This window comes from Castor canadensis, chromosome 14, assembly GCF_047511655.1.
Source record: "Castor canadensis chromosome 14, mCasCan1.hap1v2, whole genome shotgun sequence".
Lineage (NCBI taxonomy): Eukaryota > Metazoa > Chordata > Mammalia > Rodentia > Castoridae > Castor > Castor canadensis.
Genome location: NC_133399.1, coordinates 10,973,116 through 11,038,788, shown reverse-complemented (window position 1 = coordinate 11,038,788; position 65,673 = coordinate 10,973,116). Strand labels below are relative to the sequence as shown.

At 39.1% G+C, this 65,673-nt stretch overlaps 1 protein-coding gene, 1 non-coding gene and 4 pseudogenes across 2 annotated transcripts; 4 read left to right on the top strand and 2 right to left on the bottom strand.

The window, feature by feature from the left end:
- Positions 1-5,980: 5,980 nt before the first annotated feature.
- On the bottom strand, positions 5,981-7,847 carry LOC109680413 (lactosylceramide 1,3-N-acetyl-beta-D-glucosaminyltransferase-like; annotated as a pseudogene).
- A 620-nt stretch (positions 7,848-8,467) lies between these two features.
- Positions 8,468-28,760, top strand: LOC109680417 (lactosylceramide 1,3-N-acetyl-beta-D-glucosaminyltransferase-like; annotated as a pseudogene).
- Positions 28,761-36,810: 8,050 nt separating this feature from the next.
- Positions 36,811-36,937, top strand: LOC141417140 (small nucleolar RNA SNORA17). Its single transcript, XR_012441746.1, has one exon. It is a non-coding gene; the product is annotated as a small nucleolar RNA SNORA17 (small nucleolar RNA).
- Positions 36,938-42,696: 5,759 nt separating this feature from the next.
- LOC109680414 (uncharacterized) lies at positions 42,697-65,207 on the bottom strand. Its single transcript, XM_074053464.1, has 4 exons — positions 65,123-65,207; positions 45,699-45,825; positions 45,450-45,501; positions 42,697-43,861 (listed from the first exon to the last, which is right to left on the bottom strand). Exons 1-4 carry the CDS (start codon positions 65,153-65,155, stop codon positions 42,697-42,699), a joined length of 1,377 nt encoding a protein of 458 aa, XP_073909565.1. The 5' UTR covers positions 65,156-65,207.
- LOC109680415 (small ribosomal subunit protein eS27-like) lies at positions 48,836-49,092 on the top strand (annotated as a pseudogene).
- On the top strand, positions 59,139-59,851 carry LOC141416489 (lactosylceramide 1,3-N-acetyl-beta-D-glucosaminyltransferase-like; annotated as a pseudogene).
- Positions 65,208-65,673: the final 466 nt, after the last annotated feature.

Genomic DNA, 65,673 nt, shown 5'->3' with positions numbered 1-65,673 from the left:
AGAAGGGATACTCAGATGGAATAATGATAAAGCAGGCAGTTCTCCAAGAAGACACAAAAATCCCTAACATGTATTTGTGTAAACAGGGAACAAGTTACATGACCCAAAAACACACAGAACTGAACATTAAAGTTGCACAACAGTTTTTGTAGATCTCAGTGCACAATGTCAGTCATTGACAGATGAAGACACAAAGTCAGCAATGATATAGTGCAGAGGAACAATGTCATACATCAGATGGAGTCATTTGGTTTTGAAGAATACCATACTGAAGAACACACACATGCCCACGCTCTCTGCTATAATACACACCTTGAAAAATCTAAAGGAATATAAGTCACAAAGTATTCTCCCAGACTATACTAAAATTTCCCTAGAATTGTATAGTTGAAAAACCTCCAAACAACTAAGATTAAAGCAAAAAATTCTACACAATACATATGTCAAAGAGATAACCCCTGAGTAATTTATTATATACTCGTGGAATAGCTAAGTGATAGCTTGCCTGCCTGGGAAGCATCAGGCCCTTAGGGGAAAACCTACTTTGCCAGAGGAAGAAAATCTCTGAGACTACAGAAAAATGAACACATATGCTCTCAAAATTCACAGCATTCAGGGAACATGGTGCTAGGGATAAATGTAAAGAAAGAAGCCAATATACTAGAAGAGAAGGAAAACCTAAAACGTACTTTAGGGAAACTGAAAGAAGAAGCAGACGATGCTACATCAAGTACATGGAAATAATGATTACTAAAGATGTCAAAATCATCACAGAAACCAAAGATTCTTTACTGAAAATGCCATCTGATTAGACAGCACAAGTTTAAAAAAAAATGGAAGACACAAACTACTAATTGTGCTCATGAAAGAGATACACTGATAATAAAGGCATGGCATTGAAAATGACAAGAAAAGGACATGATGAATGATTCCATACCCATAAATTTAATGACCTGGAGAAAAGGAGCCAATTCATGGGAAGAAACAACCTACCAAAACTTACACCAGGAGGGAGAATACAGTTAGGGCAGATATTAAATATATTGGCTCAATGAGGAATAGCTGCCCAAGGCAGAGAGAAGTCACCCTTTGTTGTCCCAGTGCTTTAAGTCTGCATAGGATGTAAAGAAGAAATGACACATTATTCACAGTATCTTTTAGGAAATACAAACATATTGGACATAGAAAATATCACACTATGAATCACCACTGCCACAGGAACAAACTGAACACGTGCTTTACACAACACCAACACCACAGACCAAGAGCATTCATGAACATAGATACAAAAATCCCCATCAAATAATAAAAGGAGCATCTCCATTCCTTCCAGGAGGCACCTGGTTTCAGGACCCTGCTGCTCAAGGCACTCCCTCAGTTTAAAAGCATCCTTTAAATTATGGGCACTGGCAACAACTTTTGAAAAGGACTCCAATAGCTCGGGTAATAAGAGCAAGAATTGACAAATGGGGTTGCAGCTGATTAAAAAGCTTCAGAGGAAAGAAAGATCCTAAGTAATGGGAGAAAATTGTTTACAAAAATTCATCTGTCAAGGAATCAATATCAGAGTATATATGAAGTCAAAAAACAAAAGAGCAAAGGACAAATAATCCAACTTAAAAATGTGCAAGTGAACTGAAAACAGTCCTCAAAGTAAGAGACAGAAATGGCCAATGAAGGCATGAGTAGGTGATCTACAAACTTATCCCTAAAGGAAATGCAAATGAAAAGGACACTGAGATTCCATCCCACTCCAATCAGGATGGAATCTCAAGAAAACAACAAATGCTGGTGACGATGTGGGGGAATTGGAATCCTTTCACATTATACGTGGGATATAAATTAGTGCAGCCACTATTGAAATCATGATGAGACTTAAAAATCTAAAATACAACTACTATGCAATCGTGCTCTTCTTTTGCTGGGCATATTTGCCAAGGAACATAACATGAGCACCACTTGTAAGCAGGAGGAAAACCTGTATTCACTCCTGTATTGCCACATTAATTCCCACCTCATTTGTAATAACAGAAGCTTTGTTTTTCCAGTACTGGGGTTTGAACTCAGGACCTCATGCTTTGTAGGCAGGCTATCTACCACTTGATTGTTCCTCCAGCACCACAAACTTAACAAAAGCACTAATTTCAAATGACAGCATGAGTTGTTCATGAGACATGGTAAGGAGCAGGTGTCTGGTCTGGAAACTGTGGACCAGTTTAGCTCAATGCAATTAAATCCTAGGTTGGTCAGGATCTACCAAGGGGAGGAAGCCTGGACTATGGGGAGTGGCGAGTGGAATGTGTCATCTGGGTTCTGCAGAGTTGGGTAGCTTAGTTCCATCTTCTGTCACTCAGGCTTCTGATGTACATCTTCTGATGGATTCCTTGATTTATTACCAACAAATCGGAGACTGGAATATTAGGACACTATAGTTGTAATCACTGAGAGCAATATTACTTGGTTTTTTGATGTTCATATTGATTAATATTGCAGTTCACATACCTTTACTGTTATGCTGGAAAACCTTTCTGTTTTATCTGTTGACATTCCCAAATAAAACTCTATTCATTGGTGGGCATAGTGAATTATCGTTCATAAGTCCTGTCTAGTTTTTCTTTAGAAGTTTATAAGAAGACAAGTGCGAACATACAATTTCTGTACCTCAGTTTATTCACAGAGGATTGGCTCAGTTCCCCAAGGAGATAGTTGTTACTTTTCCTTTTGTTACTTTTTTTTATGTACTGGGGCTTGAACTCATGACCATATGCATTCTAGACAACCACTCTACCACTTCAGGCACTTCACCACTGCTCTTTACTGGGTATTTTCTTTTTTTATTCTTTATGAACTTTTAAGTTCTCTGTGTTGGAAATCACACATTTCAAAAAAAAAAAACCTAATTACTTTTTCATGTAAGAGCAAAGTCAAATAATAAAAATACTGAACATTTTCCTATAGAACTAATCAACCAAGAGGGAAAAGGTTTTTTTCTTTAACACTGTACAGCCATCTGTTACTCAAGTGACCCTCCAGGATAATTGTTTATCTTCCCTTTGTTGACATTTTTAAAAAAGACAGCACCAAAATGTTTTTCCTTACTTTTAAAAAGCCCAGGGCTCTTCTAATTACAAATGTTCTTCTCAGTCCTTTAACTCTGGTGAAGGAATCATCTGGCAACTCCCTCCTTAAAAAACAGGAAGTGCCATCGTATTCCTTATAAATTCAAACCTATTTCATTCTAGTCTAAGCAAAAATAGAGAAGATGAACACAGTTGCAGAGAGCTCTATTAAGCAATAACTTTCACAAAAATATAACTGGAATCAAGATCATTTCAATGCCAAAAGTGTTACTGATGTTTTCGATCAGTGGCAAATTTTAACAGCTCCAACTATAGATACACAGGTTACAGATAGCCCAAAGAAAAACAACTATTCTAGAATCAACTAATAAAGATAAATTTTAAACTCACTTTTTCAAAAATCCTTTGTGCGCTACAGTTTTCAAACGTGATCAGAAAATTTAAGCTGTAATCATCTAAAACTTTGAATCTATTCTGAAAGTAACTACATTTTAAATGTTTGACACTGTAGTCTTGACAGTTAAAAATACTAAATTACCTATACAATGTAAACAAGCCTCAATTTTCAAAATAGAAATAACTTAGCAAAAGATCTCTGTAAACATTAAAAATCTACCTGCAGCCAGGTGCTGGTGGCTGATGCCTATAATCCTAGCTACACAAGAGGCAGGGTTCAGGAGGATGGCAATTTGAAGGCAGCCCTGGGCAAATATTTTGGAGACCATATTTCCAAAAAAAAAATCACAAAAAAACTTGTGGAGTGGCTTAAGTGGTAAAAGAGTGCCTGAAGAGGAGGCAAGAGGGCCTGAGTTCAAACCCCAGTGCTGCTAATAAAAAAAAAAAAGAAAAAGAAAAGCTACCTGATAAAATTACAGATGTCTTAATGCAGGCATATACACTGAGAAATCTTTCTAGTTTTGTTTTGCATGGTTGGGACATCATCTTATAAATGACACATGAGTTTTCTCTAACTGCTACCTGTGGAGCCAGTGGTTTTATATTTTATCCTTGCAAGATTGCATAATGTCCCTAGAAACAGACATCACCTAATTCTTTCTGTAGCAAGATAATGGCCGCATTTTATCTGTTTTGTAAAGTAAGTGTACCTTATTCATAGATCTCAGGCACAACTCTGACTACCAAGGATATGCAGGTTTACAAATGTTCTCATTCTCTGGCAATTTCTCCATCACTTTTATGCTGCTTTCAAGTTTGACATGTTTAAAAGAGAAAGGTCATCCCTGATAGTTATTTGAGTCAAGAATAGATTGTTTTCGGTACTACAGCTTTCATTAATACTCTAATGAACAAAATACAGTGGTTTATGATCTTGGGAAGGGATGGGCTAATTTTAGTAATTAAGGACAAGTATTTAAACACTAATATTACATAAATTAAAAAGGAAAGAGGCCTTTAGTGTTCTTTTGTGTGTGTGTCTGGGCCTTGCTAGGCAAGAGCTCTTCCTCTGTGGCTGAGCTACACCCCAGCCCTATCTTTCCTTTTGTAGTCTCCTCCCTTATCATATTCCTCTACACAAGCGATTTTCAACCAACTACCTTACATACACACTAGTGTTTAATATTTAAAAACAAATTTAAAATACATCACATTAAAATCAGGTTGTAGCCTGGCCCAAAAGACCAAAAACCGTATGTTCTCTCTCATATGCAGACATTAGATCAAGGGCAAACACAACAAGGGGATTGGACTTTGAGCACATGATAAAAGTGAGAGCACACAAGGGAGGGGTGAGGATAGGTAAGACACCTAAAAAACTAGCTAGCATTTGTTGCCCTCAACGCAGAGAAACTAAAGCAGATACCTTAAAAGCAACTGAGGCCAATAGGAAAAGGGGACCAGGAACTACAGAAAAGCTTAGATCAAAAAGAATTAACCTAGAAGGTAACACACATGCACAGGAAATTAATGTGAGTCAACTCCCTGTTTGGCTATCCTTATCTCAACCACCAAAAACACCTGTTCCTTCCTATTATTGCTTATATTCTCTCTCCAACAAAATTAGAGAAAAGGGCAAAATAGTTTCTGCCGGGTATTGAGGGGGTGGGGGGGAGAGGGAGGTGGTGGAGTGGGTGGTAAGGGAGGGGTTGGAGGCAGGGGGGAGAAATGACCCAAGCCTTGTATGCACATATGAATAATAAAACAATAAAAAAGTCAGGTTGTTACTGTAATGAACAATCATTTCTCTATAGAGAAGGGCCCAGTGGGCATCGAACAGCGCATGTTTTGTGTCATGTTTCTAACATTAGGGGGAAAATACATTAAGTTCCAGTTACAGCAGAGCTAATGACTTTTTTCAAATTTCACACTCACCTTTGAGAAAAAGACACAAATATTTTTTAAATGACACCAATACTATCTAGGTAAATAGTTACATGGATGTGACCATTAATGATTCAGCTGTTTATAAGGAAGGTGTAGACAGTTTCCTGCACTCCCGCCTCAGACCAGAGATTTTTAACTGATTCATGCACTTTGTTCTCTGGCAGTGCTTCCACACCCCCACACCCCCACCATGTGCTCCTTAGAAAAAACAGAGTACATTAATTTATTTGAAATGCTGTAGTATTCATTCACTTATTTTCAAAAGCTGTTATTCTAACACCAAGGTTTCTTAGTAAATTCTCCTCACCTCATATATACATGTGGAATTAAATAAGAACTTGAAATTTGCATTTCTTTACTCATAATATCATCCCTTTTTAAATTTGAATTTTTCTGAAATGAGTTTAGGCCATGAATGAGATAGATGTTCTATTGAATCGCTTCCATAATGAAAGACACATTTTGATAGATTGTGCTTGCAGAATCTCTCTTTGTCCTTCACATTCATTTTACTTAGGGTATAGACAAACATGTAAATGTTTTCATCCAGTGTTGGCTCAGTGACTTTGAAAATATCTGTGTTTATGTACTATTACACAAATGTAGCCCTGGCAATGATATGTGTCCATATAGGTCAATTTGCATATGAAAATTATCTCAATGACTCTGCAGTATTTTTGACCAAAAAAAAAAAAACCTTAGAAAGATTTTTTCCCTTACGATCTGTAGAATCGTTCCAAATGTGCAGAAGATATTGTACCTGTCTATGAGATGTCATCATCTTTTTATAGATACAGGGATGATAAAAAGCTTTACCTTCATCAGAAAAAAGCCCATGGTATAGTGTCCCCATTTTTTGTCACAGAGGCACATGAACACATCATGTATGTAAAGAGTAGAATTCAGTGTGTGACACCGCATGGATTTTGTCAGCCATGTCACTGGAGATGACATAGGCAGAGCCAGCCCCATAGTTGGCAAAAGTTGGCCACTGGTTCATTTCACACCAAACAGAGTATTTGATGCATTTAACCCTAATGGGAGGGGCAGCACGATAAACATGACTAATCCAAAGTCTTGAACACCAGTTTGATCTAACCCATGATGGTATTCAATAAGATTTGGCATGTGAATAAATGTGTCATCAGCAACAGTCATCAAGAATTTGCCATGTGGACAAAGGAGTGTGCCCAATTGAACTGCAGAAGTCTTTTAAGAGTAAGATTGTAGAAAGAATTGCTAAAGTCTTGCTGAATTATATCACCGTACACTTGGACTTTCCAAACCAGTTTTCTTGAAGTTCTCCCTTTAGTGAAGGAGGAGTACCTAAGGCAACCAGCGTTGTGATGCGGGCATTAAGTTAATGCCAAACAAAATTCTAGTTGCCCCACCTTCTTCTAATAGCAGAAAGTCACTCCTAATTCCCAGGAAGAGTCTTTACAAACAGTAGAAGGAGGACATCTTGACCTTCACACTTCTTGTGGTTAATCAAGTATAGTTGGGGAGCTCCCTCTGAGCTGTTGTAAGAGACAGGGTATCAGTCACAAAGTCATAGCTATTTACGAGGTATCTGTAAGAGTAGGACTTCACATTTCTCATAATTGGATTATGAGTCAGACCATAACAACCATCAAGATTAGTATGAAACATGTGGACAATATGTGAAAAAACTGCCCTCTTTGACTCTTCTGTTACTAACCATCATTCCCACATCCACTTGCGTGTGTTTCTTTTTTCAAGATCCATATTAAACGGACTCTTGCTTCTTCAAGAACATAGAATTTTGCATTTTGCACAACTTGCATGTGTAGTCATTTAAAATGGAAAATGATCTTCTTCCATGCATTATTTTCTTTTAATGTCTTTATCTCTGAGATAGCAAAAGAATGGAACACACTATAGAGTGAGGACATTGGCACACAGCATCCTTCTACCCTGGCATTCTTCGTAGAGTTTCACATGTGGACTCTGCTCTTGCTGTTAACATGAACTGCCACTGTGTAGTGCACCACGTGCAGGATGCTGGGAAGCCTTCAGAGATGGTCCAGGTGTAGATCCTCCATCAAAGAATCAGTAAGTGTTTTGCTGCAAGGTGGAAACTGGACCAAGTTCAAGTCTTGCCCCAGATGACCAATCAGAGGTCAGCTTTCCTCCCTGAGGCACAGAGCAAGTCACTGATCTCAAGAACAAAAGCTGCAGATTATACATGACAGGTGAGTCTGGTGGGGTTGCCTTCTTGCAGGGAGCCAGCTGCAGTGGCCAAGTAGGGCAGGCCAAATCGGGACCTGGCCAAGGCAGGGGCACTGCCACAAGAACTTGTGTTAGGTATTTTCCAGTAGGGTCTCACAAACTATTTGTCCACTACTGGATTCATACCATGATACTCTTGATCTCAGCATCCTGAGTAGCTAGGATTACCGGCATTCCCCATTTTCACCAGGCTTCAAGAAGGAACTTGTGGGCAGGTGTTAAGTAGTAGCTGTCAAACCAGCTCCTCAGAGTCTCATCATCCAGGGGGTATTGTGGGTTCTTCTTATCACTACACTGCATTTAATGAGCATGTCAGAATACAGCAAACATTCGGAGGGAAAACAGGTGTTGAACAAATAGCTTATTTTTTCAACTCTTTGAGAAAATCAAGCCATTTTCCCACTTAGGCCAGTGAAGTGACCGTCCCAATATTTCCCAGATGCCAGAAGCAGAGAAACTTCAGTGCAGCCTGTGTCAGGACAGCTGGTGTGAACTCTGTTGTGGTGTCTAGGTGATAGGAATTGTTATGCAGTAGATGGAATCCCAGCCTAGAAATAGAACTTAGAGTCATCCATCCACACACAGGGCATCCGTGTTCTTCTGATGCTTTGCCAAATCATTCCAATGTGTGTCATTGCAGTGTGATAAGATACGAGTGTAAGAGTGTGGTCATCATAAGTGGAGTGATCATTTGGGAAACAGCATTGAGTCAATTTGTTATGAACTGAGTGAGTCTCACCCTTCCAACTAGAAATGTATGTGAGGTGTTTTAGGAGTTGGTGACCTTTGCGGATATGGCTGTGAACTTCACCCTGGACGAGTGGGCTCTTCTGGTTCATGTCCAGAAGAAGCTCTACAAAGATGTGATGCTGGAAACATTCAGGAGCCTGGCTGCTGTAGGAAAAGACATTACCATTCCCTTACTTAGCCACTCAGAGAGCAAGTGTTTCTTTGTTATTGGTGCTGTTGAATCACTTGGATTATGAGAAATAAACATTTTCATGAAAATAGCAGTAGGCAAATGGCTTCATACCATGAGTGCAACAGGTTTAGTAATTTTCCTGTGCTGTTGTAATAATTAATAATGATTTTCCTGTGTCTTCATTTTAGAAGTAGCATTGGAAAAACAAAACACTGAAGATGACTAGAAAAACTTCAGGACAAATCTAAGGTAAATTCAACACACCGTAGACAGCAATGTCTCTTCAGAATTCACATACCATTCACATACACCAATGTGTATGTGTTGGGGGATGTTGAGGCCAAAATTTAATGAAAGTTTAAAAAATGGCTAAGAAGAGCTCAGAAAATAATGGTCACAGGAAGCTAATGGTTCATGGGGAAGGACTAAGCCTCAAAGACACAAGGAGGGAGGAAAAGGAGAATTTTGGTCCAAGTGGAACACAGGATAGAGGGCAACAGTTATCTTTTCTTTTCAGTCCTAATGGGAAGAATCTGCTAAGAAATAAAAGGAAAACTCTTCTTCCATTGCATGATGTAAGAACATGTGATTTCCTGGCATCCAGGAAAATCACCTTAAGAATATTTCTTGGACACAATACTTGGTATGATACACAGCTTGGTAGAGAGTTTTTGGATCTTTACCTTGTTTTTCCCCTTGTATATCAGAATTTTAGGGGATGGGCAGGGTATTTGAGTTTAGCCTAAGATGACCTCAAAATGCTGAAATCACAGGTATGTATCACCACACCTATCAAAACATCCATCTTTATGTGGTTTCTCTCTTTCTACCTTTTTTTAGAAGCCAGAAAGTGGAGACATCACCCAACCAACACCAAACTCAGATATATTTGGCCAATATCTTCTTTCATCACTCAGAAGTTCTCCACTCAACAAACTTCTAGGACATAGAAATCATTCATTGAAATTCATTGCCACAAGGTAATAAGGATGGCCATTTCTTTTTTATTTTATTCATATGTGCATACAATGTTTGAGTCATTTCTCCCCCCTTCCCCCACTCCCTCCTTTAATCCCCCCACCCCCTTTCTCTCCCCCACTACCCCCTCGCTACCAGGCAGAAACTGTTTTGCCCTTATGTCTAATTTTGTTGAAGAGTGAGTATAAGCAATAATAGGAAGGACCAAGGGTTTTTGCTAGTTGAGATAAGGATAGATATACAGGGAGTTGACTCACATTGCTTAAGGATGGCCATTTCAGTACCAGTCTCTAACAAGAGCTCCTCACTTCTGAGTCCTCATGGGAATGGCCAGTGCTGTCTGTACAACTACAAACATTCTATTCAAAGCCTTATGTATGAGGACTCAGGCTATCCCAACAGCTTTTTTTCCCAGGCTCTCGTCAGACATGCCCTCCATGTTTGATTCAGAGTGATAATGGCTTCTCCTGTATTCATATCAAAACCACTCCAGCATCTGCCCATAACCCACTTCCAACACCACTGCCATGTCAGAGTACTTGTCATAACAACCCCTACTTGTCTTTCTTCCATTCAGGTTTTGTCTTAGTCCATATGGTGTGCATGTAAAAGAATACCCTAGCTGGGTATTTTACAAAAAGTAACTTTTGCTGGGAGCGAATCTCAAGTGGCAGAGTATTTAACTAGCAACCGCGAGGACCCAGTTGAAATCACAATACCACAAAACAAACAAACAAACAAAAACACTACAAAGAAAACCCAAGAATTTTCTTTCCTAACAGTTCTGGGACTGGGGAAGTCCAATATCACGCCATCGTCACCTGCTGCCAGTCTTCTTGTTCAGTCCTCACCTCAGAAAAAGCTCATGCAAGAGAACTCGAGTTCACTACCACACTCCCTGTCTTGAACGGTGTTAATACATGAAGTCCAGACCTGATCACCTAAATACTTCCCAGAAGTCCCCACTTCTCAACACCATTTAAAAGATATTAGTGAACAATATAGAATTTTCCTTGAGAAGCAGATTCTGTTGTTACTAAGGCCAAGATGCATTACTCATAAGACCTTTCAGATGGGAAACTTGTGTCTCACATTCATCCTTGTAAATATGGGTTTTGTAATTACTGTTATCTTGTTCTGATATACTGTGTGCAGGTGCATAATGAGAGATGTAGACTAAGACTTTGATAAACAGAAATTATCCATAATAGGATAAAGACTCATTCACAAAGTGCTATGAAGAACGGATGCTTGTGCCACAAGCTTGGGTTATGACACTGTGGGTTTGAGAATTACTGTGACTTGATACTTTGTCATTCTGTACCCAGGCATGTAAATGAGCAATGGAGATTAAGGGGCACAGTCAGTTCTCCCAAGGTGAGAGGTGCCTCATTTACAAGGTGCTTTCCAAGAATAGATGCTTGGGGCACACTCATCCTTCTGAATGGGGCAATTTGAATTTCTATTTCATGTCCACTGATGTACTGGACATGGGGGCAGAGAACAATAGAGAAGTAGCAGTTGAAAAGGGAACATGTTCACAGTGAGGGAAAGATGCATCACACACAGTGTCTGGAGAGTAGACTGACACCTGTGACTCCCCAAATATGAATAAATTCCCCCTTTCAGTTTCACTCAGATAACTGGTTACCATGACAAGAAAAGTAAGTAATACAAAGATATGGTTTAATTAAGTCCCACGAATTAACAAAAATTTCTTCTTCATGACCTTTAAACATTACTTTCTCAAAAATACATACAAATTAAGTCTTTCAGCATACCAGTAAAACATCTAGGCTTCCACATGGACAAACATGGCTCAAAATGAAAGAAGAAAAAAATCCCATACAGCTATTAACTGATCTTGAATAAAAGGACAGAATTATGAACCTCAACATTTCTTCTCAAGGGAGAAAACAAATAGTTCACAGAGTCACTTTAAGAATTAGCCACTAGTGACAGGTGCCAGGGGTTCACAAATGTAATCCTAGCTACTTGGGAGGCTGAGATCAGGGAGGACAAACTTCAAAGCTAGGTCAGGCAAATAGTTTCAGAGAACCCAATTTCAAATAACCATACCAAAATGGACTGGAGGTGTGGCTCGAGTGCTTGCTTTGCAAGCTGGAAGCCCTGAATTCAAACACCCACCCCCCTGCCAGCAACAACAAAAATAGACACACTACAGCTGTCAAAATGGTAGCGTGCCTGTATAGGAATCATGAGGTCCTGAGAAAAACCTAGTACTACACCCCAAAATATCAGACGGTAACAAATGAATACACATAGAGCACTTATAGCAGTTCCTTCAGGTTTTGCAATTTCTACTGCATTAAGAATTCAAGATCTCATAAGATTTGTATTCATAGGATTCTACAGTATGAGAAATTTTCAGTGTTACTAAATTTCCAATCCTGGAATGAATTTGTATAACAAGGGTATGGTTTATGGAGAAAATGAAAAAAATCTTTATTAATTTCTCAGGCATCTCATGACTATAGCTGTGCAGCGAGCCAAAGAATTATAGGATTGTACTAGGGGAAGTGGGGTTTTTAAGAGAAAGCCCTAGAGTGTTGGCAATCTGGGTCTTTCTTGGCTTACTGGCACTTTTCAGATGCTGCATGTTCCCCTAGGCCCCATTTCTCCATTCAGTGATATAAGAAGCATGATGCCCCAAAAGGTAGCTGAAGGAGTGTTATAAATTTTCCAGCATGAAAGAAGGAAGAGAATAAAAATGGAGAATATGAACTTGAATCTTTGGCCAAGGCTGGCTAATAGGATGATTCAGCAATTCCACTAAAGTTATACCAATGGACATTTTCTTTTTGGTAGTACTGGGGTTTGAAGTTAGGAGCACAGGCTTCCTAGGCCAGTGCACTATGACTTGAGCTCCTCCAACTTTGACAGCTGTTTGTTCTAATTGGTATTTTCAAGATAGGGTCTTATAAGCTATTTGCCTGGAACTGGCTTCGAAACTTGAAAGTCCTGATCTCTGCATCCTGAGTAGCTAGGATTTCAGTCATGCATGATAGGCTCCCAGCTGAATGTAATTTTTTCCAAATGATAACTTTGCTTTTGTTTTTGCTTCGAAAGTTTTTTTTTTTTTTTTTGGCAGTGAGAAAAGAGACTGGGTTTATTCCAGACACGGCAGAAGAGCATCACTGAAGTCAGGACCTGTATGGATAGTGAGTTGTAATGCCTGGCATTCACAGAATGATAGTGGGAAATGTCTAACTTTGTTTAACTAAACCTGACTCACTAGATGTTGACAATAACTATCCTCTCAATAAGTATATCGAGGATTATGACTTCCACTTAGTAGATTTACCTGGAGGATTAGAGAGAATATAAATTGAAATAAGTCTGCATTAGATGGGACTCATTGATTCTTTGTAATTATTATTATTTAAATTTTTTATTCATATGTGCATACAATTTTTGGGTCCTTTCTCCCTCTACCCCCACCCCCTCCTTCACACTCCCGCCCCCTACCTCTCGCCCAACCCCCTCGCTATCTGGAAGAAACTGTTTTGCCCTTATCTCTAACTTTGTTGAGGTTAGAGTATAAGCAATAATAGGAAGGACCAAGGGTTTTTGCTAGTTGAGATAAAGATATATAGGGAGTTGACTTGCATTGATTTCCTGTGCGTGTGTGTTACCTTCTAGGTTAATTATTTTTGATCTAACCCTTACTGTAGCTCCTGGTCCCCTTCTCCTATTGGCCTCAGTTGCTTTAAAGTATCTGCTTTAGTTTCTCTGCATTGAGGGCAACAAATGCTATCTAGTTTTTTAGGTGTCTTACCTATCCTCATACCTCTCTTGTGTGCTCTCGCTTTATCATGTGATCAAAGTCCAATTCCCTTGTTGTGTTTGCCTTGATCTAATGTCCGCATATGAGAGAGAACATACAACTTTTGGTCTTTTGGGCCAGGCTAACCTCACTCAGAATGATGTTCTCCAATTCCATCCATTTACCAGCGAATGATAACATTTCATTCTTCTTCATGGCTGCATAAAATTCCATTGTGTATAGATACCACATTTTCTTGATCCATTTGTCAGTAGTGGGGCATCTTGGCTGTTTCCATAACTTGGCTATTGTGAATAGTGCTGCAATAAACATGGGTGTGCAGGTGCCTCTGGAGTAACCTGTGTCAGTCTTTTGGGTATATCCCCAAGAGTGGTATTGCTGGATCATATGGTAGATCAATGTTTACCTTTTAAGTAGCCTGCAAATTTTTTTCCAGAGTGGTTGTACTCGTTTATATTCCTACCAGCAGTGTATGAGGGTTCCTTTTTCCCTGCATCCTCACCAACAACTGTTGTTAGTGGTGTTGCTGATGATGGCTATTCTAACAGGGGTGAGGTGGAATCTTAGTGTGGTTTTAATTTACATTTCCTTTATTGCTAGAGATGGTGAGCATTTTTTCACGTGTTTTTTTTTTTTTTGGCCACTTGAATTTCTTCTTTTGAGAAAGTTCTGTTAGTTCACTTGCCCATTTCTTTATTGGTTCATTAATTTTGGGAGAATTTAGTTTTTTAAGTTCCCTATATATTCTGGTTATCAGTCCTTTGTCTGATGTGTAGCTGGCAAATATTTTCTCTCACTCTGTGGGTGTTCTCTTCAGTTTAGAGACCATTTCTTTTGTTGAGCAGAAGCTTTTTAGTTTTATGAGGTCCCATTTATCTATGCTATCTCTTAGTTGCTGTGCTGCTGAGGTTCCATTGAGAAAGTTCTTACTTATATACCTACTAACTCCAGAGTATTTCCTACACTTTCCTGTACCAACTTTAGAGTTTGGAATCTGATATTGAGATCCTTGATCCATTGGGTTAATATTGGTATAGGGTGATGTACATGGATCTAGCTTGTTTTTTGCAGACTGCTAACCAGTTTTCCCAGCAGTTTTTGTTGAAGAGGCTGTCTTTTCTCCATCATATATTTCTAGCACCTTTGTCAAAGACAAGTTGGTTGTAGTTGTGTGGCTTCATATCTGGATCCACTATTCTGTTCCACTGGTCTTCATGTCTGTTTTTGTGCCAGTACCATGCTGTTTTTATTGTTATTGCTTTGTAATATATTTTGAAGTCAGATATCGTGATACCTCCAGCATTGCTCTTTTGATTGAGTATTGCCTTGGCTATTTGTGGCCTCTTGTGTTTCCATATAAATTTAACAGTAGATTTTTCAACGTCTTTAATGCATGTCATTAGAATTTTGTTGGGAATTGCAATAAACATGTAGAATTCTTTTGGGAGTGTAGACATTTTTACTATGTTGATTCTACCAATCCATGAGCATGGGAGATCTCTCCACTTTCTATAGTCTTCCTCAATCTCTTTCTTCAGAAGTTTATAGTTTTCTTTTTAGAGGTCGTTCACATCTTTTGTTAGTTTTACACCTAGGTATTTGATATTTTTTGAGGCTATTGTAAATGGAATTGTTTTCATGTATTCTTTCTCAGTTTGTTCATTATTAGTATATAGAAATGCTAATGATTTTTCTATGTTGATTTTATATCTTGCTACCTTGCTATAGCTATTGATGCTGTCTAGGAGCTTTTGAGTAGAATTTTTGGGTCTTTGAGGTATAGGATCATATCATCTGCAAATAGGGATAGTTTGACAGTTTCTTTACCTATTTGTATTCCTTTTATTCCTTCTTCTTGCCTAATTGCTCTGGCTAGGAATAGGAGTGGAGATAGTGGGCATCCTTGTCTAGTTCCTGATTTTAGAGGGAATGGTTTCAGTTTTTCTCCATTAAGTGTAATGCTGGCTGTAGGTTTGTCATATATAGCTTTTATAATGTTGAGGTACTTTCCTTCTATTCCTAGTTTTCTTAGAGCTTTTATCATGAAATGGTGTTGGATCTTATCAAAGGCTTTTTCTGCATCTATTGAGATGATCAAGAGGTTTTTGTCTTTGCTTCTGTTAATGTGATTTATTAAGTTTATTGATTTTCGTATGTTGAACCACCCCTGCATTCCTGGGATGAAGCCTTCTTGGTCGTGGTGAATGATCTTTTTAATGTGTTGTTGAATTCGGTTTGCCATTATTTTGTTGAGGATTTTTGCATCAATGTTCATTAAGGAGATTGGCCTATAGTTCTCCTTTTTGGAGGTGTCTTTGCCTGGTTTTGGGATAAGTGTAATACTGGCTTCATAAAATGTGTTAGGCAGTTTTCCTTCGCTTTCTATTTCATGGAACAGTTTAAGGAGGGTTGCTGCCAGTTCTTCTTTAAAGGTCTGATAGAATTCAGCAGAGAATCCATCAGGTCCTGGACTTTTCTTTTTGGGGAGACTCTTGATTGCTGCTTCAATTTCATTTTGTGCTATGGATCTATTCAGTTTATTAATATCCTCTTGGTTCAGTTTTGGATGCTCATATGTATCTCGAAATCTGTCCATTTCTTTAAGATTTTTGAATTTATTTGAATATAGGTTCTTGAAGTAGTCTCTGATGATTTCCTGGACTTGCATGGTGTTTGTTGTTATCTCCCCTTTTGCATTCCTGATTCTACTAATTTGGATTCTTTTCTCTCCTCATTTTAGTCAGGTTTGCTAGGGGTCTGTCATTCTTGTTTATTTTTTCAAAGACCCAACTTTTTCTTTCATTAATTCTTTGTATAGTTTTTTTGGTTTCTATTTCATTGATTTCAGCTCTTGTTATTATTATTTCTCTCCTTCTATTTGTGTTGGGATTTGCTTGTTCTTGTTTTTCTAGGAGTTTGCGATGTATCATAAGGTCATTGATTTGGGATCTTTCAGTCTTTTTAATATATGCACTCATGGCTATAAACTTTCCTCTCAGGACTGCTTTTGAGGTTACCATAAATTCCGGTAGGTTGTGTTTTCATTTTCATTGTCTTCCAGGAACTTTTTAATTTCCTCTTTTATTTCATCAGTAACCCATTGTTCATTAAGCAATGAGTTATGCTGTTTGCATGTTTTTTGTCTTTACTTTTGTTGTTGAGTTCTAGTTTTATTGCATTGTGATCAAATAGAATGCATGGTATAATTTCTGTTTTCTTATATTTGCTGAGGCTTCCTTTGTGCCCTAGGATATGATCTATTTTGGAGAAGGTTCCATAGGCTGCTGAGAAGAATGTATATTGTGTAGAAGTTGGATGAAATGTTCTGTAGATATCAAGTAGGTTCATTTGATCTATTGTATACTTTAGATCTAGGATTTGTTTATTGATTTTTTGTTTGGATGACCTATCTATTGATAATGTGGTGTTAAAGTCTCCCACAACCACTGTGTTGGAGTTAATATATGCTTTTATGTCCTTCAGCATATGTTTGATGAAATTGGGTGCTTGACATTGGGTGCACATAGGTTGATAATTGTTATTTCCTTTTGGTCTATTTCTCCTTTTATTAGTATGGAATGTCCTTTATCTAGTTTGATCAATGTAGGTTTGAAGTCTACTTTGTCAGAGATAAGTATTGCTTCTCCTGCCTGTTTTCGGGGGCCATTGTCTTGGTAAATCTTCTTCCAGCCTTTCATCCTAAGCCTATGCTTATTTCTGTCGGTGAGATGGATCTCCTGTAAGCAACACATTGTTGGATCTTCCTTTTTAATCCATTTCATCAAACGGTGCCTTTCGATGGGAGAATTATGTCCATTAACATTAAGTGTTAGTACTGATAGGGATGTGGTGATTCCTGTCATTTAGTTGTCTTAGCTGTTTGAAGGTTTGATTGTGTGTACCTAAGTTGAGGTTACTCTCTACTTTCTTGCTTTTTCTTTTCCTGTAGTTTCGTGCTGCCTGCCCTTTCACGGTTATGTTGGGTTTCACTTTGAAAGGTTTTGATCTAGGGTGCATTCCTATATGAGGCTAAGGGAAGACTTTGCAACATTTCTTCTATTCAGGATTTCTTGTCATAGTATGCTATTTAATGTTCTTGAATTAACTGTGTTGAGTACAGCCTTTCCCACAGTTTACATTATAGTCAGTTCCTTCCCCAAGGTAGGGTCATGTTTCATAGAGAGTTCATGTGGTAATGGAGCCTTCCCACATCTGTATTTAGGAATTCACCCCAGCCTAAGTTTGCCATGTTTCTGAAAGGAATCAGAACACATGAAGAATTTTCCTCATTGTGTGCATTCACTGTGTTTCTCACCAATGTGTATTTGTTCATGTTTTTGAATGCCATGCAAATAAGACAAGGTTGTCTCACACTGCTTACTGACAGATATTTTATCCACTGTGATTTCATTTATGTGTTTGAAAGCTGCTGTACCAAATGAAAGCTTTGCCACATTGTCACATATATGGGGGCTCTCTTCACAGTGACATCTACATGTGCTTGAAAGTGACTTGAAGACACAAAGGCTTTCCCACAAGACTTACATACACAGGGTTTTCTCCCCATGTGTCAGAAGGGATGTGGAAGAGGAAAAGGTTTTCCCAGAATGCTCACATGCATCGGCTTCTCTCCTGCATGAATTCTTCCATGTCTTTGAAGGCAATCAGAAGGAATAAAGGCTTTCTTCATCGCTTACATACATAGGGTTTCTCTCCATTATGCAGTTTGCATGCCTTCAGAAATAAGTGGAAGAAAAACTTTCCCACACTGCTTTTATTCCCACGGTTTGCAGAGTAGAAGTCCATTCATGTATCTGACCAGAACTGTGATGCCTAAAGTCACCATTACAGTGTTTGTCATGGGGGCTTCTCTTCTGTTAGAGTCATGTCATGCTTCTGAAGGCATTTGGGAGAGCTGCAGGCTGCCCATGTTTCTTATGTTCCTACAACTTCTGTTCATACTCCTATTACTCATGTGGTGAGTGTCCCATGAGAGTTCTGTGGGGGACACTTACTGATGGATGAGTAAAAAGGCCTTTTTCACTCAGGTGGCATTTACATAGTGTTACTCCTGGATTAGTTTTCTGCTTCACAATATTCACTGGAGTCTGCCTATCTTCATTATGTTCAAAGAATTTCTCTGCCACTTCACTTCTGCAAAACGTGAGAACCACATTACTATTTATTTGTTTTTATTTGGTGATACTGGGGTTTGAACTCAGGGCCTTATGCCTCTAGGCAAGTGCTGTACCACGTGAGCCACTCTGCTAGCCCATTTATGGGTTGAGTATTTTTGCCCTGGCTAGCCTGGAATTTCTATCTTCTGTCTGATTTGGTCTGCCTGCTGAGTAACAAGGATTACAGGCCTGAGCAAAAAGTGCCCAGATGAAATGCATTATTGATGTGTTGTTTGTTAATGATTTACCTAAATATTTGTTTGCTTTCTGCTCTGTAAAAATTTTGGAACATGGTAGGATGCCGGGTGGCAAGCCACAGGGCCTGAGTTCAGACACCTACAACTACTTCTCACACACACGCACATACGCAAACAAACACACACATGCACAGAGTCTCTTTCTAAGAACTTTGGTCATTATGAGACTGAATTTCCTGCAACATTTCACATGGGCAGTTATGTTCTAAACAGTGGTATTCATGCATGGTAGTGTAACACTGTCTCTCACCCAGGTATCTGGCAAGCACTGAATGGCTATGTCATATTTAGAAATGTTGCCTGTTTCTGATTCACAGTGCTAGATCACAGGAAGCATGTTGGACTCTGAAGTACTTGCATATTGTACAATGAAGTATATTTCACATAGGTATATCAATCAGTACCAGTCTTCATAGGAATTTATTGTTGTGAGATACACTCCTTATACCCAAAGTCTGAAGAAAACATGCTTCTGAGATTAAATCAATTTAAAGCTGGAAGAATTTCCATCATTTCCTTGTTTTTAAAGTGTCCTATAACACCAAGATTCTGAAGAGACATTGCTGTCTACGGTGTGTTGAATTTACCTTAGATTTGTCCTGAAGTTTTTCTAGTTATCTTCAGTGTTTTGTTTTTCCAATGCTACTTCTAAAATGAAGACTCAGTAAAATCATTATTAATTATTACAACAGCACAGGAAAATTACTAAACCTGTTGTAATGGCTTCAACAGCACCAATAACAAAGAAACACTTGCTCTCTAACAGGAGAGAAGCCCCATGACAAACACTGTAAAGGTGACTTTAGGCATCACAGTTCTGCTCTGCAAACCATGGGAATGAAAGCAGTGTGGGAAAGTTTTTCTTCCACTTATTTCTGAAGGCATGCAAACCGCATAATGGAGAGAAACCCTATGTATGTAAGCGATGAAGAAAGCCTTTACTCCTTCTGATTGCCTTCAAAGACATGGAAGATTTCGTGCAGAAGAGAAGCCGATGCATGTGAGCATTCTGGGAAAACCTTTGCCTCTTCCACATCCCTTCTGACACATGGGGAGAAAACCCTGTGTATGTAAGTTTTGTGGGAAAGCCTTTGTGTCTTCAAGTCACTTTCAAGCACATGTAGATGTCACTGTGAAGAGAGCCCCCATATATGTGACAATGTGGCAAAGCTTTCATTTGGTGCAGCAGCTTTCAAACACATAAATGAAATCACAGTGGATAAAATATCTGTCAGTAAGCAGTGTGAGACAACCTTGTCTTATTTGCATGGCATTCAAAGACATGAACAAATACACATTGGTGAGAAACCCAATCAATGCACACAATGAGGAAAACTCTTCATGTGCTCTGATTCCTTTCACAAACATGACAAACTTAGGCTGGGGTGAATTCCTAAATACAGATGTGGGAAGGTTCCATTACCACATGAACTCTCTATGAAACATGACCCTACCTTGGGGAAGGAACTGACTATAATGTAAACTGTGGGAAAGGCTGTACTCAACACAGTTAATTCAAGAACATTAAATAGCATACTATGACGAGAAATCCTGAATAGAAGAAATGTTGCAAAGTCTTCCCTTAGCCACATATAGGAATGTGCCCTAGATCAAAACCTTTCAAAGTGAAACTATATTACAAAGCAATAACAATAAAAACAGCATGGTACTGGCACAAAAACAGACATGAAGACTAGTGGAACAGAATAGAGGACCCAGATATGAAGCCACACAACTATAACCAACTTGTCTTTGACAAAGGTGCTAAAAATATATGATGGAGAAAAGACAGCCTCTTCAACAAAAACTGCTGGGAAAACTGGTTAGCCATCTGCAAAAAACTGAAACTAGATCCATGTATATCACCCTATACCAATATTAACTCAAAATGGATTAAGGATCTCAATATCAGACTCCAAACACATGAAAAAATGCTCACCATCTCTAACAATAAAAGAAATGCAAATTAAAACCACACTAAGATTCCACCTCACCCCTGTTAGAATAGCCATCATCAGCAACACCACTAACAACAGTTGTTGGTGAGGATGCAGGGAAAAAGGAACCCTCATACACTGCTGGTAGGAATATAAACGAGTACAACCACTCTGGAAAAAAATTTGCAGGCTACTTAAAAGGTAAACATTGATCTACCATATGATCCAGCAATACCACTCTTGGGGATATACCCAAAAGACTGACACAGGTTACTCCAGAGGCACCTGCACACCCATGTTTATTGCAGCACTATTCACAATAGCCAAGTTATGGAAACAGCCAAGATGCCCCACTACTGACAAATGGATCAAGAAAATGTGGTATCTATACACAATGGAATTTTATGCAGCCATGAAGAAGAATGAAATGTTATCATTCGCTGGTAAATGGATGGAATTGGAGAACATCATTCTGAGTGAGGTTAGCCTGGCCCAAAAGACCAAAAGTTGTATGTTCTCTCTCATATGCGGACATTAGATCAAGGCAAACACAACAAGGGAATTGGACTTTGATCACATGATAAAGCGAGAGCACACAAGAGAGGTATGAGGATAGGTAAGACACCTAAAAAACTAGATAGCATTTGTTGCCCTCAATGCAGAGAAACTAAAGCAGATACTTTAAAGCAACTGAGGCCAATAGGAGAAGGGGACCAGGAGCTACAGTAAGGGTTAGATCAAAAATAATTAACCTAGAAGGTAACACACACGCACAGGAAATCAATGCAAGTCAACTCCCTATATATCTTTATCTCAACTAGCAAAAACCCTTGGTCCTTCCTATTATTGCTTATACTCTAACCTCAACAAAGTTAGAGATAAGGGCAAAACAGTTTCTTCCAGATAGCGAGGGGGTTGGGCGAGAGGTAGGGGGCGGGAGTGTGAAGGAGGGGGTGGGGGTAGAGGGAGAAAGGACCCAAAAATTGTATGCACATATGAATAAAAAATTTAAATAATAATAATTACAAAGAATCAATGAGTCCCATCTAATGCAGACTTATTTCAATTTATATTCTCTCTAATCCTCCAGGTAAATCTACTAAGTGGAAGTCATAATCCTCGATATACTTATTGAGAGGATAGTTATTGTCAACATCTAGTGAGTCAGGTTTAGTTAAACAAAGTTAGACATTTCCCACTATCATTCTGTGAATGCCAGGCATTACAACTCACTATCCATACAGGTCCTGACTTCAGTGATGCTCTTCTGCCGTGTCTGGAATAAACCCAGTCTCTTTTCTCACTGCCAAAAAAAAAAAAAAAAACTTTCGAAGCAAAAACAAAAGCAAAGTTATCATTTGGAAAAAATTACATTCAGCTGGGAGCCTATCATGCATGACTGAAATCCTAGCTACTCAGGATGCAGAGATCAGGACTTTCAAGTTTCGAAGCCAGTTCCAGGCAAATAGCTTATAAGACCCTATCTTGAAAATACCAATTAGAACAAACAGCTGTCAAAGTTGGAGGAGCTCAAGTCATAGTGCACTGGCCTAGGAAGCCTGTGCTCCTAACTTCAAACCCCAGTACTACCAAAAAGAAAATGTCCATTGGTATAACTTTAGTGGAATTGCTGAATCATCCTATTAGCCAGCCTTGGCCAAAGATTCAAGTTCATATTCTCCATTTTTATTCTCTTCCTTCTTTCATGCTGGAAAATTTATAACACTCCTTCAGCTACCTTTTGGGGCATCATGCTTCTTATATCACTGAATGGAGAAATGGGGCCTAGGGGAACATGCAGCATCTGAAAAGTGCCAGTAAGCCAAGAAAGACCCAGATTGCCAACACTCTAGGGCTTTCTCTTAAAAACCCCACTTCCCCTAGTACAATCCTATAATTCTTTGGCTCGCTGCACAGCTATAGTCATGAGATGCCTGAGAAATTAATAAAGATTTTTTTCATTTTCTCCATAAACCATACCCTTGTTATACAAATTCATTCCAGGATTGGAAATTTAGTAACACTGAAAATTTCTCATACTGTAGAATCCTATGAATACAAATCTTATGAGATCTTGAATTCTTAATGCAGTAGAAATTGCAAAACCTGAAGGAACTGCTATAAGTGCTCTATGTGTATTCATTTGTTACCGTCTGATATTTTGGGGTGTAGTACTAGGTTTTTCTCAGGACCTCATGATTCCTATACAGGCACGCTACCATTTTGACAGCTGTAGTGTGTCTATTTTTGTTGTTGCTGGCAGGGGGGTGGGTGTTTGAATTCAGGGCTTCCAGCTTGCAAAGCAAGCACTCGAGCCACACCTCCAGTCCATTTTGGTATGGTTATTTGAAATTGGGTTCTCTGAAACTATTTGCCTGACCTAGCTTTGAAGTTTGTCCTCCCTGATCTCAGCCTCCCAAGTAGCTAGGATTACATTTGTGAACCCCTGGCACCTGTCACTAGTGGCTAATTCTTAAAGTGACTCTGTGAACTATTTGTTTTCTCCCTTGAGAAGAAATGTTGAGGTTCATAATTCTGTCCTTTTATTCAAGATCAGTTAATAGCTGTATGGGATTTTTTTCTTCTTTCATTTTGAGCCATGTTTGTCCATGTGGAAGCCTAGATGTTTTACTGGTATGCTGAAAGACTTAATTTGTATGTATTTTTGAGAAAGTAATGTTTAAAGGTCATGAAGAAGAAATTTTTGTTAATTCGTGGGACTTAATTAAACCATATCTTTGTATTACTTACTTTTCTTGTCATGGTAACCAGTTATCTGAGTGAAACTGAAAGGGGGAATTTATTCATATTTGGGGAGTCACAGGTGTCAGTCTACTCTCCAGACACTGTGTGTGATGCATCTTTCCCTCACTGTGAACATGTTCCCTTTTCAACTGCTACTTCTCTATTGTTCTCTGCCCCCATGTCCAGTACATCAGTGGACATGAAATAGAAATTCAAATTGCCCCATTCAGAAGGATGAGTGTGCCCCAAGCATCTATTCTTGGAAAGCACCTTGTAAATGAGGCACCTCTCACCTTGGGAGAACTGACTGTGCCCCTTAATCTCCATTGCTCATTTACATGCCTGGGTACAGAATGACAAAGTATCAAGTCACAGTAATTCTCAAACCCACAGTGTCATAACCCAAGCTTGTGGCACAAGCATCCGTTCTTCATAGCACTTTGTGAATGAGTCTTTATCCTATTATGGATAATTTCTGTTTATCAAAGTCTTAGTCTACATCTCTCATTATGCACCTGCACACAGTATATCAGAACAAGATAACAGTAATTACAAAACCCATATTTACAAGGATGAATGTGAGACACAAGTTTCCCATCTGAAAGGTCTTATGAGTAATGCATCTTGGCCTTAGTAACAACAGAATCTGCTTCTCAAGGAAAATTCTATATTGTTCACTAATATCTTTTAAATGGTGTTGAGAAGTGGGGACTTCTGGGAAGTATTTAGGTGATCAGGTCTGGACTTCATGTATTAACACCGTTCAAGACAGGGAGTGTGGTAGTGAACTCGAGTTCTCTTGCATGAGCTTTTTCTGAGGTGAGGACTGAACAAGAAGACTGGCAGCAGGTGACGATGGCGTGATATTGGACTTCCCCAGTCCCAGAACTGTTAGGAAAGAAAATTCTTGGGTTTTCTTTGTAGTGTTTTTGTTTGTTTGTTTGTTTTGTGGTATTGTGATTTCAACTGGGTCCTCGCGGTTGCTAGTTAAATACTCTGCCACTTGAGATTCGCTCCCAGCAAAAGTTACTTTTTGTAAAATACCCAGCTAGGGTATTCTTTTACATGCACACCATATGGACTAAGACAAAACCTGAATGGAAGAAAGACAAGTAGGGGTTGTTATGACAAGTACTCTGACATGGCAGTGGTGTTGGAAGTGGGTTATGGGCAGATGCTGGAGTGGTTTTGATATGAATACAGGAGAAGCCATTATCACTCTGAATCAAACATGGAGGGCATGTCTGACGAGAGCCTGGGAAAAAAAGCTGTTGGGATAGCCTGAGTCCTCATACATAAGGCTTTGAATAGAATGTTTGTAGTTGTACAGACAGCACTGGCCATTCCCATGAGGACTCAGAAGTGAGGAGCTCTTGTTAGAGACTGGTACTGAAATGGCCATCCTTAAGCAATGTGAGTCAACTCCCTGTATATCTATCCTTATCTCAACTAGCAAAAACCCTTGGTCCTTCCTATTATTGCTTATACTCACTCTTCAACAAAATTAGACATAAGGGCAAAACAGTTTCTGCCTGGTAGCGAGGGGGTAGTGGGGGAGAGAAAGGGGGTGGGGGGATTAAAGGAGGGAGTGGGGGAAGGGGGGAGAAATGACTCAAACATTGTATGCACATATGAATAAAATAAAAAAGAAATGGCCATCCTTATTACCTTGTGGCAATGAATTTCAATGAATGATTTCTATGTCCTAGAAGTTTGTTGAGTGGAGAACTTCTGAGTGATGAAAGAAGATATTGGCCAAATATATCTGAGTTTGGTGTTGGTTGGGTGATGTCTCCACTTTCTGGCTTCTAAAAAAAGGTAGAAAGAGAGAAACCACATAAAGATGGATGTTTTGATAGGTGTGGTGATACATACCTGTGATTTCAGCATTTTGAGGTCATCTTAGGCTAAACTCAAATACCCTGCCCATCCCCTAAAATTCTGATATACAAGGGGAAAAACAAGGTAAAGATCCAAAAACTCTCTACCAAGCTGTGTATCATACCAAGTATTGTGTCCAAGAAATATTCTTAAGGTGATTTTCCTGGATGCCAGGAAATCACATGTTCTTACATCATGCAATGGAAGAAGAGTTTTCCTTTTATTTCTTAGCAGATTCTTCCCATTAGGACTGAAAAGAAAAGATAACTGTTGCCCTCTATCCTGTGTTCCACTTGGACCAAAATTCTCCTTTTCCTCCCTCCTTGTGTCTTTGAGGCTTAGTCCTTCCCCATGAACCATTAGCTTCCTGTGACCATTATTTTCTGAGCTCTTCTTAGCCATTTTTTAAACTTTCATTAAATTTTGGCCTCAACATCCCCCAACACATACACATTGGTGTATGTGAATGGTATGTGAATTCTGAAGAGACATTGCTGTCTACGGTGTGTTGAATTTACCTTAGATTTGTCCTGAAGTTTTTCTAGTCATCTTCAGTGTTTTGTTTTTCCAATGCTACTTCTAAAATGAAGACACAGGAAAATCATTATTAATTATTACAACAGCACAGGAAAATTACTAAACCTGTTGCACTCATGGTATGAAGCCATTTGCCTACTGCTATTTTCATGAAAATGTTTATTTCTCATAATCCAAGTGATTCAACAGCACCAATAACAAAGAAACACTTGCTCTCTGAGTGGCTAAGTAAGGGAATGGTAATGTCTTTTCCTACAGCAGCCAGGCTCCTGAATGTTTCCAGCATCACATCTTTGTAGAGCTTCTTCTGGACATGAACCAGAAGAGCCCACTCGTCCAGGGTGAAGTTCACAGCCATATCCGCAAAGGTCACCAACTCCTAAAACACCTCACATACATTTCTAGTTGGAAGGGTGAGACTCACTCAGTTCATAACAAATTGACTCAATGCTGTTTCCCAAATGATCACTCCACTTATGATGACCACACTCTTACACTCGTATCTTATCACACTGCAATGACACACATTGGAATGATTTGGCAAAGCATCAGAAGAACACGGATGCCCTGTGTGTGGATGGATGACTCTAAGTTCTATTTCTAGGCTGGGATTCCATCTACTGCATAACAATTCCTATCACCTAGACACCACAACAGAGTTCACACCAGCTGTCCTGACACAGGCTGCACTGAAGTTTCTCTGCTTCTGGCATCTGGGAAATATTGGGACGGTCACTTCACTGGCCTAAGTGGGAAAATGGCTTGATTTTCTCAAAGAGTTGAAAAAATAAGCTATTTGTTCAACACCTGTTTTCCCTCCGAATGTTTGCTGTATTCTGACATGCTCATTAAATGCAGTGTAGTGATAAGAAGAACCCACAATACCCCCTGGATGATGAGACTCTGAGGAGCTGGTTTGACAGCTACTACTTAACACCTGCCCACAAGTTCCTTCTTGAAGCCTGGTGAAAATGGGGAATGCCGGTAATCCTAGCTACTCAGGATGCTGAGATCAAGAGTATCATGGTATGAATCCAGTAGTGGACAAATAGTTTGTGAGACCCTACTGGAAAATACCTAACACAAGTTCTTGTGGCAGTGCCCCTGCCTTGGCCAGGTCCCGATTTGGCCTGCCCTACTTGGCCACTGCAGCTGGCTCCCTGCAAGAAGGCAACCCCACCAGACTCACCTGTCATGTATAATCTGCAGCTTTTGTTCTTGAGATCAGTGACTTGCTCTGTGCCTCAGGGAGGAAAGCTGACCTCTGATTGGTCATCTGGGGCAAGACTTGAACTTGGTCCAGTTTCCACCTTGCAGCAAAACACTTACTGATTCTTTGATGGAGGATCTACACCTGGACCATCTCTGAAGGCTTCCCAGCATCCTGCACGTGGTGCACTACACAGTGGCAGTTCATGTTAACAGCAAGAGCAGAGTCCACATGTGAAACTCTACGAAGAATGCCAGGGTAGAAGGATGCTGTGTGCCAATGTCCTCACTCTATAGTGTGTTCCATTCTTTTGCTATCTCAGAGATAAAGACATTAAAAGAAAATAATGCATGGAAGAAGATCATTTTCCATTTTAAATGACTACACATGCAAGTTGTGCAAAATGCAAAATTCTATGTTCTTGAAGAAGCAAGAGTCCGTTTAATATGGATCTTGAAAAAAGAAACACACGCAAGTGGATGTGGGAATGATGGTTAGTAACAGAAGAGTCAAAGAGGGCAGTTTTTTCACATATTGTCCACATGTTTCATACTAATCTTGATGGTTGTTATGGTCTGACTCATAATCCAATTATGAGAAATGTGAAGTCCTACTCTTACAGATACCTCGTAAATAGCTATGACTTTGTGACTGATACCCTGTCTCTTACAACAGCTCAGAGGGAGCTCCCCAACTATACTTGATTAACCACAAGAAGTGTGAAGGTCAAGATGTCCTCCTTCTACTGTTTGTAAAGACTCTTCCTGGGAATTAGGAGTGACTTTCTGCTATTAGAAGAAGGTGGGGCAACTAGAATTTTGTTTGGCATTAACTTAATGCCCGCATCACAACGCTGGTTGCCTTAGGTACTCCTCCTTCACTAAAGGGAGAACTTCAAGAAAACTGGTTTGGAAAGTCCAAGTGTACGGTGATATAATTCAGCAAGACTTTAGCAATTCTTTCTACAATCTTACTCTTAAAAGACTTCTGCAGTTCAATTGGGCACACTCCTTTGTCCACATGGCAAATTCTTGATGACTGTTGCTGATGACACATTTATTCACATGCCAAATCTTATTGAATACCATCATGGGTTAGATCAAACTGGTGTTCAAGACTTTGGATTAGTCATGTTTATCGTGCTGCCCCTCCCATTAGGGTTAAATGCATCAAATACTCTGTTTGGTGTGAAATGAACCAGTGGCCAACTTTTGCCAACTATGGGGCTGGCTCTGCCTATGTCATCTCCAGTGACATGGCTGACAAAATCCATGCGGTGTCACACACTGAATTCTACTCTTTACATACATGATGTGTTCATGTGCCTCTGTGACAAAAAATGGGGACACTATACCATGGGCTTTTTTCTGATGAAGGTAAAGCTTTTTATCATCCCTGTATCTATAAAAAGATGATGACATCTCATAGACAGGTACAATATCTTCTGCACATTTGGAACGATTCTACAGATCGTAAGGGAAAAAATCTTTCTAAGGTTTTTTTTTTTTTGGTCAAAAATACTGCAGAGTCATTGAGATAATTTTCATATGCAAATTGACCTATATGGACACATATCATTGCCAGGGCTACATTTGTGTAATAGTACATAAACACAGATATTTTCAAAGTCACTGAGCCAACACTGGATGAAAACATTTACATGTTTGTCTATACCCTAAGTAAAATGAATGTGAAGGACAAAGAGAGATTCTGCAAGCACAATCTATCAAAATGTGTCTTTCATTATGGAAGCGATTCAATAGAACATCTATCTCATTCATGGCCTAAACTCATTTCAGAAAAATTCAAATTTAAAAAGGGATGATATTATGAGTAAAGAAATGCAAATTTCAAGTTCTTATTTAATTCCACATGTATATATGAGGTGAGGAGAATTTACTAAGAAACCTTGGTGTTAGAATAACAGCTTTTGAAAATAAGTGAATGAATACTACAGCATTTCAAATAAATTAATGTACTCTGTTTTTTCTAAGGAGCACATGGTGGGGGTGTGGGGGTGTGGAAGCACTGCCAGAGAACAAAGTGCATGAATCAGTTAAAAATCTCTGGTCTGAGGCGGGAGTGCAGGAAACTGTCTACACCTTCCTTATAAACAGCTGAATCATTAATGGTCACATCCATGTAACTATTTACCTAGATAGTATTGGTGTCATTTAAAAAATATTTGTGTCTTTTTCTCAAAGGTGAGTGTGAAATTTGAAAAAAGTCATTAGCTCTGCTGTAACTGGAACTTAATGTATTTTCCCCCTAATGTTAGAAACATGACACAAAACATGCGCTGTTCGATGCCCACTGGGCCCTTCTCTATAGAGAAATGATTGTTCATTACAGTAACAACCTGACTTTTTTATTGTTTTATTATTCATATGTGCATACAAGGCTTGGGTCATTTCTCCCCCCTGCCTCCAACCCCTCCCTTACCACCCACTCCACCACCTCCCTCTCCCCCCCACCCCCTCAATACCCGGCAGAAACTATTTTGCCCTTTTCTCTAATTTTGTTGGAGAGAGAATATAAGCAATAATAGGAAGGAACAGGTGTTTTTGGTGGTTGAGATAAGGATAGCCAAACAGGGAGTTGACTCACATTAATTTCCTGTGCATGTGTGTTACCTTCTAGGTTAATTCTTTTTGATCTAAGCTTTTCTGTAGTTCCTGGTCCCCTTTTCCTATTGGCCTCAGTTGCTTTTAAGGTATCTGCTTTAGTTTCTCTGCGTTGAGGGCAACAAATGCTAGCTAGTTTTTTAGGTGTCTTACCTATCCTCACCCCTCCCTTGTGTGCTCTCACTTTTATCATGTGCTCAAAGTCCAATCCCCTTGTTGTGTTTGCCCTTGATCTAATGTCTGCATATGAGAGAGAACATACGGTTTTTGGTCTTTTGGGCCAGGCTACAACCTGATTTTAATGTGATGTATTTTAAATTTGTTTTTAAATATTAAACACTAGTGTGTATGTAAGGTAGTTGGTTGAAAATCGCTTGTGTAGAGGAATATGATAAGGGAGGAGACTACAAAAGGAAAGATAGGGCTGGGGTGTAGCTCAGCCACAGAGGAAGAGCTCTTGCCTAGCAAGGCCCAGACACACACACAAAAGAACACTAAAGGCCTCTTTCCTTTTTAATTTATGTAATATTAGTGTTTAAATACTTGTCCTTAATTACTAAAATTAGCCCATCCCTTCCCAAGATCATAAACCACTGTATTTTGTTCATTAGAGTATTAATGAAAGCTGTAGTACCGAAAACAATCTATTCTTGACTCAAATAACTATCAGGGATGACCTTTCTCTTTTAAACATGTCAAACTTGAAAGCAGCATAAAAGTGATGGAGAAATTGCCAGAGAATGAGAACATTTGTAAACCTGCATATCCTTGGTAGTCAGAGTTGTGCCTGAGATCTATGAATAAGGTACACTTACTTTACAAAACAGATAAAATGCGGCCATTATCTTGCTACAGAAAGAATTAGGTGATGTCTGTTTCTAGGGACATTATGCAATCTTGCAAGGATAAAATATAAAACCACTGGCTCCACAGGTAGCAGTTAGAGAAAACTCATGTGTCATTTATAAGATGATGTCCCAACCATGCAAAACAAAACTAGAAAGATTTCTCAGTGTATATGCCTGCATTAAGACATCTGTAATTTTATCAGGTAGCTTTTCTTTTTCTTTTTTTTTTTTATTAGCAGCACTGGGGTTTGAACTCAGGCCCTCTTGCCTCCTCTTCAGGCACTCTTTTACCACTTAAGCCACTCCACAAGTTTTTTTGTGATTTTTTTTTTGGAAATATGGTCTCCAAAATATTTGCCCAGGGCTGCCTTCAAATTGCCATCCTCCTGAACCCTGCCTCTTGTGTAGCTAGGATTATAGGCATCAGCCACCAGCACCTGGCTGCAGGTAGATTTTTAATGTTTACAGAGATCTTTTGCTAAGTTATTTCTATTTTGAAAATTGAGGCTTGTTTACATTGTATAGGTAATTTAGTATTTTTAACTGTCAAGACTACAGTGTCAAACATTTAAAATGTAGTTACTTTCAGAATAGATTCAAAGTTTTAGATGATTACAGCTTAAATTTTCTGATCACGTTTGAAAACTGTAGCGCACAAAGGATTTTTGAAAAAGTGAGTTTAAAATTTATCTTTATTAGTTGATTCTAGAATAGTTGTTTTTCTTTGGGCTATCTGTAACCTGTGTATCTATAGTTGGAGCTGTTAAAATTTGCCACTGATCGAAAACATCAGTAACACTTTTGGCATTGAAATGATCTTGATTCCAGTTATATTTTTGTGAAAGTTATTGCTTAATAGAGCTCTCTGCAACTGTGTTCATCTTCTCTATTTTTGCTTAGACTAGAATGAAATAGGTTTGAATTTATAAGGAATACGATGGCACTTCCTGTTTTTTAAGGAGGGAGTTGCCAGATGATTCCTTCACCAGAGTTAAAGGACTGAGAAGAACATTTGTAATTAGAAGAGCCCTGGGCTTTTTAAAAGTAAGGAAAAACATTTTGGTGCTGTCTTTTTTAAAAATGTCAACAAAGGGAAGATAAACAATTATCCTGGAGGGTCACTTGAGTAACAGATGGCTGTACAGTGTTAAAGAAAAAAACCTTTTCCCTCTTGGTTGATTAGTTCTATAGGAAAATGTTCAGTATTTTTATTATTTGACTTTGCTCTTACATGAAAAAGTAATTAGGTTTTTTTTTTTGAAATGTGTGATTTCCAACACAGAGAACTTAAAAGTTCATAAAGAATAAAAAAAGAAAATACCCAGTAAAGAGCAGTGGTGAAGTGCCTGAAGTGGTAGAGTGGTTGTCTAGAATGCATATGGTCATGAGTTCAAGCCCCAGTACATAAAAAAAAGTAACAAAAGGAAAAGTAACAACTATCTCCTTGGGGAACTGAGCCAATCCTCTGTGAATAAACTGAGGTACAGAAATTGTATGTTCGCACTTGTCTTCTTATAAACTTCTAAAGAAAAACTAGACAGGACTTATGAACGATAATTCACTATGCCCACCAATGAATAGAGTTTTATTTGGGAATGTCAACAGATAAAACAGAAAGGTTTTCCAGCATAACAGTAAAGGTATGTGAACTGCAATATTAATCAATATGAACATCAAAAAACCAAGTAATATTGCTCTCAGTGATTACAACTATAGTGTCCTAATATTCCAGTCTCCGATTTGTTGGTAATAAATCAAGGAATCCATCAGAAGATGTACATCAGAAGCCTGAGTGACAGAAGATGGAACTAAGCTACCCAACTCTGCAGAACCCAGATGACACATTCCACTCGCCACTCCCCATAGTCCAGGCTTCCTCCCCTTGGTAGATCCTGACCAACCTAGGATTTAATTGCATTGAGCTAAACTGGTCCACAGTTTCCAGACCAGACACCTGCTCCTTACCATGTCTCATGAACAACTCATGCTGTCATTTGAAATTAGTGCTTTTGTTAAGTTTGTGGTGCTGGAGGAACAATCAAGTGGTAGATAGCCTGCCTACAAAGCATGAGGTCCTGAGTTCAAACCCCAGTACTGGAAAAACAAAGCTTCTGTTATTACAAATGAGGTGGGAATTAATGTGGCAATACAGGAGTGAATACAGGTTTTCCTCCTGCTTACAAGTGGTGCTCATGTTATGTTCCTTGGCAAATATGCCCAGCAAAAGAAGAGCACGATTGCATAGTAGTTGTATTTTAGATTTTTAAGTCTCATCATGATTTCAATAGTGGCTGCACTAATTTATATCCCACGTATAATGTGAAAGGATTCCAATTCCCCCACATCGTCACCAGCATTTGTTGTTTTCTTGAGATTCCATCCTGATTGGAGTGGGATGGAATCTCAGTGTCCTTTTCATTTGCATTTCCTTTAGGGATAAGTTTGTAGATCACCTACTCATGCCTTCATTGGCCATTTCTGTCTCTTACTTTGAGGACTGTTTTCAGTTCACTTGCACATTTTTAAGTTGGATTATTTGTCCTTTGCTCTTTTGTTTTTTGACTTCATATATACTCTGATATTGATTCCTTGACAGATGAATTTTTGTAAACAATTTTCTCCCATTACTTAGGATCTTTCTTTCCTCTGAAGCTTTTTAATCAGCTGCAACCCCATTTGTCAATTCTTGCTCTTATTACCCGAGCTATTGGAGTCCTTTTCAAAAGTTGTTGCCAGTGCCCATAATTTAAAGGATGCTTTTAAACTGAGGGAGTGCCTTGAGCAGCAGGGTCCTGAAACCAGGTGCCTCCTGGAAGGAATGGAGATGCTCCTTTTATTATTTGATGGGGATTTTTGTATCTATGTTCATGAATGCTCTTGGTCTGTGGTGTTGGTGTTGTGTAAAGCACGTGTTCAGTTTGTTCCTGTGGCAGTGGTGATTCATAGTGTGATATTTTCTATGTCCAATATGTTTGTATTTCCTAAAAGATACTGTGAATAATGTGTCATTTCTTCTTTACATCCTATGCAGACTTAAAGCACTGGGACAACAAAGGGTGACTTCTCTCTGCCTTGGGCAGCTATTCCTCATTGAGCCAATATATTTAATATCTGCCCTAACTGTATTCTCCCTCCTGGTGTAAGTTTTGGTAGGTTGTTTCTTCCCATGAATTGGCTCCTTTTCTCCAGGTCATTAAATTTATGGGTATGGAATCATTCATCATGTCCTTTTCTTGTCATTTTCAATGCCATGCCTTTATTATCAGTGTATCTCTTTCATGAGCACAATTAGTAGTTTGTGTCTTCCATTTTTTTTTAAACTTGTGCTGTCTAATCAGATGGCATTTTCAGTAAAGAATCTTTGGTTTCTGTGATGATTTTGACATCTTTAGTAATCATTATTTCCATGTACTTGATGTAGCATCGTCTGCTTCTTCTTTCAGTTTCCCTAAAGTACGTTTTAGGTTTTCCTTCTCTTCTAGTATATTGGCTTCTTTCTTTACATTTATCCCTAGCACCATGTTCCCTGAATGCTGTGAATTTTGAGAGCATATGTGTTCATTTTTCTGTAGTCTCAGAGATTTTCTTCCTCTGGCAAAGTAGGTTTTCCCCTAAGGGCCTGATGCTTCCCAGGCAGGCAAGCTATCACTTAGCTATTCCACGAGTATATAATAAATTACTCAGGGGTTATCTCTTTGACATATGTATTGTGTAGAATTTTTTGCTTTAATCTTAGTTGTTTGGAGGTTTTTCAACTATACAATTCTAGGGAAATTTTAGTATAGTCTGGGAGAATACTTTGTGACTTATATTCCTTTAGATTTTTCAAGGTGTGTATTATAGCAGAGAGCGTGGGCATGTGTGTGTTCTTCAGTATGGTATTCTTCAAAACCAAATGACTCCATCTGATGTATGACATTGTTCCTCTGCACTATATCATTGCTGACTTTGTGTCTTCATCTGTCAATGACTGACATTGTGCACTGAGATCTACAAAAACTGTTGTGCAACTTTAATGTTCAGTTCTGTGTGTTTTTGGGTCATGTAACTTGTTCCCTGTTTACACAAATACATGTTAGGGATTTTTGTGTCTTCTTGGAGAACTGCCTGCTTTATCATTATTCCATCTGAGTATCCCTTCTATTTTTCATGAGCTACTACCTCCTGACTGGGGTGGAATTATACCTTCTCCAAGTTTGAATTGTTAAAATTCTAGCTCTCTGCATAAATTTATATGTCATCTAGTGTTCCCATTGTTTTTATTTTAAAGATATTTACATGCCAATCAAAATGTAATGAAGCCATAATTTTAAAATGTTTTTATTTTTTAATGTTACATTACACAGTAATGAAATTAGGTTTTTCACCAGACACACTACTTCTCATACCTATAATTTCACTGTGATTAGAATAGCTACGTTGTGGCTCACATATACAATCCAAGCTTCTCAGGATGCAGACATCAGAAGTCTGGTGGTTCAAAGGCAGCCCAGGCAATTGGTTCATGAGATATTATCTCATAAAAAAAACCCATCAACTAAAAAGTGGTTGGTGGACAGGCTCAAGATGTAGTCCCTGAGTTCAAAGCCCAGGATCTCAAAAAAAGGAATACCTACATACAAATCCTTTGGTTATGTTCTCACATATCAGTAATACATTGTTATTAATTGTAGCCACTACACTGTTCAATCTATCTGTTGAACTTTTAACTCTTATGCAAATGAAAAGACTTATGTATTTAGTCAATGTGGGAAAGTCTTCTTTTCTTTGAGTAATACTCAGTAACTGGAACCATTTCACAGTGGAGAAGCTTTTGTGTGTAAGCAATGTGGAAAACCCTCCAGTTCTTCAATTTACATGAAAATCCGCAAAAGAATTCACACTGGATAGAAACCCTACATGTGTCAACAATGTGACACAGCCTTCTTTACTTTAAGAAATGCTTCAGGACATCCACAAGTTCACATTGAACAGAAACCCTACATGAGCCTTGTGGAAAACTGTACTTCCACTGAGTGCCTTGCAAAGACTTGAACATTTACTGAGCAGAAACCCTGTTTTGGTGTGAGTATGAAATGTCTCCCATAGACTCATGTGTTGAATGCTTGGTCCTCACTTGATGGTGCTATTTTGGGAATATGTGGAAAATGTCCCTATAAAACTGTGATCCAAAATGAAAAATTCTTCTCTTTAGGCTAGGTTGAAGTATTTCATGTTCAAGGTTTGAAAGTCAGAGGACAGTCTAGGAAACTGACAAAAACATTGTCTGAAAACAAAACACAGTATTAAATAGATAAATAAATCTTCCATTTAAACTGTGTATGTCTGATATTTGTCACACCGTCTGAGAAAAGTAACCGATACACACCTCTGGTGTACATAAAGTGTGAAGGCACGCAGGCAAACCAGTCTCTTCCTTGTGAGACTGGGGTGGAAGACAGGGCTTCATCCTTGCAAAGCAGGTGGTCTACTCCTTGATCCTCAATTCCAGACCATTTGGCTCTGGTTATTGTGGAGATAGGATGACAAGAATTCTTTGCTCAGGTGGCCTCAAAGTGTGATGCCCCCAATCTCAGTCTCCCATGTAGCTAGGCTTACAGGCATGAGCCATACACACCATTCCCTTTATAGTGTATAAAGAACTCACATGGGTGAGTGACTAATCCTGATAAACAATGTGGAAACTTCATTATCACGTAAGCTTCTAGCAAACATGAGTATGAACAGTGACAGAGCTCATATCCTTATATCAACCAGTTAATGCACCAAGCAACAGAAAACACAAATGGTTTCAAATAAGTGAAAATGAAGGAACATATGTTCACACAAAGCCGCCAATGATCACAAGTCATATCATTCTCTACAGAGAAAATTGTAAGGACCCAGAAAACAGTTCTGGAGTTAATAATGCAACGTAGCAAGATGGTCCAATATCACTTGCCTTACAGAACTCCATGACTTTGTTATAGCTTCTGTAAACAACTGGACTTGAAATGAAACAGGACAGGGTTGTGGCAAAAAGATATGGGAAGAGGTTGATGGAGTGGCTCAAGTGGTAAAGTACCTGGTAGTATGAGCAAAGCCCTGAGTTCAACACCAAGAACCACCAAAAAGAAACAAAGCAATAAAAAAAACTAAGACAAAAGGAGGGAGTGAGGAAAGCAGGAACATATAGAGAAAAATAATGTTCACTGTACATCAAAGACCTCCTATGACACACCTAGAGGCCTTGCAGATGTGGTGCTGTGTCACACTTCTGTTAGTTGGTGGCACAGAGAAGAGTCTGTGTCTATGCTGTGATTTGAACCATAAACATTCAAATGATTTGTCAACTGTCACTTGAAAAATTATTCATGCTCTTATTATATACTATAAAAACTGGACTAGAAATAAAAAGAGAAAACCCTATAGAATATAGAGAGAAGCAAGGAGAAAATGATAGACATGAACAAAGAACAAATTTTCATTAGCCATCAGAACTCAAGTAGGAAAAATGCTCAATTACAGAGGTTATCAGTAAAACACAGGTTATAGTCTTACAGAAATGTAATGTGGCTCTACCTTGGCAAAAGAAAATAAATTAGATCTTTGCCAGAGCTGTCAGAACACAAAATAAATACATCTAAAAATGTCAGGCAGAATGACTCAGGATGTAAGAGCACATACATATCTGCTATTTCCAGATTGAACTATAATTATAGCTTCTCCAGGGTTGAGATAGTGTTAGAATTCTCTCTCTGCACAACCACATGTCATTTATTCTTGCCATTATTTTGACTTAAAAAATATTTATATGCTAAGCCAAATGTAATGAATCATAACGTAGAACATGGTGCTTGGAAAAATGTATACATTACAAAGGCGTGAAATTAGGCTATTAACTGGATACACTGCTTTTCATATCTATAATTATTTCATTGTAATTAGAATACCTACATTGTAGCTAGGCATCAGTGGCTCACACCTGTCATCCTAGCTTCTCAGACAGCATAGATCAGGAGGATCATGGTTCAAAGCCAGCTCAGGCACATATTATGCATTGCTCATTAATAGCTTATAAAGAGTGTTGGGAGATGGGGACTTTGTTTTGGCAGCACTAGGTTTGAACTCAGGGCCTCAGGGTTGCCAGGCAGGCGTTCTTACCACTTGAATTACTCCAACAGCCCTTGTGTAGGCTGTTTTTGATACAATGTCTCTATTTACCCAGGCTGGCTTAAAAAAGTGATTCACCTGATATCTGCCTCCTGAATAGCTAGGATTTGCAGGTAGGAGGCACTGGCGCCAATATTTCAAGTGATATTTTGAATACTTTGAATGGTATCTCTTCAACTACTCATGTCTTCAAGTGTAAAATGATGTCTCATGAAAAGAACAGTTGGTTCTTTGTTTCTAAACAACTGTATCACTGTTGCTTAATTGGTGTATTTAAATAATTCACATTTTGATATAATTGATAGCTTAATAGTAGCACATTGTACCTGTTTATTTCATTTGAGGTACTGGGGTTTGCACTGAGGGCGTCATGCTTGCTAAGCAGGTGTCTACCATCTGAACCTTGTTTCCAACCTCTCTAACCAGTTGGTGGCTGGAATGTACTGTGAGAACCCAGTAGGGCTTTTGGAGGTGAAACTCTCAAAAGTATGATGTCCTCTAACCCTGAATCTCTTCCAGAATTTTCCTATCAAACTACTAGACACCCAAGACTTCAGCAGTTTATCAGCTGCAGTTCAAGTTTTCCTTTTCTTGTTCTGCTTATGAGTTTCTGTTCCAGAAAGCTATGATTCCCTGGGTTGATCTTTCTTTCTTTCTTTTTTTGCCACTTTGGGAACAGTTGCTTGCATGGGGAACTTAGGTGTTAGGGATTTTGTTTAAGTACCCCATGTATTTCTGCATTGTCATTTTAAATAATTGAGAATTTTATAGGATTTGCTTATCTCCAGTCCTAAATGGTTGGAACTATTTCCAGGTGGTAACAGTGTTCATTGACAGCTACTTAAAATTCAGGTTAAGATACCACTGTGCTGTATGCACAGCAGGACAAACCATAGAATGTTCCCAAATCCTCTCCCCCTTCCCTGCCCCCATTCAAAATCAACACTGGTTTTGTGCATTGTGTTGCATCTTGAGTAAGTTATGTTTTGGCCATTTCTCATCACAATTCCATTCATATAGCTTAGTCTGTAAGCTAATACTTTTTTTGTGTGTCAGGACTTCCAGATTGCAAAACAGTCTAGAGCCACACTTCTAATGTATTTTCCTCTGGTTTTATTGGAGATGGGGTCTTTCAAACAATTTTCTTGGGCTGGCTTGAAACCTCTACTCGCTAGAGCTCAGTCTCTCAAATAGCTAATAGTACAGGGATGAGCCACTGGTGCCTGGCTAACTAATACTTTTACATTGCATGTATTGCAGGTATTTTTATTCTACCTGGTTGACTGTAATTTACATCCAGCAATTTTCATACATTTCATTTCTTCATCCAATTGTTATCCTTAATTTCTTCCTAATAAGAAAGTTTTACTATATCCAAAATTGATTTGAGAGTACCCTCTGAAATTGTTTTAAATTTTATCTTTCCCACCCCAACTTATAATTTTCTAAGGATCAGGAAACAGATGACAATACAGTGCATGTGCCCATGTAAGAACTACTTCATCCCTGCCTTGTCTGTTCTTGAAATTTGTGGGGCTGGTGGCTTGTGCATGTAATCTCCAGCAGTAGGTGTGGCTACCTACCAAGCTTGTGGAACCGAATTCAAACTCAGTGGCATTAAAATAAAATTCCCCACCTCCCGACACATTCTACAAGCTAATAATGAAAATACAGAATATGTGCCTGAGAAGCAGAATCTGGTCATACTAGGGAAGTATGGATCACTCAAAATGGACTTAATATGGTAAACTGTGTTCATCTTCTGGGTTTTTCCTGGCTTACTGGGACATCTTAGAAGCTGGATGGCTCCATCTCTATTTCCTGTGACAGAGTTGAGGAGCATGGTGGTGTGGAAGAGAGCAACAACAATCCTGAGAAAGACTGGGCTGTTATGAGTGATTAAGCTAAAATTATACCTGTGAGAATTTTGTGGGGTGAGGTTAGGATTTAAACTGAGGGCCTCAGGCTTATTATGCAGGCACTCTATCCTCTACCACTTGAGCAACTTTGCCAGCCTTTTATTGTAACAGAATTTTGGAGATTCTGTCACTTGAATTATTTGCCTGGTCTGGCCTGGAACTGCTATCCTCCTGATCTCTGCCTCCTGAGTTCCTAGGATTACTGGAGTGAATCACCAGTACCTGGCATCTGCGAGCATTTGTGGTAGTCTTTTCCTGTTACAACTGGGAGATCAAAGTATTTGTTTTAAATGGCAACTTTGTTTTTTTTTAACTTAAAAAAGGTTTTCATCTTTGCTGTGTTCATATATGAAGAGTCTGTAACATCCTTGCTAGTGAGGATTTTTTCACCACAGTATCCTATTTTATGTTCTTCAACTGAACAGGGATGACTAGAGCCTTTCCTAAAATGTGCATGGTAGCTACTTCCCTTTATAACCATTGTCATATCTACTAGAAAGTTCATGTGGTAATGCGGACTTCCCACATTCTGAATTCAGGAATTGTCTCCTGTATGAGTCCACACATGCCTCTTAAGGGAACCAGAACAAGTGCAGGATTTTCCGCATTCTTTAAATTTATATTTTCTCAGTGTGTATTAATTCATGTCTTCAAAGGATATTGTGCCAAATAGTTTTGCCACGTTGCTCACATACAAAGAGCAACATCTTGACATCGTTTCTGTTATCAAATGTCAATTAAAGAAATGAAGGATTTCCCACGCTGCTTGCAGAGATAGGGTTTATGCCCCTTGTTTTTTCACATTTTGAACATGAGTCAGACAAGAAGGCTTTTCCACAGTGCTTACACAGTGCTAATCCTTTCATGTATTTCCATGTAACTAGAAGAAATAAAGGCTTTCCCATAGTTTACATGTCTGTGTTTTTTCTCTAGGAGTCTTTTTGTGTATCTGATGGGAAGTGTGACATCCTAAGGTGTCATCACTATTGTCCTAGCGTCTCTCTACAGTGAGAGTCATGGCATGCTTCTGAAGTCAACTGAGAGACCTGGAGGATTGCCCACTTTCTTATGTTCATGCAGGTTCTCTGCATATTCTGGCCACTCATCTCACTTGCGTCTGTAAGGTTTCTCTGAAGTATACAGTAACTAATGAGTTTATAGGTTGCTTCCTACACAGATTACAGGTCATTTCTCCCCTTTCCCAGGCTTCCTCCTCTTGGGTTATCTTGGTCCAGCCTTGGTTATAATTGTATTTAGCTGAATCCATCCAGACTTTCCAGACCAGGAAACTGCCTCATAGCATGTATCTTGTCTTCTGCTTTCCTAAGAAATCACTACTTTTTTGAAGTTTTTGGTGTTAGAGGAATGGCTGAAGAGGTAAAGTCTCTGCCTCAAGAAAAAAAAAGTGCTGCCATAAATGAACTGGGTATTAATTTAGCAGAAAGGAATGAATGACATTTTCCTCCTGCTGCTAGCCATGCTTGTATTGCTTGAGTCAAATCTCCAGGGTTAAGTTGAATTATTCATCCCTTCTTCTTTGTTTATTGTTAACATATATCATCTATACGTATTTCTTGGATTTCTGCTTTCGTTTTAACATGTGTTTACTAGTGTGCCTTACTGTACAAGGAAGTTTCTGTGTGCTTCTACCATACAATCTCATAATGTACTTTCATCCCACATATTATACTTTCTTCTCATCCCGTTCCTCCCTCCCTGCCTTTTAGATCGATGGGCTTAACTGTGTTATTTACATGGATGCCTATAATGCAGTGATTTCCACCTCAAAATGTCCCCCTTGCACATTTGTGTAAAAGTCCTACATTATGTATATTATATAAAACGTGATATTTGTCTTTCTGAGACTTGTTCATTTTTCTTAACATTTAGAGCTCTAGGTCCATCCATTTTCCTGCAATTTACATAATTCCATTTTTCTTTCTGCATTAAAAATATTACACTACATATATACACTACACTTTATTTATTGGTATATTGGCTGTATGGCATGGAGGCTGATTCCATAGCTTGCCTATTGTCAATAGCACTGTTATAAACATAGGTATTACATTCCTTCCCACATAAGCCCATGAAAGGCAGAGCAGGAGCAAGCACATAGTGTTTCTATTGTAACTGGGATTTTTTTGGTGGTACTGGAGTTTGAAAACAGGATTCCCAGTTTGCTAAGAAGACCTTCTACCACTTTAGCCACTTCATAGGCCCTGAATGTTATTGAGTATTTTCAAGATAGTGTCTCACAGCTATTTGATCCCTCTAGCTTCAACCTCTGATCTTCCAGCTCTCTGCTCCCAAACAGCTAGGATTACAGGTGATCCCAATGGAGCCAAGATATCAATTATAAAAATATTTTAATTCCTTATTGGAATACACAGCAAACAAGTATTTGCCATTTCTGTTATGTCATCTTTGAAATTAAAAATATTACTGTTTTTTGCAGGGGTCGAGCAGCACTGGGGCTTGAACTCAGGGCCTTCACACTTGTCAGGCTGGTGCTGTTACCACATGATCCACTCTGCCAGCCTTTACAATTTATATTATACAAGCTCAAAAAGTGAGTTTTAAGTCCAGAAGCAGATTTATTAGGTGTTCCATGTCTGGAAAGGAATCAGTGCTAATTCAACCACAGGCATGACAAACTTGTGCAACTAAGTGACTGTGCCCATGCAAGGGATTGACTCTCCTTATTTTCTTTCTACATTACATAATTGCGGCTTGGTTCATGTCTTTCACGGACACTCAACTGAAGGCTTTCCCACACTGGTAACATACATAGGTTTTGCCCCAGGGTGAGTTTGTGTATGTCTCAAGAGGTTCCTGGGAGAAGACAAGGGTTTCTTACATTGTGTACATTCATAAGGATTCACTCCAGTGTGAATTCGTTCGTGTGTTCTGAAGTATCTGAATGAAGTAAAGGCTTTTCCTCATTGTTTACATGCAAAGATCTTTTCTCCAGTGTGAATTCCTTCATGTGTTTGAGGTCAGTGAAATAATTAAATGGTTTTCCACATTACTTACATATATAGGGTTTCTCACTACTGTGAGTTTTTTCATGTTTTCTAAGGACATTGGACCAATAGAAGGCTTTCCCACATTGTTTACATGCATAAGGTTTTGCTCCAATGTGGATTCCTTCATGTAACTTCAGGTATCTAGAAGAAGTAAAAGCTTTTCCACAATGCTTGCATACATAGGTTTTCTCACCAGAATGAATTTGTTCATGTGATCTAAGACCACTGGGCCAATAGAAGGCTTTCCCACATTGTTTACATTCATAAGATTTCACTCCAGTGTGAATTCGTTCATGATTTTTGAGGTGATTGGATGACCTAAACGTTTTCCCACATTGCTTACATGCAAAGGTCTTTCCAGTGTGAATTTCTTCATGTGTTTTTAGGTAACTGGAAGTACTAAAAGCTTTTCCACACTGCTCACATACATATGGTTTCTCACCACTGTGAGTTTTTACATGTCTTTGAAGATTACTGGAAGTATAGAAGGCTTTCCCACATGTTTTACATGCATAAGGTTTTGTTCCAGTGTGAATTCTTTCATGTGTTTTGAGGGAACTGTACGCACTAAAGACTTTTCCACATTGCTTACATACCAAGGGATTTTCTCCAGTGTGAGTTCTTTCATGTGTTTTGAGGTATCTGGAAGAACTAAAAGCTTTTTTACAATGCTCACATACATAGGGTTTCTCTGTACCGTAAGTCCTTTCATGTTCTTCAACAGCACACAAATGTGAGCTGGGTTTCCCACACTGCTTATAAATATAGAGTTTTTCTCTGCCATGAGTCATTTCATGTTTACAAAGGCTACTCAATGGAAAGGAGGCTTTTCCATACTGCTTACTTAGAAAGGCTGTCTCTCCAGGGTGACTTCTTTTGTGCCATTTAAGAAATCTGGATTCAGGAAAGATTTTCCCAGAATCCTTACACTTAAGTGGGTTTGTTCTGTATTCCTGATACTCATGTGGCTCGGGTCCACTCTGAATTCTGAAGGACAGACTCAGGGCTGGATTCCTGATGAAGACTTCTGTACACACACAGTTTTCATTTGTTCCCACTCCACTAGGAGTATTATTGCTCATAATATGATCTGCAGTATGGCCGAAGACTTCTCCATACTGAATATCTTCTTTGTGTTCACAGAATCTCCCTACCACTTGACTTCTAGAAATAATGAAAAACACATTACTAAGCTATATTTTCAAATACACACCAGGAAAAGTAATGTTTTATGGGCTGAAAGAATTTTTGACCATGCAGGATGGTACCAGGAAATATATTATCAAACAGTAGTATTGTGACAGGTATCTAAAGATTCCATCCCAGTATTTTGCAAACACTGACAATCTACTTTACATTTAAATGTATTTGAGTATTGGACATGAAAAAGATGTGAACAAAATCAGTTAGATTTTGACGTAGTTGCATAATCCTAAGAAGCTATATTGAAGATTATAGCCCCCAATCCAAACACAGAGTTCATTTGCTGCAAATTCACCACATATTCACACCCTGAAGGAAAGAGCATATAATTATTCACAATTTATTGCATGAAAGATTTTGTACATTAAAAAGCAGATTATCACTTGGGGCATCATGTTGGTACTACACATTTCTGATATTGGAAAATTTTGGATTGGAATTTCCTTTTTCTTCCTCCCTCCCTCCCTCTTTCCTTCGCTCCCTCCCTTCTTCCTTCCTTCCTTTTTTTTTTTTTTTGTAGTACTGGTGTTTAAAGTGAAGGCCTCACAGTTGTTACGTGGGTGCTTTACCACCTGCACCAGTCTGCCAGCCCTTTAACATGTTAGTACTACTTCACTTGAGAAAGTCTACCAGCCCAAAACATCATTTTCTTCTTTAAAAATTTTACTCTAGGGAGGGGGCAGGGAATAGGGAGCAGAAATGACCCAAACATTGTATGCACATATGAATAAATGAAAAACAAAGAGAAGTTAAAAAAAATTTTACTCTAGGTTGGTGGAATGGCTCAAATGGTAGAGCACATATGCAGCAAGCTGGATGCCCAGAGTTTGATCCTGAGCACAAAAGAAAAAACATACAATTTCACCCTGACTCTTTTGATTCTTCTTTTTTTGTGGACTGCAGTTTGAAATCAGTGCTTCACAACTGCAATGCACGCACGCTATCTTTTGGGACACACCTACAATCCTCTTTGATTCTTAAGTGACACTTCTTGTTCCTTCTCTTTTCTTTTTGAATATTTTAATTGCTACATGTATTTATACACGGGATTTCACTGGGAAATTTCTGTATACACATATAGTATATACAAGTTTATTTCATCCCCTCCACCAGTATTCCTCCTCCCCCATTCCGTGCCTTAAAATAACTTCAATAGGTTTCACTGTTCCATATAAATGCATGTACAGAAAGTACATCAAATATGGTGGGGAGTGGCTAGTTCCTGTGATCCTAGCTACTAGGGAGAGTGAGACTGAGAGGATCCAGGTTCAAGGTCCACCAGGGCAAATATTTCTCAAGACCTATGTCCAACAAACCCAGAGCAAAACACACTGGAGGGATGCTGCAAGTGTTAGAATGCTTGCCTTGCCAGTTCCAAGGTCACAGTTAAAACCACAACTCCTTACACCCCATACCCACCAATAAAAGTAAATCAACCATACCCTGCTTTACCCTCTCCCCTCTCGCTGCTGACCTCCCTTTCACATGATCTGTTTCACATTCCTTTCCTTCAGTATTTAAGTTGCTGTTTGTTGTGAGTACAAATTACCTTAGATTTCTTCTGGAATTTCTGTAAACATCTTCAATGGTCTGATCTTCCTCTGTTAATTTTTTTTAATAAAATAGAGACAGAAAAAGAAAACATTTTGAATAATATTACTATAGAAAAACTACTAGATACTAAGTAGGCTTATAGTATAATGTGCCAACACCTGGTATATTCGCTGATTTTATGGTTTCCATATTCCAAATTACTCCAAAGCACTGAAGAGCAACAAGGGAATGAAGTCATCCTTACCAACAGAGGCCAGATTCTTGAAGGTTTCTACCATCACATCCCTGTACAGTTTCTGTTGTGAAGGATCCAGCAAAGCCCATTCTTCCTGGGTGAAGTTGACACACACGTCATCAAAGGTCACAGATGCCTAAAACATGACAAGTGTATTTCAAGGAGGAAGGTCAGACTGACAATAATGAAGATCTAGACTTCAAGTGTTCACATGATACTGTGTTCTCAAAGTGTTTATTCCATATCTTGGTGATTCAACATTACTCTGCATGCAAACCCGCACTCTTTCACATAGCACTTTTAATACTAGCCTGAAAATAATTGTGAAAACAACAGCAGTAGCAGAACAACCAGAATACTCCGGAATCATCCCAATTTCTTATTAAGGAGTGAGGTTATAATTTCTGTCATAACGATGAAGTGCAATTTGGCTTGCACAAGACAACATCATTAGGGCTGGTAAGGATGTGCTGAGTTCAAACCACACTCCCACAAGGAGAAAAAAGAAAAAAACAAAACAAAAACCACTTGTCCTGAGACTATGTACTCTTAGAAATGTTTGAACACAAAGTTCAACTGTGCTTGGAACTTTGGTGGCATTAACTCATCAGGTAAAATGAAAGAGGAACTGAGTGTTTCCAAACAGTCTCCATGATCAACATGCAATTTTTTTTTCCAGTACTGGAGTTTGAACTCAGACCCTATACCTTGAGCCAACGCACCAGTCATTTTTTGTGAAGGGTTTTCCATGATAGGGTATCACGAACTCTTTGAAAAGCTAGTTTTGAATCACATTCCCCCTAATCTCTGCCTTCTTTTTTTGGTGGTATCAGGATTTAGATACAGGTCTTCTTCCTTGCAAAATAGCCTCTCTACCACTTGACTCATACCTCCAGTCCACTTAGCTCTGCTAACATTGCAGATGGGGGTCTCAAACTGTTTGGCCTGGCTGCTTGGAAACCGAAGCCTCCCAATGTGAAACTGCTATGTAGCCAGGATTAAAGGGATGGGCCATTGTTTCCCAGCAGCCTATCTTGTCAAGCACTGTAACTCTCTCTTTCTTCATCCAACTGAGACTCTCTTATGTTGTACATTTAAAATTTTTCATTTGAAACTGTCTTCCACAATTCACTCATTTTGTGGGTGGAGGATAATATTTTGATTTTCTTTTCCCTAACCTGTCACATTACGTGATCATCAAGAACACACAGGGAACATTCTAAACTGTCACCTTTGTAATACCAGGAGTCTCAACACAACCCTTATAAATGCACACTCCAAAGAGGCTTTGTGGAAATTAAAGTAGTGCTAATCTCACCGCAAGAGGGAAGATCATTAGGTGACACTATTCAGAAGAATTTATTTCTTATGACTGATGTCTTCAAGAAAGCAATAAAACTAACTGAAGAGGGAGTAAGGACACTTGCTGAGGAAGGGACATTTAAGCTGAGTCCCAAAATAATTTGTTAATTTATATAGGCAGGGGATAGGATACAGAAAACATGACAGAATAAGGAATATGATGAATTTATTTCCCCTCAAAAAAAAAAATTCACTTCCAACCCCTCTCCCATGTGGGTATTTCAAGATGCAAGAGTCTACTGAAGGGTGGTCATTTTCAGAAAAAGGACTGGATGGTAAACTATATTTAATTTCAGCCAGTTTCAACTCAGCACAGTACCAGTGACAGAATGCTGCACTTCCTTTGCAAAAACCAACTGCATTAGTTTGAGAAACCACCTGGAAGCAGAAGGTAGATTTCAGGGTGAACCAAAAAGACTCCGTTTGGCAAATACTGTGCAGCTCTCCTTCAATGTTACTCTTCACAGGACCACTGTTGCTGCTATCCCTCCAATGTTTCCTTGTCCCTGTCCTCCATCTGATGTGATTTTCAAGGAACTAAAGATAACAATCATGACTTTTATAATCATTTTTTGTTTCCCCCTTTTGCTAACCAGACAATAAATACTAGTTCATGTAACCTTAACCAAATGAACTGGGAAAATGAGAAAGTCACTATAAACACCCAGAAAAAGGGTCCCTAAGTTTCACTTCCTGCTGTTTCACTGCACAAAAATATTCCACAATGAACAACATAAAAAAGCAAGGGAGTAGCTGGGTGTGGGTGGCTACTACCTGTAATCCTAGTAAAGCAGCTAATCCTATGGGGAAAGAATATGTGAAGGCAGCCAATGAAGAACTTGGTACCAGCCACTCATCCCAGCATATTGGAGGCAAAATAAGAATTGTGAGTTCACTGTCATCCTGGGCTACTTAGGTAGACTCTATATCGAAAAAAAAATATAGGAGTCTTTGGTTCATTTCCTGGGTGGGGACAGGAAATATTTCTTTTTTTTCGCTAAACACTTGTCCATACTTCATCCTGTCATACTGAAATAAACAAATGCAACAACAAAACAAAGCCAAACACAGCAGCTCATGCCTAGAATGTATTTGGTCTATGTGGAAAACAGACCTAAATGGAAAACCTAAACTTCATAGTCTCAAAGGATATGGGAAATTATTCAATCTTTGTTGCATAAAGGAATTCAGGTATGACAAAAATGCAGGCTCCATCAAAGATTTAGATACTGCAGGTTGCTGACTCTGGGGAACCATGCCTGTTTCCCTACCTCACAGGAACAGAGCTCAAGAGGAAATATGTCCAGAGACCCTATCTCAAAAACACCCAACACAGGTGGGATAGCTCAAGCAGAAATAGTGGCTGCTTAGCAAGCTGGAAGCCCTGAGATCATAACCCAGTGCTCCATCACTATGTCACATATCCCCAGACAGCCTCAATGCAGAAGGCACAGCAGAACCTCTCAGCCCGGTATGCCTAGGAAGTGTACCTATTCTAAGGATGGAAGTAGCATGTGAGAGTGGAACCAGGAGTTTAAGAGTCAGTGGAAACAGGCTCTGATGAAAAGTCAGGGCAGGTAAATTGACAGTTGTATAGGGTTCACTTTTTTGCTATTCAAGCATCCTAAGAGATGGTATGGTAAATGATGTCACCAGGTGCTGGACAAAGATATAATTTCTACACATTGTTTTCTATAAAACGAACTCTTAGCTCACATGCTGCTTGCTGGAGGTGGCTGGTACCTGAGCGATCGAGGCACATTAGGCTTGCCAAAGGACTAAACATGCCTTTAGTTAGAGATTTCTACATCTTTCCTTGCAAGAGGAAAAGAAAAATGTTTTTAAAAAATCATTGGTTCAAAGTCCAAGTTTGTATTTTATGTATGTAAAATATTCAGGTGGCCACAAGATTACCACAGCTTTCAGCCATGTGCAAACACTGCTTCTTTGTACAGGATGTTCAACAGTGCAGTGTCAGCTAACAAGAGGAGAAGCCAGGCTCATGGAAGGTTGCTCTTTTGGAAGAAAACAACACTACTGATCTATAAATCTTTCTGAATTTATGTTTTCTCACAGAAAGCCGTATAAATTAGTGAGTATCCAAGATAATACAATGTAAACCTAGTGACTCAGGAGTCACCAATCAGGAGGGTAGCAATTTGAAGCTAGACCTGGACAAACAGTTCATGAGACCTTATCTAAAAATTCACATTACAGAAAAAGAATGGGACAGTGTCTCAAGAAGTGAGAGCACCTGCCTAGCAAGCCTGAGGACCTGAGATCAAATCAACTACAAAAAATTCAAAGAAAACCAGAATAAAAACCCACTTTAATTGGACAGGAATGCAGACATCAAGAGGATGAGGGTTGGAGGCCAATCCAGGAAAACAGTTTGCCCAATGGTATCTCAAAAATCCCCACAAAAACCACCTTAAGGTAGTGGCTTCAGGATTAGAGGGCCTGCTTGGAAGCACCGGGCCTTGACTCTCAGCCCAAGTCCCATATAGGAGGAAAAAAACACTAAGTTGTTTCTCAGGGAAGTGAGTGCATCCCCTGTGACTAAACAGAGAGACAGACATCAGATGTTTGTACTTGTGCTCTTGTAGTCTACTCTGAATGAAAAACTAGACAGGACACAGGAAGGATAATTCAGTATGCACATAAATCAAAATTATACCTTTTATTTGGGAATGGCAACATAAAACAAGGAAAGGGATAGCACATATCCTTAGAAAGAGCTCACTGTCACCAAGATTTTCAGGCTAAACAGACATATAAAATTCTACAATTTCAGTCTGGAGTCAGAGCTCAGGAGACTTTGGTTGGAAGCCAACCTGGGCGAAGAGTTTGCAAAACCCTATTTGGAAAAAAGCCGTCATTAAAAAAGTGCTGGCAGTGGATCAGGTAGTAAGAGATCCTACCTAGGAAACTTGAGGCCCTGAGTTCAAACCCCAATACAACCAAAAAAAAAAATTCTATACTTTCCAAATCACTGTTTTAAACAGCCCAAGAAACCTTAAATGTCCTAGTTATATCAAATTCCTAAAAACACTAAAGAGCTTTGGGCTAAGAAAGCTATAGATTGTCTAATATTATATAAGAGTGTCCTAGGTTTAGTAAAAAGCAACACAAAACAAATAAGGTTTAAAAACACGTGAAAATGAATATACATATTTAAAAGGAACAAACAAACATGTCAATGGTCAAAAGTGACAACACTATAAGAAGACAAACAAAAAATATGGTTAGCTGAGCTAACTGTAAAAAACAATTAACCCAACTCTCCTTAAGTTTCTTGCTTCCAGCAGACCTGGGATTTCTGACCCACCCTTGGCCTGAGCCCGCACACCACTCCTCCTGTACCATAACCTTAAGGACAGGCTGACTTCAGGGGACCATGTTACATGATCCTAGAGTTGATTTTGATCCCTCCATCATGTCCCCCACAAGACTATCTTTGAATCCTGTTTGCTCCTAATACCCTGCCTTTCCACATGAGAGAGTCTTAGGCAATGTCTGCTGAGAACAGGCAGCTGCCACTAACACAACCTTGACACGCAGGCTCAGGAGAAGCAGTTTTGAAAGACAAAACCACAACTGGCTGAAACATCCACAAAAGACAGACAATAAACTGACAGTGACCTCGAGTCTTTACATTCTTCCTTGCCCTGCTTTGAACCTGTGACACATTCTGTCACCCAGTTGTGTGAATCTCCTGCCCTCTTGCTTTTTTACTCAGGTTTAAAGTCTGTACAAAGGTGAGGCTCAGAGCTCATGAGGATGTAATTAAAGTTGGGATTTTTATGTAGGACTTCCTCACAAATCGTTGTGGTGCTTCCCAAGGGACCTTGTAAGGCAGAGTCCTCCTGAGCTTTAGCTTGCTTTTAATGATCCTCACTAGGGAAATCCCAGTGTCCCTCTAAGTCCTTTCTTCTGTCAGACAAAAAGCTGCCACACCCCATTCAAATACTGTCCCTTCTCCCCATTCATTATTTTGCTTCTTAAAACCAGGTTTAGAAACAGTGAGAATAGTGACCATGATGTCACAGAGGGTTGCAGAGTCCCTCCCCTCCATCAGCCACCCTGTATAAGGACCACCATTTGCAGGTTCTTGAGTGATGTGGGGAGAACTTGGAAATCAGGGTTTATGGCCAATGCATGGCGACACGTCCTGGAGTTTACACAACCTTCCCTCCATCTTGATGACTCAGGAAAACTGGCGCCACCGAGGAGATATGGGGATCCCACTCCACAGCGCCCCTGCACAGGAGCCCTGCATAAGGCAGGCACAGCCATGACCACCATCACCATGGTGTTGGTGACACACAGGGTCGAGCTGTCCACAGGGCATCGGGTGGCTGAGGAAGCCACTCACATCACAAAGTTGACAGATGTCAGCTCAGACCCAACCAAATCCTTGGGCCCAGAGGAGCAAGGGCCAAGTGGAGCCATGGCTGCATCTGCCAGCACTGCTTCCAACTGGTCCCCCATCATCCCCCGCTGCTGCTCTGTGACCCTGCCCAAAATCTCACCATTTCCTAGTTTCCCAATGTCATCCCTAGGCTCCTGCAGTGCAAGGACACAAAACCTCTGAGGCTGGGACACCTGGAGCTTCTCAGAACAAAAGTGGACTTTCGAATAGGGCCACTACTATACTACACTAAGTGGAGTGTCATGCTCTGGGCAGTGGAGAGGTCCATATGTCCACGCTCCTCACTGGACAGCTCCTGCCAAAGATCAGTATTCCTGATCGGTTAAGGATCAAGGCCCCCTCCCTAAACAACCTGAATGACAGAAATCAGCAACCTGACTGCAAGATGAAAGTGAAAGATTCCAATCACCATTCCCCAGTCCAGGCTTCCTCCCCTTGGGCGAACCTGACCCAGCCTTGAGTCTAATTGCATTGACCCAAACCATTCCAGACGTTCCAGACCAGGCACCTGCTTCTTACCATGTCTCAGTGACATCTTATGCTGTCATTTGAAATCAGTACTTTTATTATTTTTGGAGCTCTAGGTATGGATCAAGTAGTAAAGTGCCTGCCTGGAAAAAATTGTGCTATCAAAAATTACATGGGATTAATTTAGCAACAGAGGAATGAATTACATGTCGCCCTACTGAATACACTGTCTTTCCCACTTAATTTAGGATGGGTTTTTTTTTGGGGGGGGAGGTAGTGGGGTTTGAGCTCAGGGATTCACAATTGCTAGGCAGGCTCTGTACTGCTTGAGTAACACCTCTAGGCTCCAACTTGGATTATTTATACTTTGGCCATTTTTCAATTCTATTTTGATTCATTCTTACTCTGTATACAACTTTTATACATCCATTGGCTTCTGCCCTTCACTGAGTCACTGCTTGCCTGTGGCCTTGCTTCTTTACCCCAGCACCTTCCAATAGACCCACTTTCCACAACTGGCCAATCTGTGAACCAAGAATTCTGTCAGCTTCTTACTTGGTGGATCTGTATCAGCTGTTAACTACATCCACACCTGAGATAAGACAGAGCTCCAGAGCCCTGGGGGAAAATGACCAAGCATCTCAGTGGCAAGGAGAACCTGCTCCACTCAAAGGTAGCCCACATCACATCCCAGCTAACAACACAGATGTCTTTCCATGCACCCCTGATGGAAATAGGGAGAGGCTGGAGTTTTCCAGGAACCTCCCCAGCTGTTAGGGCATGGGGATAGACTAGGGTGTCTAGGTTACTATTTCATTTTTGAATGATTCCAAAAAGGGAATTTCAAGAGGAAGGGAACTCTTATTACATACCCTTCTAGCTCTCTTATGCACCTCCAATGGGCAGGAAAAGGAGACATCTGTACTTGAATTATGTGAACTTTTACCCTAAGTTCTCTTCCTTCACATTTCTGTCTTCCTGGAAATCTCTAAAACCCTAGCATAGTTTCCATTACTCTGTTTCCAGTGGGCTTCCTGGCCCAGACAGGGTCCTCCTTTTTAATGAGATGACTCAAGAACTTGTAAACTATCTTTCCTAGGTTTCAAAGGTAGTAAAAGAGCAAAGGAAGACAGTAGCAAGTAAAAGGAATTTACACTTTGGTAATGGAAGTCACACAGCTCACTTTCTTTCTTTGTTCTTTTTTTGCAGTACTGTGGATTGAATTCAGGGCCTTCACCATGAGCCACTCCACCAGCCCTTTTTTGTGATAGTTTTTTTTTAGATCAGGACTTGTGAACTATTTGCCCAGGATGATCCATCTCCTGAGTACCTAGGATTACAGGCTTCAACCACCTGTGCCCAGCAAAAGGGTACAAAGCTGTCTGATGGAGCACTGGTTCCATGTGACATAGCAAAACTCTGATGGACTGATTATTGGTGCACAGGCAACAACAGGAAAAAGAATAAAACGGAGAAAAAATTTCACATGTAAAATATATATAGCAAATTTTCCTTGTTTATTCTCAGATTATGTCCTCACTCTTACTATCACGAATATACTTTTAGCAACAGGTTTTGTTTCTTATCCTGATTTAATAAAATAGAAAAACGTAGTCAATCTGTGTACACCCCCACTTTTTTTTTAACTTGCAGCATTTATTTGTATGCATGTTTTACATCCCAAGAAAAAGAATCCCAGGATTTTCCCTCTTGTCTTTTCATCATCGTTTTTTGTGGTTTGTGTGCTAGCTGAGGATATCAGTGCAATGCAATGAGACTGACAAGATGAGAGCAGATGATTCTGCCGTTTTTCTACATCTTTGAGCTGTATTTCAAATTTGAGCTGATCACTTCACATGTGCTTAATTCTCCTGAGAGACTGACAATTTTCCCAGCTCTGTGCTCATCAGTGACTTGAAATTCTGCAATGTAACCATGCTTCATCCTCACAGTTACAGATCAATGACATTAGTGTGTGGCCCAAGCAGGACCAGGCTTTTGCCTGTCTTCTCAGCATGGCTGATGTTCTTTAGACCGTCAGTCAGGAAAATCTTGCACACCATATGGCAGCACACACAGACCGCAGAAAGAGCTAGTCACGTACTTCTTAAATCTCACTTGTTCCTATAATACAAAGGTCTGTGAACCACAACAGCCTTGTACTCCATCTCCCTATCATAAGCATGAGAGAGGTACCTTTCTCAATTGCTCTGGAAAGAGTCACCCTTGCATGAGCACATCCTCAAGTTTGGGGGGGTTGGGTTTGGTGAGGTTTTTTGTGGTACTGGGATTTGAATACTCAGGGACTCATGCTTGCTAGGCAAACTCTCTACCACTTGAGTTACTCCACCAGCCCTTTTGTGTGTTCAGTATTTTCAAGATACGGTCTTCCCAACTGTTTTCCTGGGCTGGCTTCAAACAGTGATCCTCCCGATCTCTGACTTTTGATCTATGGGCATGAGGTATCAGCACCTGGCTACATGCTCAGTTTTTAAACTACAAGCACAGGACAAAGAGACACCCAGTACAGGAGGTCCAGTATCAAGGTATCAATTTCAAACTTTTATTCAAGGACTGTCTTATACAGGCAGAGTGGCTAAAGTAGTAAATGGCATGACTAACAAAGCACTAGGCACAGTGTTGTGTAAGTGTCACCAAATGTTGTGACTGATTTGCAGAATAAAGCCCTTGGAAAGAATCTATTTAATAATTTTACTTGATGAATATGAAGTAATGATTGATACCAGATGAACAATACAACAAAGTTGGGTTATCAATTACCTGTACATCACTATTAGTCACATAGAGAAATGAAAGTTTGAGAAATGGCTCACTATTCATCTATAAGAATTAAAGAAAGCAATTACATTGTTGAGTCAGACTCTTCCTAAAGGTAATCCCTACTGAGTAAAGCGGAACAACAATCCATTCCTTAAGAATCAACTTTGGAACCTCCAGCTACTGAAGAGTAAAGACTACACACTAGAATACTGACTTACTGGAGTCCTTATAGTTCATTTTCTTTAGTTATTCCTGAGCTTTTAGCTAAGTTGTTTACACTTATCCATTACACTGATAATCTTCAACAGTCTTCAATTCAAATCTGAATTAGGAGAAGCAATGTACAAGTCCATGTTTGAATAAGGAGGTCACAGAATAGCAGGGTTCCATGTGCTGGCCTGTGGTTCCTGGAAGCTCTCTAACAGAAATGTGCATCTCAGGAACTGACACAAAGTCTGCAGGTACAACCACGGTTCTCCCATTAGAGATTCTCAGCATTGGGCAACTGTAGAGAAGTGGGGTCCTGTTGTCCTACATGACACCATTTCCTGTTAGGTGTTTAATAAAGAGTATGAAATTAATCTTTGAAATTGAGACCATGAAGTTGGTTGTCTTGACAAAAGCACTTTTAGTGAAGTGGCAAGAATATAATCCATTTGAGAACAGTAAATGAATTCAGTGACAATGAGGAGGTAGCATTTTCAGGCCACCAGTGGGATCTGAAAAGTGTTGGGGAATGGGGCAGGAGGGGCTGTGAGGCAATGCTGTGTAGAGCTGGGAAAGTTGATTTGGGGAAACACCGACAAGGGGAAAGAGTAGGAAAAATCCAGCAAATACATTATGCAGTGAGAGGGGCTGACATCTGGATGATGTATGAAGGCATCATATTTGGATTAAGGGAGATATAAGTCCTTCACTTTAATAATAAGAAGGAAGGGGCTAGGTACTATGGTAAATTGGTTTGGATCTGCAATTTGAAGATGAGGAAAAAGTTTCTGTCCTATGATTCAATATTCAGGAAACTGGGTAATCAGCTGAAATGAGGAAGAAAGAAATTTATAAAATGTTAAAACACATGGAATGATGTAGTCATATGAATAAACCTTTTGAGGTCTAATACTTTGATTCTTGTCACCAGCTAGGTTGCCCTTTATGTAAATGGGAAGAAAACACACACCAAAAACTAAACTTTACAAAATTCATACAGCATGGAGAGAAAGAGGACAACAGCTTTGAGTACATGTGGAAGGGAAAAAGTGTAATAATATACCATGAAATGTAAGGTATAAAGGAAGTGAAGTGTTAGGACAAATAAGCTGAGGTGTTATGAATAAGAATAGGATCTAAGGACCAGAAGCCTTACAGTGGAAGTGCCAAATGCCTAGGAAGTTGTGGAGGAAGAGAAGGGTGTGTACATTTGGGTTGTGGAGTGGGTAGAGATGAAAAGGTTACTGCTACTTGAAATGACTGAAAAGCCAAATCCCCCTGATCCCTGAGAATGACGTGAGTGTAGAAGGAAATGGAGACACTTTGATCAAATTTTTATTCTCTCTCTCTCCCTCTCTCTTTCCCTGTGTGTTGGGGGGGAGGGAGGGGTGCATAGTTATGTTTATATTTGTTTGTGTGTTGAGACCAAAATTTAATGAAAGAAAAAATACTGGCTAGAAAAATGTCTGAAAATAACGGTCACAAAAAGGTGATGGTCCATGTGAGAGGACAGTACCTCAAAGACACAAAGAAGGAGGAGAATTTTGGTTTGAGAGGAGCGCAGTTGACAGGACAATACTTATGTTTTGTCCTCAGTCCTGAAGGGCAGAGTGTGCTAAGAAAAAAAGGAAAATTGTTCTAAAAAAGCAGACAGTTAGTACTGAGATAGTCAGTGGAAAACCAGGTCACAGTTCAGGTGTGAAGTGGACATCTATTGGAAGATACACATCTCCAACGTTTGCTGTAGAAGTCAGAAGTCAAGATGCGAACATGAGGGAATGGAAAGCTGAGCCACTGTGGTCAAAGGTGAACACTCATGGAATGGGGAATGAGAAGACAGTATAATAGAGACATGATGGAATCATTCCTAGGTACAGCCTTTCTGTAAATATGGGCAACCATGACTACTACTGAGTACCAAAAGTGTGCAAGGTTAGCATTTTACATACATTATGTTTTTGGTGTATCTAGGATTTGAATTCAGGTCTTTTTAAAAAAATTCATTTATTCACATGTGCATACATTGTTTTGGGCCATTCCCCCCCCCCCCCCCCGGCTTCAGGCAGAACCTGTTCTGCCCTTATCTCTAATTTTGTTGAAGAGAAGACATAAGCATAATAAGAAAGACAACGTGTTTTTGCTAGTTAAGGATAGCTATACAGAGAGATTTCTAGCATTGCTTCCATGTACAAATGTGTTGCAACCCAAGTTGATTCATCTCTAACTGAACTTTACACTGATTCCTGATCCCCTTCTCATGTTCACCTCTGTCGCTTTAAGGTTTCTGTATTAGTTCCTCTGGAGTGGGGACATCAAACACTTTCATGTTTTGGGTTTACTACCTATCCCCATGAACTCAGGTCTTTGTGCTTGCAAAGAAAGGAGTCTACCACTAGATCCATAATTCCAGTCCATACTTCTCTAGAAATTGTGAAGATAGGGTCTCATGAAGCATTAGCTCATTTGGCATTGAACTGAGATCTGCAAATACCAGTCTCCAAACTAGCTAGAAAATTAAGGGAGAACCACTGCTGTCTGGCTACATTAGCACAATTAGGATCTTAGATGCACTCTTAGATGATGGCTAAGTGAAGACTTTGCAACATGTCTTCTACTCACGATTTCTCACTATAGAAAGCATGCTAATTTATATCGAATTCACCAGGGCTGACTAGAGGCACTCCCACATAAGTTACATTAATGCTACCACCTTTCCATATCTGTGTTAATGTGTGTAAACACAAACATATATGTATATTTGTATGATTGTGTGTATACCCATATACATATATACATACATATACAGACAAACATTTTTTTGATGGATGTGGGGTTTGACCTTGGGACTTCATGGTTGCAAAGCAGGTATATTCTATTTGAGCCACACCTCCATCCCAGTTTGCTCTATTTATTTTGGAGATGGGGTCTTGTGAACTATGCTCAGGCTACCCTGACCTGACATCGTCTCCATCATAGATTCTAAAGTAGAGAGGAATACAGGCATAAGCCAGTGGCACCTGATACACAATTTAAACTTTGTATGTTAATGTCTTAGCTAGACAAGGGCTAAGAAGCTTTGAAGACCAACAATTCACAATTTCCTCCATTGCACAGATTTAAAAAACATGTGATTGACTTTGATCCATGAAAATCACCTTAATCATGTTTCTTGGACACAATACTTGGTATCTGACACAGCTAGGTGCAGAGTTTTTCAGATTTTTACCTTCTATTTCCCTTGGATATGAGAATTTTGGGGGGTGGAAAGGGTATTTCAATGTAGCCCAGGATGACCTCAAATTCTGGAGTGCTGAAATCACAGGAGTGCATCACTGCTCCCAGAATAACATTAGTCTTTCTGAGGTTTCTCTCCTACCTTTTCCTAGAAGCCAGAAAGAGAAGTCACCACCAGCCAAAACTGCAGCTCAGATTTCTTCTGCCAAATATCCTCCTTCATCACTTGGAAGTTCTCCACTCCATAAAGTTCTGGGACACAAAAACCATTCAGAAAATTCTTTCCACATGCTAATAAAGATGGCCATTTCTATCCCAGTTGACAAAAGACCTCCTCACTTTTGAGGCCTCCTGGGAGTGGCCTATGCTGTCTGTGTCTCCACCAACATTATATTCAAAGCCACTTATGTAAGTACTCAGGCTTTCCTGACAGCTGTTCTCCCCAGGCCCTCATCAGGAACTGCCCTTGCTGTTTCATTCACAGAAAAAGGCTTCTCCCATAATCATATCAAAACTGCTTCCACATCTCTCCATAACCCAGTTCCAAAGCCACTGCCATATCAGTGTTTGTTCTAGCAACACCCCACTTCTCTTTTGAACACGCAGATTTTGGTAGTCCATGTTGTGTGCATGTAATAGAATATCTAAGTTTGGGTAATTTAGGAAACAAAATTAACTAGTAGTGAGGATCATGTAGTAGAGCACTTAACTAGCAATCCCAAGGCACAAGTTATAATCACAGCAGTGAAAAAATAAAAAGAAAAGAAAAAAAATGTATGCTTCATCATAATAAGCCTGTAGACTCAGTGCTGAAAAAAGAGAAGTGATTCATGGTAGGTTAAACATGACTCATTCACAAAGAGCTATGAAAAAGGGATGCTTGTGCCACATGCTCACGTTCTGACCTTGTGGTTTTTAGAATTACTATGACTTGCTTCTTTGTCATTCTGTATACAGGCCCAAAAATGAGCAGTGGAGTGAACAATGCTACAATTCAGCAAGACTTTGATGATTCTTTCTAAAATCTTATTCTTATATTACTTCTGCAGTTCAATTGGGCAAATTGCTTTAGTCCACATGCCAAATTTTTGATGATAGTTGATGACATTTTTATGCACATGTCAAATCTCATTGAATGCCATCAAGAATTAGAACAAATGCATGTTCAAGACTTTTGAATAGTCATGTTCATTGTGGTGCTGCTGCCATTATGAATAAAATCAGCAAATACAATCTTCCTATGACATGTACCAGCCACCAACTTATCCAGACTATGGGGTCAGCACTGCCTATGTCATCTCCAGTTACATAGTAGCCAAAGTCTATGAGGTATCATACATGCAGAATTCTAGTCTTTATATAGATGATGGGTTCATGGGCCTCCATGCCAAGAAAATGGTGGTAATACCACAGTACTATGTGTTTCTTTTTTCCTGGGGAATGTAAAGACACTTATCATCCCTGTATCAATGAAAAAATGGTGACACCTTATGGATCTTCAGCACCTTTGGAAGGATGCTACAGATTCTACTCTAAAAAGTTTTCAAAGGGGTATTTTGTTCAAATACACTGTAGAATCATTAAGATAGTTCTCCTTTGCAAACTGACCTAGAAGAACACATATCCTTACAGGGCTGCATTTGTCTATTGGGACTGTAACACTGTGATGTTTTCATGACACTGAACCAAACCTGGATGAAAAACACTTAAGTGTTTGTCTATATACTATGTAAAATGAATATGAAAGACGAAAACCTGAAAGCCCAATCTATCAAAATATTTCTTTGATCATGGAATCTATGCAATGTAACATCTAATTCATGGCCTACAATCATGTAAAGGTATTCATACTTTAAAATTTATGATATTGTGAGTGAAAACAAAACTAATGCAAAACTCTAGCTCTTAATGCCTCAGATATATTTGAGGTGTGGACAAATTTTAACAAATGTTGGTGTTAGAATGTTTTTTGGAAAATGTGAAGGAGATCCATAGTATAGCACTGCAAAGAAATAAATGTAACTTTAGTCCAGGTATTCCACCTTGTTTTTTCTAAAGAGCACTTGGTGAAGTAGTGCATTGCCAGAGGACAAAGTACATGAATCTTGTAAAAGTCTCTTGTTTTAGGAGGGAGAGCAGGAAAGTCTCTGAAATTTCATTATAAACAACTAAGTCATTAATGGTCACACCCATGTAACTATTTACCTAGATCGTATTAGAATCATTTAAAGTATATTGTGTCTATTTCTCAAAGTTGAATGTGCAATTTGAAAAAAATGTTATTAGGTCTGCTCTAACAAGAACATTATGTGCATTCCCCCAATATTACAAAATGATACAAAACATGGGGCGTTTCTTGTCTACAGGATCCTTCTCTAGGGAGAAATAATTGTTCATTCCAATAAGAAACCAATTTTAACTTAATGAGTTTTAAATTGGATTTTAAATATTAAATACTGGTTTGCATTTAAGGTAGTTGTTTGAAAACTGTTTGCAGAGAGGTATATGATAATGGAGGAGACTTCAAAAGGAAAGATAGGGCTGGGGGAGTACAGTCTCAGAGCAAAACAGCACTTGCCTAGAAAGGCCCAGACACACACACACACACACACACACACACACAAAATCACGAAAACTCTATTCTCTATAACTTGTACAATATTAGTATTTAAATAACTGTATTCATTCCTACAATTAACCTATCCCTTTCCAACATCATAACAGTATTTGGTTCCAAGTTCAGAGTTTTAAATTTAGAGTATTAAAACAAAGCTGTAGTGTCTAAAAACTGAATTCTTGACTCAAATAGCTATCAAGACTACAGTGTCAAACATTTAAAATGTGGTTACTTTTACAACAGATTCAGGAATGTAGATCATTATAAATTTTCTATCACTTTTAAGAAATGTTGAGAACAAATGACTTTTGAAAAAAGTTTACAATTAGTCTTTATAAGTTGATTCTTGAATACCTATTTGCCTTCAGTCTGTCTATACCCTGTGGATCTATTCTTGGAACTGTTAAAATTTGCTACTGGTTGACAACATCAGTAACACTCTGGGCACTGAAATGACCTTGTTTACAGTAATATTTTTGTGAAAGTTATTTCTTAATAGAGCTCTCTGGATCTGTGTTCATCTTTTCTCTCTCTCTCTTTCTCTCTCTGCAGAAGTAATTTAAGAGTAAGATTGTAGAAAGAATCAGCAAAGTCTTGCTAAATTATAGCATTGTTCACTCCACTGCTCATTTTTGGGCCTGCATACAGAATAAAAAGAAACAAGTTAAAGTAATTCTAAAAACCATAGGGTCAGAATGTGAGCATGTTGCACAAGCATCCCTTCTTTATAGCTCTTTGTGAATGAGTCATCTTTAACCTACCATGAACAATTTGCCTCTTTTCAGCACCGAGTCTTCATGGCTCATTATGGGTAAGCATACATTTTGCTAGAACTAGGGAATAGTTAATTATAAAACCCACAGAGTGAGAAAGCTGAAATTGAGACATGAGTTTCCAATCTGAAACCCATTTTGAGTGACACATTTTTTGCCTTAGTAATCTGACTTTGCTTCTCAGACACATATTCTGCATTGTTCATTAATAGCTTACAAATGGTGTTGAGAGCTGGGAACTTCTGAGAAGTATTTTAGGTGATGAGGTCTGGCCCTTATGTATTAATATCCCTGTACACAGGGCTTGTGGTAGTGAGCCTGAGTTCTCGTGTACAACCTAATTCTGAGCTGAGGAGTGAGCAAGAAGACCCCCTGAAGTGATGATGCCCTGATCCAGGACTTCCCCAACCTGACAACTATTAGAGAAGAAAATACTAGGACATTCTTTGTTTTGATGTTTTCACTATTGTGACTTTAAATTGGGCCTTGGGGTTGTTTGTTAAGTGCACTGCTACTTGATCCTCACTTCTAATCTTTTCCCTACATTACCCAAACTTGGATATTCTATTACACGCACACAATATGGATTAACAAAATCTGAGTGTTTGAAAGAGAAGTGGGGTGTTGCTAGAACAAGCACTCTGACATGGCAGTAGCTTTGGAACTGGGTTATGGAGAGATGTGGGAGCAGTTTTGATATGATTATGGGAGAAGCCTTTTTATAGGAATGGAACAAGAAGGGCAGTTCTGATGAGGGCCTGGGGAGAACAGCTGTCAGGAAAACCTGAGTGCTTGTACATAGTTGTTTTGAATAGAATGTTGGTAGAGACACAGACAACATAGGCCACTCCCAGGAGGCCTCAAAAGTGAGGTCTTTTGTAAATTGGGATGGAAATGGCCATCCTTACTATCATGTGGCAAAGAATTTGGCTGAATGCTATTTGTGTTCCAGAACTTTATGAGTTGGAGAACTTCCAAGTGATGAAGGAGGATATTTGGCAGAAGAAATCTGAGCTGCAGTGTAGAGTGGGTGATAACTTCTCTTTCTGGCTTCTAGGAAAAGGTAGAAGGAGAGAAACCTTAGAAAGACTAATGTTATTCCGGGTGCAGTGATGCACGCCTGTGATTTCAGCACTCCGGAATTTGAGGTCATCCTGGGCTACACTGAAATACCCTTTCCACCCCCTCCCACCAAATTCTCATATCCAAGGGAAAGTAGAAGATAAAGTTCTGAAAAACTCTCCACCTAGCTGTGTTCTATTCCAAGTACTGTGTCCAAGAAATATTATTAAGGTGATTTTCATGGATGGAAGTAAATCACATGTTCTTACATCTGTGCAGTGGATGAAATTGTGAAGTGTTGATCTTCAAAGCTTCTTAGCCCATGACTGGCTAAGACATAAGCATACAAAGTTTAAATAGTGTGTCAGGTGCCACTGGCTTATGCCTGTAATCCTCTCTACTTTACAGTCTATGAAGGAGATGATGTCAGTTCAGGGTAGCCTGAGCATAGTTCAGAAGACCTCACCTCCAAAATAAATAGAGCAAACTGGAATGGAGGTGTGGCTCAAATAGAAGAGTACCTGCTTTGCAAGCATGAAGCCCCAAGTTCAAACATTCATCAAAAAATTGTGTGTGTGTGTATATCATACAAACATACATATATGTTTGTGTGTACATACATGCACACACATATGGAAAGGAGGTGGCATCAGTGTAAATTATGTGGGAAAGCCTCTAGTTAGTCCTGGTGAATTCAATATAAATTAGCATGCTTACTCTAGTGAGAAATCATAAGTAGAAGACATGTTGCAAAGTCTTCATTTTGCCAACATCTAAGAATGCACATGAGATAATAATCTTACTAATGTAGCCAGGCAGCAATGGCTCTCACTTATACTTCTAGCTAGTTTGGAGACTGATATTTGGCAGATCTCAGTTCAATGCCAAATGGGCTAATGGTTCATGAGACCCCATCTTCAACATTTCTAGAGAAATATGGACTAGAATTATGGCTCTAGTGGTAGACTCCTTGCTTTGCAAGCACCAAGATCTGAGTTCAAATCCTAGATCCATGAAAAACAGGTAATATAGGTAAAATGCTGACCTTGTACAATTTCAATACTCAGTAGTATTCATGATTTCCTGTCTTTACAGAAAAGGCTGTACCTAGGAATGCTTTCATCATGTCTCTATTACATTTTCTTCTCATCCCCCATTCCATGAGTATTCACCCTTGACCACATTGGCTCAGCTTTCCATTCCCTCATGTTCACATCTTGACTTCTGACCTGCGCACTAAACATTAGAGCCATGTACTTTCCAATAAATGTCCACTTCACACCTGAACTGCGACCTGGTTTTCCACTGAAGATCTCAGTACTAAGAATCTACTTTTTTAGAGGAATTTTCCTTTTCTTTCATAGTACACTCTGCCCTTCAGGACTGAGGAGAAAACATGAATGTTGTTCTGTCCACTGTGTTCCTGTCAAATCAAAATTTTCCTACTTCCTTGTGTCTTTGAGATTCTGTTCTCTCACATGGACCATCACCTTCCAATGACAATTATTTTCAGACATTTTCCAAACAAGTATTTTTTCCTTTCATTAAATTTTGGTCTCAACACATACACAAACAAACCCACACCCACACTTCCTGGTTTTTATAAGGAATTGCCATATGATGCTTCATCAGAATTAAAGTACTGAGAAGAACATTTGTAATTAGAAGTGTCCTTGCCTTTTGAAAAGGAAGGAAAAAGCTCTTGGTACTCTACTACAGGGCTATCTTTTTTTAAAAAAAAATGTCAACAAAGGGAGGATAAACAAATAGCTTGGAGAGTCTCCTGAGTAAAAGATGGCTTTACATAGGGTTGTTGACAAAAACCTTTTACATCTTGGTTGGCTAATTTTACAGCAAAATGTTAAGTATTTATATTATTTGACTTTTGCTCTAGTATGGGAAAGTAATTAGTGGGTTTAAAAACACTGTGTTTCCAACATACAATTTAAGAATGATAAGGTTTAAAAAAAAAAGGAAAATACTGAATGCAAAAAAGGGGTTGTGAGTGGCTCAAATGGTCAAGCACCTGCCTAGCAAGTGTAAGGTCCTGACTTCAAGTCCCAGCATCACCCAAAAAAAAAAAAAAAAGAAAGAGAAACAACTTGTTCCTTGGGGAACTGTGCCCATCCTCAGGAATAACTGAAAGACAAAAATTGGATGTTTGTACTCGTCTTCTTATATACTATTACTAATGAAAAACTAGGGAGGACTCATTAATGATCACCAATAAATATTATAGCTTTTACTTGGGAATGTCAACAGCTAAAACAGAATTGTTTTCCCTTCATAATAATAATAGTATATGAGTTGCAATATTAATCAATACAAATTTCATGAAACCAAGTAATAATGTTCTTAGTGATTAAAACGATAGTGTCCTAAAATCCTACTCTATGATTTGTTGGTAATAAATCAGGGAACCCATCAGAAGACATACATGATGATTCCACGTATGTTTATATTCTCATTACTTCTTGGTATGAAACAAATGACTTACTGAAACAATTGACTTTGCTTCTTCAGCTCTCATCACTGTGCCCACTCAGGTTCCAAACAAGGAAACCACTGTCTTGCACTCAAATCCTAAAAGAAATTCCTGGAATACTAAATCAACTTGTATTTTATAGGAATGAGTGTGTAAATGAGTATAAATGAGCGTATAAATAAAAAGAGGCAGCAGCCAGGGAAAGATGGCTGCTTCACTTACTTTACACAGGAGAATCCACATTCACAAGGTTAAAAACATGATTGAGACATTATCTGAATAAGGTGTGAAACAAACAACCAAAGTCACCCTATTCCGCAAGATTTCCAGGGAAGTTAGCATCCCCGTGCCTGAAACTGTAACAAAGACCAAATAGTTTATGTACCGCACACCCACACAAAGCCTTTTCTCCACATGGAAGACCCCAATGGTGTCCTCTCACACTACCCTTGGCTTTCTAAATAAGCACAAATTACACTATGAGGACACTAACTCAGTGTTTGCAAAACAAAGAACTGACTCTGTGCACTTCTACCCCAATTGTTGTAATCCTGGCAAACAGT

Bases quoted from the DNA above. Each gene is read 5' to 3' on its own strand.
- LOC109680414 (XM_074053464.1), bottom strand. From the start codon at position 65,155: ATGAGAGCTGAAGAAGCAAAGTCAATTGTTTCA. The intron at 45,826-65,122 runs GTAAGTCATTTG...GTCATGTTTTAG, and splicing joins AAGCAAAGTCAATTGTTTCA to GCATCTGTGACCTTTGATGA. The intron at 45,502-45,698 runs GTAAGGATGACT...AAAAATTAACAG, and splicing joins CAAGAATCTGGCCTCTGTTG to AGGAAGATCAGACCATTGAA.